The sequence below is a fragment of the Aquarana catesbeiana genome, linkage group LG12, assembly GCF_042186555.1.
Source record: "Aquarana catesbeiana isolate 2022-GZ linkage group LG12, ASM4218655v1, whole genome shotgun sequence".
In the NCBI taxonomy this organism is placed as follows: Eukaryota; Metazoa; Chordata; class Amphibia; order Anura; family Ranidae; genus Aquarana; species Aquarana catesbeiana.
The window spans coordinates 2,537,985-2,609,898 of NC_133335.1; the positions used below are offsets into that span (position 1 = coordinate 2,537,985).

Here is a 71,914-nt window from a genome sequence, read left to right on the forward strand (position 1 = left end):
GGGGGATATCTGGGGTGTAGAGGGGTCAGAGTGCTGGAGGGATATCTGGGGTGTAGAGAGGTCAGAGTGCTGGGGGGGTATCTGGGGTGTAGAGGGGTCAGAGTACTGGGGGGGATGTCTGGGGTGTAGAGGGGTCAGAGTGCTGGAGGGATATCTGGGGTGTAGAGGGGTCAGAGTGCTGGGGGGGTATCTGGGGTGTAGAGGGGTCAGAGTACTGGGGGGATGTCTGGGGTGTAGAGGGGTCAGAGTGCTGGGGGGATGTCTGGGGTGTAGAGGGGTCAGAGTGCTGGGGGGATATCTGGGGTGTAGAGGGGTCAGAGTGCTGGGGGGATATCTGGGGTGTAGAGGGGTCAGAGTGCTGGGGGGATATCTGGGGTGTAGATGGGTCAGAGTGCTGGGGGGATATCTGGGGTGTAGAGGGGTCAGAGTGGGGGGATATCTGGGGTGTAGAGGGGTCAGAGTGCTGGGGGGATATCTGGGATGTAGAGGGGTGAGAGTGCTGGGGGGATATCTGGGGTGTAGAGGGGTGAGAGTGCTGGGGGGATATCTGGGGTGTAGATGGGTCAGAGTGCTGGGGGGATATCTGGGGTGTAGAGGGGTCAGAGTGCTGGGGGGATATCTGGGGTGTAGAGGGGTCAGAGTGCTGGGGGGATATCTGGGGTGTAGAGGGGTCAGAGTGCTGGGGGGGATATCCGGGGTGTAGAGGGGTCAGAGTGCTGGGGGGCATCATTATAGCAGATATATCATATGCACAGAACAGTTTTGTTACTTTATGTACTATTTTGTTTCTTTGCTGTACAGAACGATTGTTCACGTAGTTAATGTGGAGCTCCGCTTGTCTGCCTCCTACCTACTTGATGTCTGTTTACCTGTGCTGTCTCCATTGTAGGGGCCCCAGAGCATTACTTTGCCCAGGGGCCAATGATGCTATTAAGACGGCCCTGCTGATCATTGTCATTGCCGCCCTTTCCTACGTTCTAGTCATCGGTGTCATGGCTGCACTCTCCTATGTCGAGTATGTTGCTCCCCCTCCCTCTATTGATTTTCTGGGCGGCTCCACCTCCGACAAGGAAACGAAACTGTTCAGCAGTATATACGCAGAGCATACTCTCGTAGAGTGCAGAGCGTACTCTCGTAGAGTGCAGAGCGTACTCTCGTAGAGTGCAGAGCGTACTCTCGTAGAGTGCAGAGCGTATTCTCGTAGAGTGCAGAGCGTATTCTCGTAGAGTGCAGAGCGTACTCTCGTAGAGTGCAGAGCGTACTCTCGTAGAGTGCAGAGCGTACTCTCGTAGAGTGCAGAGCGTACTCTCGTAGAGTGCAGAGCGTACTCTCGTAGAGTGCAGAGTGACATAAAGCACTACAGAAGAACACCATCTTCTCTCCGACGTCCACATTTGCCCTCACCATGGCTCAGTCTCTGGATGAGATGGTAGAAGAGCTGACCTGCTCCATCTGTCTGAGTCTCTTCTCCACCCCGGTCACCATACCCTGTGGCCACAACTTCTGCTCCCAGTGCCTGGAGCTCTGCTGGAAGGAATCTTCTTATACCTGTCCCCAGTGCAGGTACCCCTTCCCCAGCAAGCCTGAGTTGAAGAAGAACACTCTGCTAAGTAACCTGGTGAGCATGGCACAGGCTGCCCAGGGGGAAGTGGACACCATTGACCAGGAACTGCAGGAGATGAAAATGGATGAAGAGCCTGAAGAAGAAGAGGAGGAGGAGAGGGTCAGGGAGGAAGGTGTGCTATGTGACAGCTGTATGAAGAACCCCGCTGCTAAAACCTGCCTCACCTGCATGGCTTCCTTCTGCCAGAACCATCTCCTGCCCCACCTGGAGAGCCCAGCCTTCAGTGACCACCAGCTCAGCCAGCCCCTTGGGGACCTGCAGCAGAGGAAATGTCCAGAGCACAATAAGCTCATGGACCACTACTGCTGGGATCACAGCAAGTGCATCTGCTGCTTTTGTGCCCTAAACCACAAAAAGTGCCAGATCTACACCCTGGAGGAGGGCAAGAAGAAGAAGGAGGTGAGACTATCTCTGTATGTCATGTTGTGTATGTCATGTACGGTGCCAGGTGTACACCCTGGAGGAGGGCAAGTAGAGGGTAGATATGACCCTATCCCTGTAGGTCATGTTGTGCATGTCTTGTACGGTGCCAGGTGTACACCCTGGAGCAGGCCCGGACTGGGACAAATAATAGGCCCGGCCATTTTAGACTGAGCAGCCCATGGCATATTTACTGGGCGGCACGGAGAGCATGGGGGGTGGAAAACACGGGGGGAGTGTGGAGAGCACTAGGAGGGCCGGAGAGCACTAGAGGGGCCAGAGAGCACAGGGGGTGAAGAGCACTAGGGGGGCCAGAGAGCACAGGGGGGCTCGGAGAGCACTGAGGGGGATGGGGACCATGGGGGGCTGGAGAGCACAAGCAGGGGCAAAGAGCACAGGGGGCGGAGAGCACAGAGGGGCTGGAGAGCACTGGGTGGGTCGGAGAGCATTGGGGGGGCAGGGACCACAGGGGGCTGGAGAGCACAGGGGGGCAGAGAGCACAGAGAGGCTGGAATGCATAGGGGGCTGAAGAGTACTGGGGGGGCCTGAAACCACTGGGAGGGGCTGAAGAGCACTGGGGTGGCTGGAGAGTACTGGGGGGGGGGGGGCTGGAGAGCACTGGGGGGGGGCCTGAAGAGCACTGGGGTGGCTGAAGAGCACTGGGGGGGGCGGAGAGCACAGGGGGTCCTGACAGCACTGGGAGGGGCTGGAGAACATGGGGGGGACAATGAGCTCTGGGGGGACTGGTAAGCACGGAGGGCTAGAGAGAACTGGGGGGGGGCGATGAGCACTTGGGAGGGCTGGAGAGCACTGGGGGGCTGGGGATCATGGGGGGCAATGAGCACGGAGGGCTGGACAGCACTGGGGGGGCTGGAGAGCATGGGGGTGATGAGCACTGGGGGGCTGGAGAGCATGGGGGGTGAGCACTGGGGGGGCTAGAGAGCACCAGATTCTGAGTGCTCCAGTTTTAGTAAGTCACCGCCCATTATGTCAGATACAGTGCCCTGAAAAAGTATTCACACCCCTTGAAATTTCCCACATGTTGTCATGTTACAATCAAAAACGTAAATGTATTATATTGGGATTTTATGTGATAGACCAACACAAAGTGTCACATAATTGTGAAGTGGAAGGAAAATGATACAAATAAATATGTGAAAAGTGTGGGGGGGGCATTTGTATTCACCCCCCTTTACTCTGATATCCCTAACTAAAGTCTAGTTGAACCAATTGCCTTCAGAAGTCACCTAATTAGTAAATAGAGTCCACCTGTGTGTCATTTAATCTCAGTATAAATACAGCTGTTCTGTGAAGCCCTCAGAGGTTTACTAGGGAAACTTTGTGAACAAACAGCATCATGAAGGCCAAGGAACACACCAGACAGGTCAGGGATAAAGTTGTGGAGAAGTATAAAGCAGGGTTAGGTTATAAAAAAAACATCCCAAGCTTTGAACATCTCACGGAACTCTGTTCAATCCATCATCGGAAAATGGAAAGAGTATGGCACAACTGCAAACCTACCAAGACATGGCCGTCCACCTAAACTGACCGGCCGGGCAAGGAGAACATTCATCAGAGAAGAGCCAAGAGGTCCATGGTAACTCTGGAGGAGCTGCAGAGATCCACAGCTCAGGTGGGAGAATCTGTCCACAGGACAACTATTAGTCGTGTTCTCCACAAATCTGACCTTTATGGAAGAGTGACAAGAAGAAAGACATTGGTGAAAGAAAGCCATAAGAAGTCCTGTTTGTAGTTTGTGAGAAGCCATGTGGAGGACACAGCAAACATGTGGAAGAAGGTGATCTGGTCAGATGAGACAAAAATGTACCTTTTTGGCCTAAAAGCAAAACGCTATGTGTGAGGGAAAACTAACACTGCACATCACCCTGAACACACCATCCCCACCGTGAAACATGGTGGTGGCAGCATCATGTGGTGGGGATGGTTTTCTTCAGCAGGGACAGGGAAGCTGGTCAGAGTTGATGGGAAGTTGGATGGGGACAAATACAGGACAATCTTGGAAGAAAACCTGTAATGCCGCGTACACACGGTCGGACTTTCCGGCATACTTGGTCCGGCGGACCAGAGTCCACTGAACAATCCGACTGTGTGTAGGCTCCGGCGGACTTTTCCGGTGGACTTTTTCCCAAAAGCCCGCCGGACCTAGATTTGAAACATGTGTTAAATCTTTCCGTCGGACTCAGTTTCTAGCGGAAAGCTCGCTCGTCTGTATGCTGGTCCAACGGACCAGATACGACGCAAGGGCAGGGTATTGCATTTCTCGCTCGCTGCAATAGGAAAAACTAATTTTCCTATTGCGGCGAGCGCGGGGCATACCAGGCCCTTAGATCTGGTATGGATTATAAAGACCCCGATCCGAGCACGCAACCCGGCCGGTCAGGAAAAGGGGTGGGGACGAGCGAGCGCCCCCCCACCTCCTGAACCGTACCAGGCCGCATGCCATCAACATGGGGGGGTGGGTGCTTTGGGGGGGCGCCCTGCGGGCCCCCCCACCCCAAAATACCTTGTCCCCATGTTGATGAGGACAAGGGCCTCTTCCCGACAACCCTGGCCGTTGGTTGTCGGGGTCTGCGGGCGGGGGGCTTATCGGAATCCGGGAGCCCCCTATAATAAGAGGGCCCCCAGATCCCGGCCCCCCACCTTATGTGAATGAGTATGGGGTACATGGTACCCCTACCCATTCACCTAGGGAAAAAGTGTCAATAATAATAAAACACACTACACAGGTTTTAAAAATAATTTATAAAAACAGCTCTGGGGGGGGTCTTCCTCCGACTTCGGGGGTCTTCTTCCGGCTTCGGGGGTCCCTCCGGTTCCTCTTCTCCCGGCGTCCGGTTGGTTCTTCTCCGCTCTCTCCGGCCTCTTCTCCCGGTGTTCCAGTTCTTCGGCCGGCTCCTCCACTGTCTTCAGGCCGCTCTCTTGCCAGCGGAGGTCCGGACTTCTGGGCTTCTTGTCTTCTTCCCTCTTCTCTTCTCCAGATGTTGACACGACGGTCTCTCCGGCTGGACTGCTCTCTGAGGGCTCCGTTGTGTCACAGTCCCTGGGCATGCTGGGACTGTGACGTTTTAGGGGGCGTGGTCAACATCACCTGGTGCCCAGGGACTGTGACATCATAAGGGGGCGGGGTCTCCGCCTATATAAGTCACAACGGAGCCCTCAGAGAGCAGTCCAGCCGGAGAGACCGTCGTGTCAACATCTGGAGAAGAGAAGAGGGAAGAAGACAAGAAGTCCAGAAGCCCAGAAGTCCGGACCTCCCCAAAAGGACCCACCCCCCATGTTGAGGGCATGCGGCCTGGTACGGTTCAGGGGGGGGGGGGGCGCTCGCTCGTCCCCACCCCCATTCCTGACCGGCCGGGCTGCGTGCTCGGATCGGGTTCTGGTATGGATTTTAGGGGGGACCCCAGGCCGTTTTTTCGGCGTAGGGGCTTCCCTTTATAATCCATACTAGACCTAAGGGCCTGGTATGACCCGCGACGGGGCTCGCAAGGTGTCCATCTCGCCGATAAAAGCGGCAAGATTGACTTCCTTTTCTAGCCCCGTCCCACCTGAGTCACGTTCAAAATGAACGGACTTGTCCATGTGTGGGCAAGTCCATTCATTCCGAAAGACCGCCGTAACCCCGGCGAAAGTCCGTCGGAAAGACGGGCGGACTTAGCCCGCCGGAAAGTCCGGTCGTGTGTGGGCAAGTCCGTCCGTTTTAAAGTCCGGCGCACCTGGCGGACAAAAACAGCTCCGGGGGGGTCTTCCTCCGACTTCGGGGGTCTTCTTCCGGCTTCGGGGGTCCCTCCGGTTCCTCTTCTCCCGGCGTCCGGTTGGTTCTTCTCCGCTCTCTCCGGCCTCTTCTCCCGGTGTTCCAGTTCTTCGGCCGGCTCCTCCACTGTCTTCAGGCCGCTCTCTTGCCAGCGGAGGTCCGGACTTCTGGGCTTCTTGTCTTCTTTCCTCTTCTCTTCTCCAGATGTTGACACGACGGTCTCTCCGGCTGGACTGCTCTCTGAGGGCTCCGTTGTGTCACAGTCCCTGGGCATGCTGGGACTGTGACGTTTTAGGGGGCGTGGTCAACATCACCTGGTGCCCAGGGACTGTGACATCATAAGGGGGCGGGGTCTCCGCCTATATAAGTCACAACGGAGCCCTCAGAGAGCAGTCCAGCCGGAGAGACCGTCGTGTCAACATCTGGAGAAGAGAAGAGGGAAGAAGACAAGAAGTCCAGAAGCCCAGAAGTCCGGACCTCCGCTGGCAAGAGAGCGGCCTGAAGACAGCGGAGGAGCCAGCCGAAGAACTGGAACACCGGGAGAAGAGGCCGGAGAGAGCGGAGAAGAACCAACCGGACGCTGGGAGAAGAGGAACCGGAAGAAGACCCCCGAAGCCGGAGGAAGACCCCCCCCCGGAGCTGTTTAATAAATTATTTTTAAAACCTGTGTAGTGTTTTATTATTGACACTTTTTCCCTAGGTGAATGGGTAGGGGTACCATGTACCCCATACTCATTCACATAGGGTGGGGGGCCGGGATCTGGGGGCCCTCTTATTATAGGGGGCTCCCGGATTCCGATAAGCCCCCCCGCCCGCAGACCCCGACAACCAACGGCCAGGGTTGTCGGGAAGAGGCCCTTGTCCTCATCAACATGGGGACAAGGTGCTTTGGGGTGGGGGGGCCCCGCAGGGCGCCCCCTCCCCAAAAGGACCCACCCCCCATGTTGAGGGCATGCGGCCTGGTACGGTTCGGGGGGGGGGGGGGCGCTCGCTCGTCCCCACCCCCATTCCTGACCGGCCGGGCTGCGTGCTCGGATCGGGTTCTGGTATGGATTTTAGGGGGGACCCCAGGCCGTTTTTTCGGCGTAGGGGCTTCCCTTTATAATCCATACTAGACCTAAGGGCCTGGTATGACCCGCGACGGGGCTCGCAAGGTGTCAATCTCGCCGATAAAAGCGGCAAGATTGACTTCCTTTTCTAGCCCCGTCCCACCTGAGTCACGTTCAAAATGAACGGACTTGTTCATGTGTGGGCAAGTCCATTCATTCCGAAAGACCGCCGTAACCCCGGCGAAAGTCCGTCGGAAAGACGGGCGGACTTAGCCCGCCGGAAAGTCCGGTCGTGTGTGGGCAAGTCCGTCCGTTTTAAAGTCCGGCGCACCTGGCGGACAAAGTCCGTCGGAAAGTGTGCCGGACCAAGTATGCCAGAAAGTCAGATCGTGTGTACGCGGCATTAGTGTCAGCAAAAGACTTGAGACTGGGGGGGAGGTTCACCTTCCAACAGGACAACGACCCGAAACATCCAGCCAGAGCTACAATGGAATGGTTTAGATCAAAGCATATTCATGTGTTAGAATGGCCCAGTCACAGTCCAGACCTAAATCACATTGAGAATCTGTGGCAAGACTTGAAAATTGCTGTTCACAGACGCTCTCCATCCAATCTGACAGAGCTTGAGATATTTTACAAAGAAGAATGGGCAGAAATGTCCTCTCTAGATGTGCAAAGCTGGTAGAGACATCCCAAAAAGACTTGTAGAGAAAGGGGGTTCTACAAAGTATTGACTCCGGGGGGCGCCATACAAATGTACCCCCCACACTTTTCATATATTTATTTGTATCATTTTCCTTCCACTTCACAATTACCGGTATGTGACACTTTGTGTTGGTCTATCACATAAAATCCCAAAAAAATACATTTATGTTTTTGGTTGTAACATGAGAAAATGTGGAAAATTTCAAGGGATATGAATACTTTTTCAAAGCACTGTAATGTCTGTCACACATGGTACCAGGCCCACGCGCTGGAGGAGGAAGGAGGTGAGACCAACCCCGTGTATGTAACATTGTATATGTTATGTATTGGGTCAGGCCTACACCCCGGAGGGGAAAAGAAGTGAGACTATCTCTTTTCTATCATATACTGTATGTCACACGTGGTACCAGGCCCACACCCTAAAGGAGGACAGTAGGCATAGAAGCTGAGACTATCCCTGTATATCATATAGTGTGTGTCACATATGGTGCCAGGCAGGCCCACACGCTGGAGGAGGGCAGTATGCGGAGAGGTAGGGATATTGCTGTATGTCACTTATGGTGTCAGGCCAACAAGGAAATGTCCATTTTGTAGGATATTTGCTGCCACTGAATAATGTTCTTTTTCAGCTTTTTTACACAGAGCTGCTGCGATCTTTGAACCAGAAGATGGAAAAAGCCAACAACACTTCCGAAGATGTCAATTATGAGCAACGCAAAGAAATGGTGAGTTGACTTTTGGAAGATGCGTGGAGCACTTAGAACCTTCTTTGTGTTGAGCCATCAGATGGATAACAATATTTCACCCCATAACCCCGGTCCTCAGGTCAGTGTTCCCACTGGACATGCCTCTAGGGTCGTAGCACTGGTCTCTCCTCTAAGGTTACAGCTGCCCCAACCATGAGGCCACAGAACCCTGGGCCTTGGACCGCATATATGTTTTATCCCTGTACCTTCCTGTCAGAGTGACAGGTGCACTTAAGGAAGCAAAATACTCCAAATGAACCCGGTGTTTGTGCAGGTGGCCACCCATCATTGAGCTTGCTCATTCTTTGCTACCATTTTGCAAAACAACAAAAACTTCAGGGTCAGTTCCCTAGGGGCAACACCATAAGGGCCTGTGTTGATAGGCAGCTGTATATTTCTTGCCTTCGAAATGCATCTCTGCTCACTCATAGCTCAGTGACCAGGGCATTTGACCTCCTTTTGATGGAGAAGGGGGAGTACCAACAACGAATAAGTGATGAGAGTTGGCGGGTGATGTCACGACTCCGGGAGTTCAGAGCTGTTGTTGCACACTCCCTGACACGGGGAGCTGGAACTTCTCAATCACGTGACCACAACTGGGGATCCTGACACAGGGAAGCCAGAGCGTCTCAATCACGTGACCAGAATGAAGAGGATCCTGACACAGGGAAGCCGGAGTTTCTCCATCACGTGACCAGAATGAAGAGGATCCTGACACAGGGAAGCCGGAGCTTCTCCATCACGTGACCAGAATGAAGAGGATCCTGACACAGGGAAGCCGGAGCTTCTCCATCACGTGACCAGAATGAAGAGGATCCTGACACAGGGAAGCCGGAGCTTCTCCATCACGTGACCAGAATGAAGAGGATCCTGACACAGGGAAGCCAGGGCTTCTCCATCACGTGACCAGAATGAAGAGGATCCTGACACAGGGAAGCCGGAGTTTCTCCATCATGTGACCACAATTGAGGATCCTGACACAGGGAAGCCGGAGTTTCTCCATCACGTGACCAGAATGAAGAGGATCCTGACACAGGCAAGCCGGAGCTTCTTCATCACGTGACCAGAATGAAGAGGATCCTGACACAGGCAAGCCGGAGCTTCTCCACCACGTGACCAGAATGAAGAGGATCCTGACACAGGGAAGCCAGGGCTTCTCCATCACGTGACCAGAATGAAGAGGATCCTGACACAGGGAAGCCAGGGCTTCTCCATCACGTGACCAGAATGAAGAGGATCCTGACACAGGGAAGCCAGGGCTTCTCCATCACGTGACCAGAATGAAGAGGATCCTGACACAGGGAAGCCAGGGCTTCTCCATCACGTGACCAGAATGAAGAGGATCCTGACACAGGGAAGCCGGAGTTTCTCCATCATGTGACCACAATTGAGGATCCTGACACAGGGAAGCCGGAGTTTCTCCATCACGTGACCAGAATGAAGAGGATCCTGACACAGGCAAGCCGGAGCTTCTTCATCACGTGACCAGAATGAAGAGGATCCTGACACAGGCAAGCCGGAGCTTCTCCATCACGTGACCAGAATGAAGAGGATCCTGACACAGGGAAGCCAGGGCTTCTCCATCACGTGACCAGAATGAAGAGGATTCTGACACAGGGAAGCCAGGGCTTCTCCATCACGTGACCAGAATGAAGAGGATCCTGACACAGGGAAGCCAGGGCTTCTCCATCACGTGACCAGAATGAAGAGGATCCTGACACAGGGAAGCCAGGGCTTCTCCATCACGTGACCAGAATGAAGAGGATCCTGACACAGGGAAGCCGGAGTTTCTCCATCATGTGACCACAATTGAGGATCCTGACACAGGGAAGCCGGAGTTTCTCCATCACATGACCAGAATGAAGAGGATCCTGACACAGGCAAGCCGGAGCTTCTTCATCACGTGACCAGAATGAAGAGGATCCTGACACAGGCAAGCTGGAGCTTCTCCATCATGTGACCAGAATGAAGAGGATCCTGACACAGGGAAGCCAGGGCTTCTCCATCACGTGACCAGAATGAAGAGGATCCTGACACAGGGAAGCCGGAGTTTCTCCATCATGTGACCACAATTGAGGATCCTGACACAGGGAAGCCGGAGTTTCTCCATCACGTGACCAGAATGAAGAGGATCCTGACACAGGGAAGCCAGGGCTTCTCCATCACGTGACCAGAATGAAGAGGATCCTGACACAGGGAAGCCGGAGCTTCTCCATCACGTGACCAGAATGAAGAGGATCCTGACACAGGGAAGCCGGAGTTTCTCCATCACGTGACCAGAATGAAGAGGATCCTGACACAGGGAAGCCAGAGCTTCTTCATCACGTGACCAGAATGAAGAGGATCCTGACACAGGGAAGCCAGGGCTTCTCCATCACGTGACCAGAATGAAGAGGATCCTGACACAGGGAAGCCGGAGTTTCTCCATCACGTGACCAGAATGAAGAGGATCCTGACACAGGGAAGCCAGGGCTTCTCCATCACGTGACCAGAATGAAGAGGATCCTGACACAGGGAAGCCGGAGCTTCTCCATCACGTGACCAGAATGAAGAGGATCCTGACACAGGGAAGCCGGAGCTTCTCCATCACGTGACCACAATTGAGGATCCTGACACAGGGAAGCCTGAGCTTCTCCATCACGTGACCAGAATGAAGAGGATCCTGACACAGGGAAGCGGGAGCTTCTCAATTTACCTGACCATAACGGGGCAGAGCCTGACATACGGGAGCCAGAGGTTCTCAATCACATGGCCACAACGGAACTGATTAAAAAATTCACAGAGATGTTTAATGCAGCATAGGTGGGAGGAGAGGGGAGGTCGCATTTTTAGAACCCTTGCAGTTAGCTTATACTTCTACCTTTTCACATGCAGGAAAATGCCAAGAAGAAGAAGGAGTTGTTGGAAGCTGAGTTTGAGGAGATAAAGGCGCTGATTGAAGCTGAGCGGGTGAAGGCCATGGCAAAGGTTGAAGAGGAGGAGAAGAAACTTCAAAACAAGTTTAACTTCACCAAGAACGTCCTGAGCAAGAAGAAAAAGGAGTTTGAGTCTATGAGTAGCAAAGTCAATAGTCTTCTGCAGGAGCAAGACGACCTTCAGTTCCTGAAGGTAAGAATCTGTTCCCTTAACATATGCGTGAATCCTGAAATTGTAAAACAAGCCATTCAGTGTGTGTGTATATATATATATATATATATATATATATATATATATATATATATATATATATATATTTATATATATATATAATATTATAGCAAAGTCCAGGACCTCTAGAGGCCTAATGGTGACCTCCAGGTTTAGGGACAGCTGACATCCTTCTATGTAGAGTGGGTTACAAGGCATGATGGGTGCAATGCAAAGTAAATTAATGGGCACCAGACACTTCTTGAATGCAAATAGATTTATTCTCTCTTAACAGAACTGTGGGAGAGAGGTTTAGGGCCAGGACACCCTTAAGTAGTTGCAATGTCAATTTAGCAGACTCTGAGACTTCTATAGGCAGACAGCCCTGCAGGGAAAGGCATCCAGCTAGATACCACATCTGCATGTGTAGGACCACTGTCTCCTATTGCAACAATCTTGGAACCGTTTCTAACAAAGGTTGTATTGAACATGTTCACTTCTTCTACAATCTACTTTTGTAGATCTTCACTCAACTGAGCTCCCAGTCTTTCACTAGACTTGCTGATCCACTGTCACTGGATCCCCTGAGCTCTACCAATCTTCTCACTCAGTATCTTCCTCAAGTGTCACCCCCACTTCCCTGCTGGGTCCCTATCTTGGCACTCACAGATACTCCTCAAGCGTCACCCCCACTGGCCTGCTCAATCCCTGGCTTGGCACACAATGTTGCTCTGCAAGCGTCACCTCCGCTGGTTGGGTCCCTGGCTTAACATCTGCTGAAGTTTCCAGATTCTTCACCGGTCCGGTTGGTGAGAATACTGCTCTGGTACTTGCTTCAGCTACTCACAGTGGCCCCCGGTAATAAGGTGGATGGTCTATCCATCTATGTACTTTATTAAAAATATATATTTATAGGTGATCACATGACCTCTGTTCTTAGCTGTATACGGGGCTTAGAAAGCTGGGGGTGGAGACTGTGGGGAGTACACTGATCTTCCAAGTGAAGAGTTGTGAAGAAGGCGTGTCAGCACAAGTCTGACCATTAGAGGACATGCAGGCTTTGCTCCCAAGTAAAATGCAATGAAGAAAACTAACCACACTGGGGTGGATGTGCTTCAATGCCTAGTGTGGTCAGTTTGTAATAGGAATGCAGAGAGACTGGCAGTTATTTCACACAAAGGAAGCAATAAAAAGAGAACATACACTTTAATGCGCCCCCCCCCCCCCCCCCATAAATACTGACCTTTGCATGTCTGTTCTCCTTTGAGTCCCATTTTTTATATGCCAGTCCACTGGTGAGTCCCATTGTTTGTACATCTGTCCCCTATGAGCACTGCCAACTGTATGTCTGTCCCTCTATTGGCACTGCCAACTGTATGTCTGTCTGTCTATGAGCACTGCCAACTGTATGTCTGTCCCTTTATGAGCACTGCTAACTGTATGTCTGTCCCTCTATGAGCACTGCCATCTGTATGTCTGTCCCCCTATGAGCACTGCCAACTGTATGTCTGTCCCCCTATGAGCACTGCCAACTGTATGTCTGTCCCCCTATGAGCACTGCCAACTGTATGTCTGTCCCCCTATGAGCACTGCCAACTGTATGTCTGTCCCCCTATGAGCACTGCCATCTGTATGTCTGTCCCCTATGAGCACTGCCAACTGTATGTCTGTCCCCTATGAGCACTGCCAACTGTATGTCTGTCCCTCTATGAGCACTGCCAACTGTATGTCTGTCCTCCTATGAGCACTGCCAACTGTATGTCTGTCCCCCTATGAGCACTGCCAACTGTATGTCTGTCCCTCTATGAGCACTGCCAACTGTATGTGTGTCCCTCTATGAGCACTGCCAACTGTATGTCTGTCCCTCTATGAGCACTGCCAACTGTATGTCTGTCCCTCTATGAGCACTGCCAACTGTATGTCTGTCCCTCTATGAGCACTGCCATCTGTATGTCTGTCCGTCTATGAGCACTGCCAACTGTATGTCTGTCCGTCTATGAGCACTGCCAACTGTATGTCTGTCCCTCTATGAGCACTGCCAACTGTATGTCTGTCCCTCTATGAGCACTGCCAACTGTATGTCTGTCCCCTATGAGCACTGCCAACTGTATGTCTGTCCCCTATGAGCACTGCCAACTGTATGTCTGTCCCTCTATGAGCACTGCCAACTGTATGTCTGTCCCTCTATGAGCACTGCCAACTGTATGTCTGTCCCTCTATGAGCACTGCCAACTGTATGTCTGTCCCTCTATGAGCACTGCCAACTGTATGTCTGTCCCTCTATGAGCACTGCCAACTGTATGTCTGTCCCTCTATGAGCACTGCCAACTGTATGTCTGTCCCCCTATGAGCACTGCCAACTGTATGTCTGTCCCTCTATGAGCACTGCCAACTGTATGTCTGTCCCCTATGAGCACTGCCAACTGTATGTCTGTCCCTCTATGAGCACTGCCAACTGTATGTCTGTCCCTCTATGAGCACTGCCAACTGTATGTCTGTCCCTCTATGAGCACTGCCAACTGTATGTCTGTCCCCCCAGGAGTCTTCTTCTCTGTATGTCTTACCCCCACAAACCTTGTTCCCACTTAATTGGTCTCCCCTTAAGCACCTTCGAGGTTGTAAAGGAAAAGTCCAGCGGTGAAAGTTGCCCCGCGTGGGTGGGTACTTGGCTGCAGAGATCTGACTACTTGAGGCCATGGGCGATATAAGAAGCCAGCGAGTGATTTAACAGCCCCACCCCCAAACTCTTATAAATGATCGCTTTGGGTGGGGTGAACCCCCATAAACCATTAGTAAACCAAACTGGATTATGTGTTTTTTTTTGTTTTTGCTTTATGGCAGAGAGCCACCAAAATGACAGATACCGCATCCAAGGAGCCATACAAGCCAAAGATCGTCTTCGATGAGAAGCTGCTGCAACAATTATATAACAACGCCAAATCCCTCAAGAAGGCCGTCAAATCTAAGATCGCCAACCCAGGTAAGGGCTCTGCTCATTGGCACCTTTCTGTGAGACCTCCAGGGGGCAATACTGGGACGACACGACCTTGGGTACCAGTGGACTTGATTTTGGCATGCAGCACCACATGGCTCAGATGAAAACATGGCTGTTGTTTTAGGAAAGGGGTTAAATAGCGACTCCTAATCTGTATCCTCTGCACCAATCACAGCACCACTGCAGGTGTCCACAGTTCTCTAAAACGTTGAGCTCCACGTAAAGAGAATGTTTTCATCTTTATGTTTTATAAATCTCTCATCTTTGTGTAGTGTGTAAAATATATCTTTACATGGGGTGACCATACAGTGGGGGGGGGAAATAATGATTGTCTCCCCGGCAGATTGTGTAAGTTTTGCCCCCTTACATAGAAATGAAGGGTCTATCATTTTTATCATAGGTGTATTTTATATGATAGAGACAGAATATCAACCAAAAATCCAGAAAAACACACAATACAAATGTTATAAATGGAGTTGCAGTTCAGTGAGTAAAATAAGTATTTGATCCCCAAGCAGAACATGACTTAGTAGTTGGTGGAGAAACCCTTGTTGGTGATCACAGAGGTCAGACGTTTCTTGTAGGTGGTGATCAGGTTTGCACACATCTCAGGAGGGATTTTGGTCCACTCTTCTTTACAGATCTTCTCTAAATCCTTCAGGTTTCTTGGTTGTTGCTTGGCAAATCAAAGTTTCAGCTCCACTCTATGGCCTTATCTGCTTCTTCTTGAGCCTCTCCTTTGTTGCCTTGGCGGTATGTTTTGGGTCATTGTCATGCTGGAAGACCCATCCATGACCCATCTTCAGTGTTCTGGCTGAGGGAAGAAGGTTCTCCTCCAAGATCTTACAATACATGGCCCCGTCCATTGGTCCCTCAATCCGGCAAAGTCGGCCTGAACCTTTATCAGAGAAACAACCCCAAATCATCATGTTTCCACCTCCGTGTGTGACTGTAGGGATGATGTTCTTAGGGTCATGGTCAGCATTTTTCTTCCTCCAAGTCGAATCGAGTTAATGCCAAAGAGCTCAATTTTGGTCTCCTCTGACCACAGAACTTTCTCCCAATCCTTCTCTGAATCATATAGATGTTCATTGGTAGACTTCAGACGTTCCTCTACATGTGACTTCCTGAGGGGGGGACCTTACGGGCGCTGCAGGATTTCAATCCATGGTGGTGTATTGTGTTACCAATGGTTTGTTTGGTGACTGTGGCCCCAATTGCCTTGAGATCCTTCACAAGCTCCTCCCGTGTAGTTCTGGGCTGATCCCTCACTTTTCTCATGACCATCCTCACCCCATGAGGAGAAACCTTCCATGGAGCTCCAGACCGAGGACAATTGATGGTTATTTTGTATTTCTTCCATTTGTGAATAATCGCTCCAACAGTTGTCTCCTTCTCACCAAGCTTCTTGCTGATGGTCTTGTAGCCCATTCCAGCCTTGTGCAGGTCAACAATCTTCTCCCTGACGTCCTCTGACAGATCTTTGGTCTTCCCCATGATGATGAGGATTGAATGGAAGAGATTCTGTGGACAGGTGTCTTTTATACACATAACGAGTTGTCGTTAGGAGAACCTTCTTACATTGACAGGACTAATCTGTGTACCACATGAGCACCTACTGTAGCCAGTCTGTGGGGGGCAGAATTATTGTTGGTTGGTAGGGGATCAAATACTTATTTTACTCACTGAACTGCAACTCCATTTATAACATTTGTATTGTGTGTTTTTTCTGGATTTTTGGTTGATATTCAGTCTCTATCATATAAAATACACCTATGATAAAAATTATAGACCCTTCATTTCGTTGTAAGTGGGCAAAACTTACACAAACTGCAGGGGAGCCAATCAGTACCCCCCCCCCCCCCCACATACACACACACACACACACACACACACTGTATACGACTGTTCCTGAAGGCTCTACTTTTTACTTGGTAGTGACTGTCCTTTACTCTTCCTCTATCTCAGGCCAAATTTATCAGGTTCAACATTTTTAAAAGTAACAGACTGTCTCTGTGGCTTATGGGTCTTGTACCCAACTAACTGTAGCATTCTCTACCTTTCTCCCATTCTCCCTTCTGATTGGCTGGGACTTGTAGTTCTGCCATCTTTGATTGGGAGTTGTATAATCACACTATTCAAGGGATGTCAGGCTATAACTGTGGTACGGAGTAAATGGACACCAAAGGGCATTTCTAAGTGTAGCAAGTTAGTGTTTATTATTAAGAACAGTAAAAAGCACATTGTCATGAATCTGCAGTAATGTTTCATGCCCTGTCTGTCTGTTTACCTCTCTGGTCTGTGTATCAGCTTAAAGTGATTGTAAAGGAACGTTTTTTTTTTTTTTTTTTTTTAAATAACAAACATGTCATACTTACCTCCACTGTGCAGCTCATTTTGCACAGAGTGGCCCGATCCTCGTCTTCTGGGGTCCCCCGACGGCTCCTTCCTGCATCAGATAACCCCCTAGGAGAAGCGCTCTCACAGGGGGGTTGCCTTGCGGGCGCGCTCCCAAGTCCAGCATTTGCGTCCATAGACACGAATGCCGGACTCGGAACCGCCCCCCGGTGCCCGCGTCATTGGATTTGATTGACAGCAGCGGGAGCCAATGGCTGTGCTGCTATCAATCTATCCAATCAAGAGACGGGACCCTGTGGAGAGAGGGTGCTAGTACCCCGACCTTGGCGTGCCCCTCTGACCATCCCTGTCTGCTAGTAATTCCGACCTTGGCTTGTTCTCCTGACTATTCCTGTCTGCTAGTAACCCCGACCTTAGCGTGCCTTCCTGACCATTTCTGTCTGCTAGTAACCCCAACCTTGACGTGTCCCTCTGACCATTCCTGTCTGCTAGTACCCCAACCTTGGCGTGTCCCTCTGATCATTCCTGTCTGCTAGTACCCCGACCTTGGCGTGTCCCTCTGATCATTCCTGTCTGCTAGTAACCCCGACCTTGGCGTGTCCCTCTGACCATCCCTGTCTACTAGTACCCCGACCTTGGCGTGTCCCTCTGACCATCCCTGTCTACTAGTACCCCGACCTTGGCGTGCCCCTCTGATCATCCCTGTCTGCTAGTAACCCTGACCTTGGCGTGTCCCTCTGACCATCCCTGTCTACTAGTACCCCGACCTTGGCGTGCCCCTCTGATCATCCCTGTCTACTAGTACCCCGACCTTGACGTGTCCCTCTGATCATTCCTGTCTGCTAGTAACCCTGACCTTGGCGTGTCCCTCTGACCATCCCTGTCTACTAGTACCCCGACCTTGGCGTGTCCCTCTGATCATTCCTGTCTGCTAGTAACCCTGACCTTGGCGTGTCCCTCTGATCATCCCTGTCTGCTAGTAACCCTGACCTTGGCGTGTCCCTCTGACCATCCCTGTGTACTAGTACCCCGACCTTGGCGTGTCCCTCTGATCATTCCTGTCTGCTAGTACCCCGACCTTGGCTTGCCCCTCTGATCATTCCTGTCTGCCAGTAATCCCGATCTTGGCTTGTTCTCCTGACCATCCCTGCCTGCTAGTAGCCCAACCTTGGTGTGACTTCCTGACCATCCCTGTTTACTAGTAACCATGACCTTGGCGTGTCCCTCTGACCATTCCTGTCTGCTAGTAATCCCGACCTTGGCATGCCTTCCTGACCATTTCTGTCTGCTAGTAACCCCAACCTTGGCGTGTCCCTCTGATCATCCCTGTCTGCTAGTAACCCCAACCTTGGCGTGTCCCTCTGACCATCCCTGTCTGCTAGTACCCCGACCTTGGCGTGCCCCTCTGATCATTCCTGCCTGCTAGTACCCCGACCTTGACGTGCCCCTCTGATCATTCCCGTCTGCTAGTAACCCTGACCTTGGCGTGTCCCTCTGACCATCCCTGTCTGCTAGTAACCCCGACCTTGGCGTGTCCCTCTGACCATCCCTGTCTGCTAGTACCCCAACTTTGGCATGTCCCTCTGATCATTCCTATCTGCTAGTACTCCGAACTTGGCGTGTCCCTCTGACCATTCCTGTCTGCCAGTAATCCTGACCTTGGCGTGTCCCTCTGATCATCCCTGTCTGCCAGTAACCCCGACCTTGGCGTGTCCCTCTGATCATCCCTGTCTGCCAGTAACCCCGACCTTGGCGTGTCCCTCTGATCATTCCTGTCTGCTAGTAACCCCGACCTTGACGTGCCCCTCTGATCATTCCCGTCTGCTAGTAACCCTGACCTTGGCGTGTCCCTCTGACCATTCCTGTCTGCTAGTAACCCCGACCTTGGCGTGTCCCTCTGATCATCCCTGTCTGCTAGTTGCCCCAACCTTGGCTTGTTTTCCTGACTATTCTGTGTTTAACTCTGAACTGCTGCTTCCACTCTGTCCAGCAGAGCCAGTCGGTGAGCATGAGCTGAGAGACCCCGGGGGCCATGACCTGGAGTCAGCCGCAGCCAAATCCTCACCACTAGAGGCTCTGGTGAATACCTGCTTGCTCTTAGACTCTGCACCCTGGGGAATCTTACGCTCTAGCTTCCTGCTTGGTCCTTTTCAATGTTCAGGTGGATATTCTTTCCTGAACCACCCAGAGCTCCATCCGCAGCAATCAGCTGTAGGGTCCACAACCTTAGCGGTGTGCTCCTAACCCCAGCGGTGTGTATCTGTCACCTATGTCAGGCGACCCGACACACATTCACATTTAGTAAGATAAAAGAAGGCACATCCTAAAACCAAGGGAAGTCATCTTGGGGACCCAGGCCAAACTACAGCAGTCCAGGAGGTGTAGGGTGAAGCTGCCTGCACCATATAGGGCTACATCATCATCAGAGCCAGTTGGACAGCGTGGTAATATTCCAGGATGACGTCAGATGCTGGGGGGCGTGGAGGGGGCGTGGCTATACATTTCAAGGCGGTAACGCCTCTTTCTCAAGCCTGCCACAAGCTTGAGAAAAAGTTGTTCCAGCCTTGAAGCGCGTAGCCACGTCCCCGTCATCTGCCATCAGTCTGGTAAGGAGCTGCTCTGGGGCCAAGCAAGCGGTCATTATATGGACTTATGAACTGTGTTTTCATTTTTGCGGCTGCTGGCGGTGTTTGCTCCATAAACTTATCTTATTTTACTAAATATGGTACAGACCATCCTCTAATACTGGTCACTGACCTCACTCTCTCTCCGAGAACCCAGAAACCACCTAACCTCCTCCTCTTCCGTCCATACAGAGGAAGCACCAGAGCAGAGACCACCCAGGACGCCGGAGCCGGGGCCCTGGCCAGAGCCAGGTAAGGACACTGTGATATGATGGAATGATACGGGGGGGGGGGGTCACAGAATACTCTGCCCTATCCTAGGAGGGGATTCTCTATGTAGTTATCACTACAAATCCTAAATCTTTAAACCAACATTTCATCCACGATGATTCCACCTCCTGTGATGAGATATCTGTCACCCCTTTATAGGATGTCTTCTTTGTTCTCCATCCATACACATCGGAGCTTCTCAGAAGACGATGTAATACCGGTCACCAGCCTACAGGGGGCGATGTGGTGCCTTTACATGGCTGCCACCTAATAGGGGAATATGTCAGGACTCTCATCTGCCTTTCTCTCCATACAGCGGAGTTCACTAAATGGAAACCTTCCCCCCAGAAGTCCGAGGATAGCTTTGAGAAGCCGTACCAGAAGAGTAAGTGTCTCTAGTAAATCTGCTGGGAACTCGAACAGTGAGATCTCCCTTCCCAGGGGGGCTGCTTTCAATGGTTAAGGGGTATTTAACATTACTCCTTGAGGCCCCTCATAAACATATAAAAAGGGTGTGTGGAGGGTCGGGGGACTTAAAGCAGCATGGTTAAATAAATCTTGAGCCAAGTGCAGGGGTCAGGAGTATATAACTCACAGAGCACAGGAGTCAGGAGTATGTAACTCACAGAGCACAGGAGTCAGGAGTATGTAACGCACAGAGCGCAGGGGTCAGGAGTATGTAACGCACAGAGCGCAGGGGTCAGGAGTATGTAACGCACAGAGTGCAGGGGTCAGGAGTATGTAACGCACAGAGCGCAGGGGTCAGGAGTATGTAACGCACAGAGCACAGGGGTCAGGAGTATGTAACACACAGAGCACAGGAGTCAGGAGTATGTAACGCACAGAGCACAGGGGTCAGGAGTATGTAACACACAGAGCACAGGAGTCAGGAGTATGTAACGCACAGAGCGCAGGGGTCAGGAGTATGTAACACACAGAGCACAGGAGTCAGGAGTATGTAACGCACAGAGCACAGGAGTCAGGAGTATGTAACACACAGAGCGCAGGGGTCAGGAGTATGTAACGCACAGAGCGCAGGGGTCAGGAGTATGTAACGCACAGAGCGCAGGGGTCAGGAGTATGTAACGCACAGAGCGCAGGGGTCAGGAGTATGTAACACACAGAGCGCAGGGGTCAGGAGTATGTAACGCACAGAGCGCAGGGGTCAGGAGTATGTAACACACAGAGCACAGGAGTCAGGAGTATGTAACGCACAGAGCACAGGAGTCAGGAGTATGTAACACACAGAGCGCAGGGGTCAGGAGTATGTAACGCACAGAGCGCAGGGGTCAGGAGTATGTAACGCACAGAGCGCAGGGGTCAGGAGTATGTAACGCACAGAGCGCAGGGGTCAGGAGTATGTAACGCACAGAGCGCAGGGGTCAGGAGTATGTAACGCACAGAGTGCAGGGGTCAGGAGTATGTAACGCACAGAGCGCAGGGGTCAGGAGTATGTAACGCACAGAGCACAGGGGTCAGGAGTATGTAACACACAGAGCACAGGAGTCAGGAGTATGTAACGCACAGAGCACAGGGGTCAGGAGTATATAACTCACAGAGCACAGGAGTCAGGAGTATGTAACACACAGAGCGCAGGGGTCAGGAGTATGTAACGCACAGAGTGCAGGGGTCAGGAGTATGTAACACACAGAGCACAGGAGTCAGGAGTATGTAACGCACAGAGCACAGGGGTCAGGAGTATATAACTCACAGAGCACAGGAGTCAGGAGTATGTAACACACAGAGCGCAGGGGTCAGGAGTATGTAATGCACAGAGCGTAGGGGTCAGGAGTATGTAACGCACAGGGGTCAGGAGTATGTAACGCACAGGGGTCAGGAGTATATAACTCACAGAGCACAGGAGTCAGGAGTATGTAACGCACAGAGTGCAGGGGTCAGGAGTATGTAACGCACAGAGCTTAGGGGTCAGGAGTATATAACTCACAGAGCACAGGAGTCAGGAGTATGTAACACACAGAGCACAGGGGTCAGGAGTATGTAACGCACAGAGCGTAGGGGTCAGGAGTATGTAACGCACAGGGGTCAGGAGTATGTAACACACAGAGCACAGGGGTCAGGAGTATGTAACGCACAGAGTGCAGGGGTCAGGAGTATGTAACACACAGAGCACAGGGTTCAGGAGTATGTAACGCACAGAGCGCAGGGGTCAGGTGTATGTAACACACACAGCGCATGGGTCAGGAGTATGTAACACACAGAGTGCATGGGTCAGGAGTATGTAACGCACAGAGCGCAGGGGTCAGGAGTATATAACTCACAGAGCACAGGAGTCAGGTGTATGTAACGCACACAGAGCGCAGGGGTCAGGAGTATGTAACACACAGAGCGCAGGGGTCAGGAGTATGTAACGCACAGGGGTCAGGATTATGTAACGCACAGAGCGTATGGGTCAGGAGTATGTAACACACAGAAGCGCATGGGTCAGGAGTATGTAACACACAGAGCGCAGGGGTCAGGAGTATGTAACGCACAGAGCGCAGGGGTCAGGATTATGTAATGCACAGAGTGCAGGGGTCAGGAGTATGTAACGCACAGAGCACAAGAGTCAGGTGTATGTAACGCACACAGAGCGCAGGGGTCAGGAGTATGTAACACACAGAGCGAATGGGTCAGGAGTATGTAACGCACAGAGCGCAGGGGTCAGGAGTATGTAACGCACAGAGCGCAGGGGTCAGGAGTATGTAACGCACAGAGCGCAGGGGTCAGGAGTATGTAACGCACAGAGCACAGGGGTCAGGATTATGTAACGCACAGAGCGTATGGGTCAGGAGTATGTAACACACAGAAGCACATGGATCAGGAGTATGTAACACACAGAAGCACATGGGTCAGGAGTATGTAACACACAGCGCAGGGGTCAGAAATATGTACGCACAGAGCGCAGGGGTCAGAAATATGTACGCACAGAGCGCAGGGGTCAGAAATATGTACGCACAGAGCGCAGGGGTCAGGAGTATGTAACGCACAGAGCACAGGGGTCAGGATTTTATAACGCACAGAGTGCAGGGGTCAGGAGTATGTAACACGCAGGGGTCAGGAGTATGTAACGCACAGAGCACAGGGGTAAGAAGTATGTAATGCACAGAGCGCAGGGGTCAGGAGTATGTAACGTGCAGGGGTCAGGAGTATATAACTCACAGAGCACAGGGGTCAGGTGTATGTAACGCACAGGGGTCAGGAGTATGTAACGCACAGAGCGCAGGGGTAAGAAGTATGTAATGCACACAGAGCGCATGGGTCAGGAGTATGTAACGCACAGAGCGCAGGGGTAAGAAGTATGTAATGCACAGAGCGCAGGGGTCAGGAGTATGTAACGTGCTGGGGTCAGGAGTATATAACTCACAGAGCACAGGGGTCAGGTGTATGTAACGCACACAGAGCGCAGGGGTCAGGAGTATGTAACACACAGAGCGAATGGGTCAGGAGTATGTAACGCACAGAGCGCAGGGGTCAGGAGTATGTAACGCACAGAGCACAGGGGTCAGGATTATGTAATGTACAGAGCGTATGGGTCAGGAGTATGTAACACACAGAAGCACATGGGTCAGGAGTATGTAACACACAGCGCAGGGGTCAGAAATATGTACGCACAGAGCGCAGGGGTCAGAAATATGTACGCACAGAGCGCAAGGGTCAGGAGTATGTAACGCACAGAGCACAGGGGTCAGGATTATATAACGCACAGAGCGCAGGGGTCAGGAGTATGTAACACGCAGGGGTCAGGAGTATGTAACGCACAGAGCACAGGGGTAAGAAGTATGTAATGCACAGAGCGCAGGGGTCAGGAGTATGTAACGTGCAGGGGTCAGGAGTATATAACTCACAGAGCACAGGGGTCAGGTGTATGTAACGCACAGGGGTCAGGTGTATGTAACGCACACAGAGCGCATGGGTCAGGAGTATGTAACGCACAGAGCGCAGGGGTAAGAAGTATGTAATGCACAGAGCGCAGGGGTCAGGAGTATGTAACGTGCTGGGGTCAGGAGTATATAACTCACAGAGCACAGGGGTCAGGTGTATGTAACGCACACAGAGCGCAGGGGTCAGGAGTATGTAACACACAGAGCGAATGGGTCAGGAGTATGTAACGCACAGAGCACAGGGGTCGGGATTATGTAACGCACAGAGCGTATGGGTCAGGAGTATGTAACACACAGAAGCACATGGGTCAGGAGTATGTAACACACAGCGCAGGGGTCAGAAATATGTACGCACAGAGCGCAGGGGTCAGAAATATGTACGCACAGAGCGCAGGGGTCAGGAGTATGTAACGCACAGAGCACAGGGGTCAGGATTATATAACGCACAGAGCGCAGGGGTCAGGTGTATGTAACGCACAGGGGTCAGGTGTATGTAATGCACACAGAGCGCATGGGTCAGGAGTATGTAACGCACAGAGCGCAGGGGTCAGGAGTATGTAACGCACAGAGTGCAGGGGTCAGGAGTATGTAACACACAGAGCACAGGGGTCAGGAGTATGTAACGCACAGAGCGCAGGGGTCAGGTGTATGTAACACACACAGCGCATGGGTCAGGAGTATGTAACACACAGAGTGCATGGGTCAGGAGTATGTAACGCACAGAGCGCAGGGGTCAGGAGTATATAACTCACAGAGCACAGGAGTCAGGTGTATGTAACGCACACAGAGCGCAGGGGTCAGGAGTATGTAACACACAGAGCGCAGGGGTCAGGAGTATGTAACACACAGAGCGCAGGGGTCAGGAGTATGTAACGCACAGGGGTCAGGATTATGTAACGCACAGAGCGTATGGGTCAGGAGTATGTAACACACAGAAGCGCATGGGTCAGGAGTATGTAACACACAGAGCGCAGGGGTCAGGAGTATGTAACGCACAGAGCGCAGGGGTCAGGATTATGTAATGCACAGAGTGCAGGGGTCAGGAGTATGTAACGCACAGAGCACAAGAGTCAGGTGTATGTAACGCACACAGAGCGCAGGGGTCAGGAGTATGTAACACACAGAGCGAATGGGTCAGGAGTATGTAACGCACAGAGCGCAGGGGTCAGGAGTATGTAACGCACAGAGCGCAGGGGTCAGGAGTATGTAACGCACAGAGCGCAGGGGTCAGGAGTATGTAACGCACAGAGCACAGGGGTCAGGATTATGTAACGCACAGAGCGTATGGGTCAGGAGTATGTAACACACAGAAGCACATGGATCAGGAGTATGTAACACACAGAAGCACATGGGTCAGGAGTATGTAACACACAGCGCAGGGGTCAGAAATATGTACGCACAGAGCGCAGGGGTCAGAAATATGTACGCACAGAGCGCAGGGGTCAGAAATATGTACGCACAGAGCGCAGGGGTCAGGAGTATGTAACGCACAGAGCACAGGGGTCAGGATTTTATAACGCACAGAGTGCAGGGGTCAGGAGTATGTAACACGCAGGGGTCAGGAGTATGTAACGCACAGAGCACAGGGGTAAGAAGTATGTAATGCACAGAGCGCAGGGGTCAGGAGTATGTAACGTGCAGGGGTCAGGAGTATATAACTCACAGAGCACAGGGGTCAGGTGTATGTAACGCACAGGGGTCAGGAGTATGTAACGCACAGAGCGCAGGGGTAAGAAGTATGTAATGCACACAGAGCGCATGGGTCAGGAGTATGTAACGCACAGAGCGCAGGGGTAAGAAGTATGTAATGCACAGAGCGCAGGGGTCAGGAGTATGTAACGTGCTGGGGTCAGGAGTATATAACTCACAGAGCACAGGGGTCAGGTGTATGTAACGCACACAGAGCGCAGGGGTCAGGAGTATGTAACACACAGAGCGAATGGGTCAGGAGTATGTAACGCACAGAGCGCAGGGGTCAGGAGTATGTAACGCACAGAGCACAGGGGTCAGGATTATGTAATGTACAGAGCGTATGGGTCAGGAGTATGTAACACACAGAAGCACATGGGTCAGGAGTATGTAACACACAGCGCAGGGGTCAGAAATATGTACGCACAGAGCGCAGGGGTCAGAAATATGTACGCACAGAGCGCAAGGGTCAGGAGTATGTAACGCACAGAGCACAGGGGTCAGGATTATATAACGCACAGAGCGCAGGGGTCAGGAGTATGTAACACGCAGGGGTCAGGAGTATGTAACGCACAGAGCACAGGGGTAAGAAGTATGTAATGCACAGAGCGCAGGGGTCAGGAGTATGTAACGTGCAGGGGTCAGGAGTATATAACTCACAGAGCACAGGGGTCAGGTGTATGTAACGCACAGGGGTCAGGAGTATGTAACGCACAGAGCGCAGGGGTAAGAAGTATGTAATGCACACAGAGCGCATGGGTCAGGAGTATGTAACGCACAGAGCGCAGGGGTAAGAAGTATGTAATGCACAGAGCGCAGGGGTCAGGAGTATGTAACGTGCTGGGGTCAGGAGTATATAACTCACAGAGCACAGGGGTCAGGTGTATGTAACGCACACAGAGCGCAGGGGTCAGGAGTATGTAACACACAGAGCGAATGGGTCAGGAGTATGTAACGCACAGAGCGCAGGGGTCAGGAGTATGTAACGCACAGAGCACAGGGGTCAGGATTATGTAATGTACAGAGCATATGGGTCAGGAGTATGTAACACACAGAAGCACATGGGTCAGGAGTATGTAACACACAGCGCAGGGGTCAGAAATATGTACGCACAGAGCGCAGGGGTCAGAAATATGTACGCACAGAGCGCAAGGGTCAGGAGTATGTAACGCACAGAGCACAGGGGTCAGGATTATATAACGCACAGAGCGCAGGGGTCAGGAGTATGTAACACGCAGGGGTCAGGAGTATGTAACGCACAGAGCACAGGGGTAAGAAGTATGTAATGCACAGAGCGCAGGGGTCAGGAGTATGTAACGTGCAGGGGTCAGGAGTATATAACTCACAGAGCACAGGGGTCAGGTGTATGTAACGCACAGGGGTCAGGTGTATGTAACGCACACAGAGCGCATGGGTCAGGAGTATGTAACGCGCAGGGGTAAGAAGTATGTAATGCACAGAGCGCAGGGGTCAGGAGTATGTAACGTGCTGGGGTCAGGAGTATATAACTCACAGAGCACAGGGGTCAGGTGTATGTAACGCACACAGAGCGCAGGGGTCAGGAGTATGTAACACACAGAGCGAATGGGTCAGGAGTATGTAACGCACAGAGCACAGGGGTCGGGATTATGTAACGCACAGAGCGTATGGGTCAGGAGTATGTAACACACAGAAGCACATGGGTCAGGAGTATGTAACACACAGCGCAGGGGTCAGAAATATGTACGCACAGAGCGCAGGGGTCAGAAATATGTACGCACAGAGCGCAGGGGTCAGGAGTATGTAACGCACAGAGCACAGGGGTCAGGATTATATAACGCACAGAGCGCAGGGGTCAGGTGTATGTAACGCACAGGGGTCAGGTGTATGTAATGCACACAGAGCGCATGGGTCAGGAGTATGTAACGCACAGAGCGCAGGGGTAAGAAGTATGTAATGCACAGAGCGCAGGGGTCAGGAGTATGTAACGTGCTGGGGTCAGGAGTATATAACTCACAGAGCACAGGGGTCAGGTGTATGTAACGCACAGGGGTCAGGTGTATGTAACGCACACAGAGCGCATGGGTCAGGAGTATGTAACGCACAGAGCGCAGGGGTAAGAAGTATGTAATGCACAGAGCGCAGGGGTCAGGACTATGTAACGTGCTGGGGTCAGGAGTATATAACTCACAGAGCACAGGGGTCAGGTGTATGTAATGCACAGGGGTCAGGTGTATGTAACGCACAGGGGTCAGGTGTATGTAACGCACACAGAGCGCAGGGGTAAGAAGTATGTAACGCACAAAATACAGGCCTTGAGAGTCCCAATGCTGCGACCATCTGCATTTTGTTTCTTCTATATGACACTTATAGAGCGGCTGGCTTCTGTCCCCGCAGCCTGACACCCCTTCATCACAGAGAAGAGGGGCTCACGTCTTACAAGTGGTGGGGGAGGCAATGAGTGGGGGCAGAAGACAGAAGTTTTATAAGTGTCATATTGAAGGGAAAAAAGGAAACGGTCATCCTGACCCGAGGAGCTTCCCCCTGAAGACTGACAGTTGTCCTAACACGAGTACACCCTCCAATCTGCTGGGAGGTGACCCGTCAATGCTGGGACTCCAGAGGGAAATAATGCCGGAGCTCCTATTCCCGGGTGTGATGGAGAGCAAGTCTTACACATGAGTCAAAAAATGTCTTCGTTTTCATTTTCGTTTCATTTGTTTTTTTGTTTTGTTTTTTCGTTTTTCGGGTCATTCGTTATATATCAAAATGAGTTATTTTAAATAAATTAGAAAATTCAGAAATCTGAAATAGGAAAGAAAATCCGAAAATTCGAAAGAATGAAAATTCGGAAATCCGAAAATCCAAAAATAAGAAAGAGAATCCGAAAATTAGAAAGAACGAAAATCCCAAAATAATCGAAAATCCGAAAAGATAACTAATAATAACTAACTAATAAATGATAGGTATTGGAATTTCCTTTCAAATTTGGCTGTTAGTGATCGTAATGAAAACGAATTTATCCGAAGTTACGAATTATCCGAAATAATGAATGCCGCATCTAAATGAATGGAATGTAACGAATTATTATTAATAATAATAATAAAACATTTTTATTATTATTATTATTAATTTGTTACGTTCCATTCGTTTAGATGCGGCATTCATTATTTCGGATAATTCGTAACTTCGGATACATTCGTTTTCATTACGATCACTAACAGCCAAATTTGAAAGGAAATTCCAATACCTAGAATTTAATAGTTATTGTTAGTTTGTTATCTTTTCAGATTTTCGAGTTTTCTTATTTTCGGATTCTCGAATTAACGAATTTGTCGAATTTCTTTTGAAAAAACGAATTCGGAACGAAGCGAGTTGCGCATGTCTAGCAAATCTGCCAGGTTGAAGATTTTTGGAGGTAATAGATGGTCTCTGCAGATAATGGATCTCATCCTAAGCTAGTTGTAGTCGTCCTCTACCTTTCTCCCATCCTCCCTTCTGATTGGCTGGGACTTGTAGTCCCGCCTTCTCTGATTGTGGGTTGTACAATCGCACTTTCCAAGGGGCGTGGGGCTGACTGTGGTACAGTCCATCCTATAATACCGGTCACTGAATGTCCACCTAACCTCTTCCTCTCCCGTCCATACAGAGGAACCACTAGAATGGAGACCACCCAGGATGCCGGAGTTGGGGCTGTTACCGGAGCCAGGTAGGGACCCTGTGATATGATGGAATAATACGGGGGGAGGGGGAGGGGATTCTCTATGTAGTTATCACTACAAATCCTAAATCTTTGATTTTTTTTCTTATAATCATCATTTCATCCACGATGATTCCACCTCCTGTAATGAGATATCTGTCACCCCTTTATAGGATGTCTTCTCTGTTCTCCATCCATACACATCGGAGCTTCTCAGAAGACTGATGATGTAATACCGGTCACCTGCCTACAGGGGGCGATGTGGTGCCTTTACACGGCTGGCACCTAATATGGGAATATGTCAGGACTGGTATCACTTTATAACCTCTCATTTTCCTTTCTCTCCATACAGTGCAATTCAATAATTGGAAGCCTCCTTTCACCCCAAAACCCTTTGAGGAAAAGATTAAGAAGCGGCCCAAGAAGAGTAAGTGTCAATGTTAGGGTGCATGGGTAAGGGGGCAAAACTCAGAGTGCAGGGGTCAGGAGTGTGTAACATACAGCGTGCAGGGGTCAGGTGTGTGTAACGTACAGCGTACAGGGGTCAGGATTGTGTAATGTACAGGGGTCAGGAGTGTGTAATGTACAGATTTCAGGGGTCAGGAGTGTGTAATGTACAGAGTTCAGGGGTCAGGAGTGTGTAATTTACAGAGTACAGGGGTCAGGCGTGTGTAATGTACAGAGTACAGGGGTCAGGAGTGTGTAACCTACAGAGTACAGGGGTCAGGAGTGTGTAACGTACAGAGTGCAGGTGTCAGGAGTGTGTAACGTACAGAGTGCCGGGTCAGGAGTGTGTAACGTACAGGGGACAGGAGTGTGTAATGTACAGAGTACAGGGGTCAGGAGTGTGTAACGTACAGAGTGCAGGGGTCAGGAGTGTGTGATGTACAGAGTACAGGGGTCAGGAATGTGTAATGTACAGAGTACAGGGGACAGGAGTGTGTAATGTACAGAGTACAGGGGTCAGGAGTGTGTAATGTACAGAGTACAGGGGTCAGGAGTGTGTAATGTACAGCATGCAGGGGTCAGGAGTGTGTAACGTACAGCGTGCGGGGTCAGGAGTGTGTAATGTACAGAGTACGGGGACAGGAGTGTGTAATGTACAGAGTACGGGGACAGGAGTGTGTAATGTACAGAGTACAGGGGTCAGGAGTGTGTAATGTACAGAATGCAGGGGTCAGGAGTGTGTAATGTACAGAGTTCAGGGGTCAGGAGTGTGTAATGTACAGAGTGCAGGGGTCAGGAGTGTGTAATGTACAGAGTGCAGGGGTCAGGAGTGTGTAATGTACAGAGTGCAGGGGTCAGGAGTGTGTAATGTACAGAGTGCAGGGGTCAGGAGTGTGTAATGTACAGAGTGCAGGGGTCAGGAGTGTGTAATGTACAGCGTGCAGGAGTCAGGAGTGTGTAATGTACAGAGTACAGGGGTCAGGAGTGTGTAACGTACAGAGTGCAGGGGTCAGGAGTGTGTAACATACAGAGTGCCGGGTCAGGAGTGTGTAACGTACAGGGGACAGGAGTGTGTAATGTACAGAGTGCAGGGGTCAGGAGTGTGTAACATACAGAGTGCCGGGTCAGGAGTGTGTAACGTACAGGGGCCAGGAGTGTGTAATGTACAGAGTGCAGGGGCCAGGAGTGTGTAATGTACAGAGTGCAGGGGCCAGGAGTGTGTAATGTACAGAGTGCAGGGGCCAGGAGTGTGTGATGTACAGAGTACAGGGGACAGGAGTGTGTAATGTACAGAGTACAGGAGTCAGGAGTGTGTAATGTACAGAGTACAGGGGTCAGGAGTGTGTAATGTACAGAGTGCAGGAGTCAGGAGTGTGTAATGTACAGAGTACAGGGGTCAGGAGTGTGTAATGTACAGAGTACAGGGGTCAGGAGTGTGTAATGTACAGAGTACAGGGGTCAGGAGTGTGTAACACACCTATTGGGGATTCCAGCAGTAATTTCTTTCTGCCATAGTTCCCAGTCCTGTCCTTCTCCCATTTTAATCCCATCAGGGATGGTGGGACCCCTTGTACTGGTGGCAGACCCAGAAAATCAAATACCGAGATCCATGTAAACCCGATTATAAATTAAACTCTCGGTAATTAACCCTCTACAGCGTCTAACAAAATACAATGAGATATTAGTCCTGGGTGGAGTGACCCTTCAATAGGGATGTGTGCTGTTCACTTTCCAGTTCCCGGAGATTCCACCCTTGTGGCCCCTACATGAGGGCATAAGATGGCAGAGAGACATATGAAAGATCTTCCTGCTGGGTTAGAGATAGAGTTAGGACTAGAATATAGATAAGAAGGTCCCCCCCATGTCTGGACCCCTCACAGACCCCAGTGTCAGCCTTTTCCAAGCCATGAGAGGATGGCTTGCCCCCGAGGAAGGATAGCTCAGGGGGGGCACATTAGAGTGAGGATGACCTCCAATGTAAAACGATTGATTTATTAATCAGAAATCAGACACAGGGAGGGCACCACCCAAACCTGTGTAGGCACCTAGAGGAGACCCCTTATCTGATCCTCAATCAATTGTGTCCATCCTTGTTTTCCAGATAAACCAACGCCTCTTGGAAACAACCCACCGAACGCTGCGGAGTCCCATCTACCTGACGGTACGTACAATGGAGGTCCGATGAAAGGTCATCCGCCATTTCCTGGGAGGGGGGCGGAGTGTGGTGCTGGCGTTCCATCTAACAGGGAGGAGCAATAATTATCTGGTCTCCACCCCCCCCCCCCCCCCCCCAAGAGTCTGTTGTGTGTGGAACCCAAGGACAAAAGACGTTTGGCAATAATCATCTGCCACTACCAAATCATTTGACCACTTGACTTTAAGTGGTCATACCTAGGGGGTTGCCATCTTTTCTTCAAGCCAAACCCGGACATTTTAGCACCGCACACAAATTTATGTTAAGGGGGAACGCCCTGGTGTAAAGAAGGTCTCTGTAAGGGGGGGGGGGTTCTGCTCACCAAAAGTTCCCACTTTAGAGTTCTCAGTATTTCCCCTTAAATCAGGGTCCCAAAAGCCCTCCTTACATCAGAGTCCACAGGGCACCCCTTATATCTGAGTCCCTTTTATCTTGGTGTACAAAGGAAAGGAAAGGAGTGGAAACTAACCAGGAATTTTGGAGAACCCAACACTCTGTGTCACGTCCCAATGAAAAATATATGGAGAAAGAGTTTGCCCCAGGGATATTGCGGACAAAGAGGAAATTAAGAATAGGGTGCACCAAATAAGAGTATAAAGTAGGTAAAAAGTCTATAAACTTTATTAGTACAAAAATGAGCGACAATATGTGTATGTACAAAAATCACCTAAAAACAATGGGTAGAACACATAGCAAAGAATAAAACAGCTGCTGTACTCGGGACACACCGCAGGTCAAGACTGGGCGTCAAGATAATGTGGTGTGTGAGCCGAGATTCCCGACATGTTTGGGAAAGTGAGAGGGGGATTTGTGGAGGTAAATATTTCCTTCTTCAGGGGTTACATGAAAGCATGCTGTTCTATTTCTACTCAAGGAAAAAGGGAGGAGGTGTATCAATACTGAAGTAACATTTGTTATCATTTACAATTAGCTGGTTTGGCAACAATATGGCACATGTAGTAGATGGAATGAATATATCTTGTATTCACAACTCTGTGTTTTCTTTTCGACAATACAAGTCAGTAGGGAAGGCGGAAGGTCAGGTCTTAGATTCTGCTGAGCTGCACCTTCATAGTGTATTAATATGGCTTGAAGTGTTTGAGGATTCAATCCCATAAAGATGGGATGAAAAGCTGAAATAGTTGCAGCTAATTGAGTGGAAGCAGATCAGATATCCGCCTCGGAGCGATCCATCGAAGCTCACAAGGATAGCCCCTTACTGGTGGGAACAGATATCTGGTAGGAAAATAGAAAAGATGGATGTATATATGTATCAACAAGTCCTCTATAAAGCCAAACAAAGATACAGAAACTAACAGACGTGATCTACTGACCCCCAGAACTAAACCCTCGGAAACTTGCATCATTACCACTTATTCCAGTGACCATGCTCAAATTACACAAATCTGTAAAAAATATTGGCATCGTTCGACCTCAGATCCTGTAGTAGGACCTTTTGTACCTCCTGTTCCCACCATGACATATAGACGTGCTACCTCCTTGGGTGATCTCTTAGTGAAGAGTGAGTTTCGGGGATCCAAGAGAGGAGACCCATGCAGAACACTAAGAACTTTTCCTTATGGTTGATGCACATACTGCAAATATATGGACTCTAGAAAAGATATATACTTACCCAATGGAACGCGATTCATACCAAAACACTTTTCAAATCGCCAAACCAATGCAGTTGTCTATCTTCTACTATGTAGTTGCAATTGCTTCTATGTGGGCAAGACCACACAGAAGCTTTGGCAAAAGATTATACCGGGGATCCTCAAACTATGGCCCTCCAGCTGTTGGGGAACTACACATCCCATGAGGCATTGTGAAACTCTGACATTCACAGACATGACTAGGCATGATGGGAATTGTAGTTCCTGAACAACTGGAGGGCCATAGTTTGAAGACCCCTGTATTAGACCCATGCAGACAAGCAACCCTGATGTGCCCCTTGGCAGACAGATGTTTCACTTTTGGACTTTCTTCTGTGAATATGAGTTGCCTTGCCTGTGTTTTGCCACTAGAGGGTGTAAAAGCAACATACCTGGCTTCCAACATTCCAGGCTTCAGTATCAGCAAAGGCTTCTGTGGACAGCAATGCTCCCTCTCCGCTCTGTCAGCCATCAGTGGGGGTTTTGGGGCCCCTCCCCTCGATCTGTCCCCGCCATGGGACCGGCCTGTCCTCTCACACACGCGTAGGAAAAGTTTTCTTTCTTTTTTTAATAGAAAACAGGGGCGGAGCCTAAGAACACGGGGGCGTGGCTTAGACGCTACCAGTGTGCACGTGGAAACGGCATGCATGTGATACATGGCGCAGGAGCAAGGATTACTGGCTTTAAAAGCATTTCGCTCTGGAAGTGTCTGGTTGGCTGACGGAGGAACACAGAGCATACAAGGGCATGTAAGCTGTATGGGTGTTTGGATACAGGCATTTTCAAGAGGGCACGTTTTACTCAGCATTTATAGCGGCATTATTCATTTGCTGGACTAAAGCTCGGCAGTAGATGCACTGTGTTAGTACCTCTGCTTTTTGTGCTTAGGACTATGTCTTCCCGTAAAAAGGGGAATACAACACGGGGGAGCGCAAGGTCGCTGCGGTCAAAGTCTGAGTCTCCTAGTCACATGTCCGCAGTTCAATCCTCCCCTGAAAGACCTGGTGTATCTGGCCAGTCTGAGCCACCTAGACTCTCGGGCATTGTAGTGAGCTCCAAACATTTCGGCCTCTGCATACGTCACTGAGGACGATTTGGCTTTAGCTCTGGCTGGTTTGGAAGGGAAAATAGCTGATATGCTCACATCTTCCTCCCAGGAGGGGAGAAAACGCAGCAGATCCCCCTCTCCTGCCCTTGACCTTCCAGTATTGGAACCAGAAGGGGCAGGAGATATTGGGGTACCTTTGGGGGATCAGGCAGAAAGACGTTCGGATGACTCCTCTTGTGAGGGTTCAGCATCTGAAGAACTTTTCTCAACTTCGAAATCTCAGAAATTGCTAATCCAATCCCTTACGGAGTTGGTCCGTTCTGGATATAAGTTGCCCCCTGCAGTGGTGGATGAGGGTTTCTTCTCCTCCTTGGGTTCGCTAAGACCCCCACAGGGTTTTCATGCTTTCCCTATGCACCTGTTACTGGAGCAACTGATTTATGCTGATTGGGATCACCCAGATGAGCGGTTTTCTCCTCCTAAGAAGTTCTCTCTTCTGTATCCTATGGAGGAAAAGTTTACAAAGAGATGGGATTTGCCAGCGGTAGATGCTGCTATCTCCTCTGTGCTGTGGCTAAAGAACTGGTCAGCCGAGTTACCATGCAAGAAGCTCTTGGCTGGGTTTCCCTTTCATGGAGAAAGGTTGTTTGGGGAAGTTTTGGATAAATATATCCAAAAGATTTCTGGGGGTAAGAGTACCCTTCTGCCGGCTATGAAAAAGAATAAACATCCTTCTTTCAAACATGCTCCCCCCCATGCCTGGGGCAACAGCCTTCCAGGCAGTCTTGACGGCCTCCACCATCAGGGGCAAAAGAGTAAGCCTCATAACCAAACAGAGTCCCAAGGCTTCCTTGTGAAGGGGCACCCCCGCTCGATCGAGTGGGGGGGGAGACTTTGGTGGGTTCAGAAACTTGGCAAAAGGAAATCCAAGACAAATGGGTTCTCTCTGTGGTAGCCCTGGGCTACAGAAAAAATAATAAAATAGTGCAGCACAATAAAATTAAACGAATAGTCCATAGTAAAAATATTGGTACTGATATTAATAAACAATCAGCCAAAGATAGCAATACAGGCACTGGAATAAGTTAAAAAACAGCTTCCCCAAGTGAATCAGGCAGAGAGAACAATGTAGAAGTGATTGAGGTCCCTCCACCACAGGTAGTCCGAAGATTCGAAGTAGTTCCCTGTGCCCAGTTTCATTCAAGACTGTTGCCACACAGTATTCTGTCTGCTTGGAACAAACAGATCCAAGCCTTGGATTGTCCAATGAATCTGGCTCCAAAAGTACGCCAGAGTCTCAATTGGTGGTTGATAACCAGGAATTTATAGAAAGGAAAATCCTTCATTCCAGTTTCCTGGAGAGTAGTAACAACGGATGCCAGCCTATGGGGCTGGGGAGCAGTCCTAGAAGAGATCACGGTTCAAGGAAAGTGGTCAGAGTCCGAGAAGACCTTGCCCATCAATATCCTAGAGATTCGGGCAGTACGTCTGACTCTGATAGCCTGGACATTCAGGTAGCGGAATTCTCTTGTCAGGATATGATCCGACAATGCCACAGCAGTGGCCTATATCAATCACCAAGGGGGCACCAGAAGCCACGCAGCCCAAAGGGAGGTGGACCATTCTGTCTTGGGCAGAGAAACATGTTCCTTGCCTATCTGCAGTCTACATTCCAGCAGTGGAAAAATGGCAGGCAGATTTTTTAAGCCTTCAACAGTTGTTGCCGGGAGAGTGGTCTCTACATTCCTATGTCTGTTTAGGCCATATGCCAAAGATGGAGTACGCCAGACGTAGATCTGTTGGCGTCCACTTTGAGGCAAGAACAAGGGATCCACTTGCATTCGGAATAGATGTGTTAGTGACCCCATGGGATCCGTCTTCTCTGATTTATGCATTCCCTCCAGTTCAGCTATTACCATGGCTGCTCCACAGGATCAGGGAAGAAGGGAAGCTGGTAATCTTAGTAGCCCCGGCATGGCCCAGAAGACCCTGGTATGCAGGGATCGTGAGAATGGCAGTAGGGGAGTCATGGACTCTTTTATCTTGTCCGGACCTTCTGTCACAGAGACCGGTGTTCCATCCTGCCTTACTGACGCTAAATTTAACGGTGTGGCTATTGAAGCCCACATTCTAAAAAATCGGGGGCTTTCAGGTTCAGTAGTAACCACCCTGATTAATGCCAGAAAGCCGGCATCCAGGACCATTTATTACAAGGTTTGGAAGGCCTATGTCGCCTGGTGTGAAACCAAGAGTTGGCATCCTCGAAAGTATGTCATAGGAAGAATTCTGGCCTTTCTACAGTTAGGAGTAGAAATTAAGCTGGCCTTGAGTACAATCAAGGGTCAGATTTCGGCCTTGACAGTGTTTTTTCCAAAGGCCGCTTGCTTCACATTCTTTAGTCCGTTCATTCATACAAGGGGTAACTCGGATAACTCCGCCACTTAGAGCACCCTTGTGCCCATGGGATTTGAATCTGGTTTTATCAGTGTTACAAAGACAACCTTTTGAACCTATACGTAATATTCCTTTGCTCCTTTTGACAAGGAAACTGGTATTCCTAGTTGCGGTAACCTCCACAAGAAGAGTTTCAGAGTTGGCTGTTTTCTCCTGTTAAGAGCCATACTTCATCATTCATAAGGATAAGGTGGTGCTTCACCCTCACCCAACCTTTTTACCAAAGGTAGTGTCTGGTTTTCATCTGAATCAAGATGTTTCCCTACCTTCCTTTTTTCCAGAACCTTGTTCTGCAGAAGAAAAATTCTTGCATTCTCTCGATGTAGTGAGAGCAGTTAAGGCTTATCTGAAAGCGACAGCTCAGATGCGGAAAACTGATGTTTTGTTGTTTTGCCAGAAGGCCCTAGAAAGGGTCAGGGAGCATCGAAATCTACTATTGCTAATTGGATTCGTCAGGTGATTAATCAGGCCTATGGCCTGAAAAGAAAGGTTCCTCCCTTTCAGATTAAAGCGCACTCTACCTGGGCAGTCAGTGCTTCATGGGCAGTGCATCACCAAGCCTCTGTGGCTCAGATTTGTAAGGCCGCTACTTGGTGGTCAGTAAGATGGTAGGAGGACATCGCCTTCAGTACTGCGGGGAGCAGTATAGGGTCCTCACACCTGGCTTTGTGTCTCCCTCCTCTCAGGTGGCATTGCTTTGGGACATCCCATATAGTCATTACTATGGTGCTCTGTGTCCCGTGATGTTCGATAAAGAAAATAGGATTTTTATAACGGCTTACCTGTAAAATCCTTTTCTTGGAGTACATCACGGGACACAGAGCTCCCTCCCCTCTTATTGGGATATGTGTATATATTGCTTTGCTACAAAAACGGAGGTACTCCCGTTATGGGAGGGGTTATATAGGGAGGGGCACTTCCTGTTTTTTGGGTGTACCAGTGTCCATTCACCTATAGGTGGCGTATAACCCACATAGATATTACTATGGTGCTCTGTGTCCCATGATGTACTCCATGAAAAGGATTTTACAGGTAAGCTGTTATAAAAATCCTATTTTTCCAAAAAATTTGCATTTGGAAAACCACTGCGCAAATACCGTGTGACATAAAAAAATTGCAACACCCACCAATTTATTCTCTAAGGCAGGGGTCTCAAACTGGCGGCCCTCCAGGTGTTGCAAAACTACAAGTCCCATAAGGCATTGCAAGGCTGACATTTACAAGCATGACTCCCACAGGCAGAGGCATGATGGGACTTGTAGTTTTGCAACAGCTGGAGGGCCGCCAGTTTGAGACCCAAGCTCTAGGGCCTCCGCTAAAAATATATTAGGTCACCGGCCACTTTATTAGGTCCCCCTTACTAGTAGTGGGTTGGACCCCCTTTGGCCTTCATTCTTGGTGGAATAGATACAACAAGGTGTTGGAAACGTTCCTCAGAGATGTTCCTCCATAGTGACCTGATGACATCACACAGTTGCTGCAGATTTGTCGGCTGCACATCCATGATGCCGATCTCCCATTCCACCACAACCCAAAGGTGCTCTATTGGATGAGATGTGGTGAGTGTGGAGACCATTGGAGTACAGGGACCTCATTGTCCAGTGGTGAGATGATTGGAGCTTTGTGACATGGTGCATTATCCTGCTGGAAGGAGCCATCAGAAGATGGGGACATCCCATCCTCCACACCATTACACCCCACCACCAGCCTGAACCGGTGATACCCCATCCCCCCACACCATTACACCACCAGCCTGAACCGGTGATATCCCATCCCCCACACCATTACACCCCCACCATCAGCATGAACCGGTGATACCCCATCCCCCACACCATTACACCACCAGCCTGAACCGGTGATACCCCATCCCCCACACCATTACACCCCCACCACCAGCCTGAACCGGTGATATCCCATCCCCCACACCATTACACCCCCACCACCAGCCTGAACCGGTGATACCCCATCCCCCCACACCATTACACCACCAGCCTGAACCGGTGATATCCCATCCCCCACACCATTACACCCCCCACCACCAGCCTGAACCAGAGATATCCCATCCCCCCACACCATTACACCCCCACCATCAGCATGAACCGGTGATACCCCATCCCCCACACCATTACACCACCAGCCTGAACCGGTGATACCCCATCCCCCACACCATTACACCCCCACCACCAGCCTGAACCGGTGATACCCCATCCCCCACACCATTACACCCCCACCACCAGCCTGAACCGGTGATATCCCATCCCCCACACCATTACACCCCCACCAGCAGCCTGAACCGGTGATACCCCATCCCCCACACCATTACACCCCCACCACCAGCCTGAACCGGTGATATCCCATCCCCCACACCATTACACCCCCACTACCACCAGCCTGAACCAGTGATACCCCATCCCCCACACCATTACACCTCCACCACCAGCCTGAAAAGGTGATACCCCATCCCCCACACCATTACACCCCCACCACCAGCCTGAACCAGTGATATCCCATCCCCCACACCATTACACCCCCACCACCAGCCTGAACCGGTGATATCCCATCCCCCACACCATTACACCCCCACCACCAGCCTGAACCGGTGATATCCCATCCCCCACACCATTACACCCCCACCACCAGCCTGAACCGGTGATATCCCATCCCCCACACCATTACACCTCCACCACCAGCCTGAACCGGTGATACCCCATCCCCCACACCATTACACCTCCACCACCAGCCTGAACCGGTGATATCCCATCCCCCACACCATTACACCCCCACCACCAGCCTGAACCGGTGATATCCCCTCCCCCACACCATTACACCTCCACCACCAGCCTGAACCGGTGATACCCCATCCCCCACACCATTACACCCCCACCACCAGCCTGAACCGGTGATATCCCATCCCCCCCACCATTACATCCCCACCACCAGTCTGAACCGGTGATATCCCATCCCCCACACCATTACACCCCCACCACCAGCCTGAACCGGTGATATCCCATCGCCCACACCATTACACCCCCACCACCAGCCTGAACCGGTGATATCCCATCCCCCACACCATTACATCCCCACCACCAGTCTGAACCGGTGATATCCCATCCCCCACACCATTACACCCCCACCACCAGCCTGAACCGGTGATATCCCATCGCCCACACCATTACACCCCCACCACCAGCCTGAACCGGTGATATCCCATCCCCCACACCATTACACCTCCACCACCAGCCTGAACCGGTGATATCCCATCCCCCACACCATTACACCCCCACCACCAGCCTGATATCCCATCCCCCACACCATTACACCCCCACCACCAGCCTGAACCAGTGATATCCCATCCCCCACACCATTACACCCCCATTACCAGCCTGAACCGGTGATATCCCATCCCCCACACCATTACACCCCCACCACCAGCCTGAACCGGTAATATCCCCTCCCCCACACCATTACACCCCCACCACCAGCCTGAACCGGTGATATCCCATCCCCCACACCATTACACCCCCACCACCAGCCTGAACCGGTGATATCCCATCCCCCACACCATTACACCCCCACCACCAGCCTGAACCGGTGATATCCCCTCCCCCACACCATTACACCCCCACCACCAGCCTGAACCGGTGATATCCCATCCCCCACACCATTACACCTCCACCACCAGCCTGAACCGGTGATATCCCATCCCCCACACCATTACACCCCCATTACCAGCCTGAACCGGTGATATCCCATCCCCCACACCATTACACCCCCACCACCAGCCTGAACCGGTGATATCCCATCCCCCACACCATTACACCCCCACCACCAGCCTGAACCGGTGACACCCCATCCCCCACACCATTACACCCCCACCAACAGCCTGAACCGGTGATATCCCATCCCCCACACCATTACACCCCCACCACCAGCCTGAACCAGTGATACCCCATCCCCCACACCATTACACCCCCACCACCAGCCTGAACCGGTGATATCCCATCCCCCACACCATTACACCCCCACCACCAGCCTGAACCAGTGATATCCCATCCCCCACACCATTACACCCCCACCACCAGCCTGAACCGGTGATATCCCATCCCCCACACCATTACACCCCCACCACCAGCCTGAACCAGTGATATCCCATCCCCCACACCATTACACCCCCACCACCAGCCTGAACCGGTGATATCCCATCCCCCACACCATTACACCCCCACCACCAGCCTGAACCGGTGATATCCCATCCCCCACACCATTACACCCCCACCACCAGCCTGAACCGGTGATACCCCATCCCCCACACCATTACACCCCCACCACCAGCCTGAACTGGTGACACCCCATCCCCCACACCATTACACCCCCACCACCAGCCTGAACCGGTGATACCCCATCCCCCACACCATTACACCCCCCACCACCAGCCTGAACCGGTGATATCCCATCCCCCACACCATTACACCCCCACCACCAGCCTGAACCGGTGATTTAAGGCAGGATGGGTCAAAGTCTGACCCCACCATTTGAATGTCGGAGCTGAAATCCAGACTCATCAGACCAGGCAACGTTTTTTTCCAATCTTCTATTGTCCAGTTTTGGTGATCCTGTGCCGATTGTAGCCTCAGTTTCCTGTTCTTAGCTGACAGGAGTGGCACCCGGTGTGGTCTTCTGCTGCTGTAGCCTATCTGCTTCAAGGTTGGACGTGTTGTGTGTTCAGAGATGGTATTCTGCATACCTTGGATGTAACAAGGGGTTATTTGAGTCTTTCTATCATCTGGAACCAGTCTGCCCATTCTCCTCTAACCTCTGACATCAACAAGGCGTTTTCCTCCACACAACTGCCGCTCACTGGATATTTTCTCTTTTTCCCACCACTCTCTGTAATCCCGAGAGATGGTTGTGTGTGAAAATCCCAGAAATACTCAGACCGGCCCGTCTGCCACCAACAACCAACCCTGCCACCTTCAAAGTCACCGAGATCCCCTTTCTTCACCATTCTGATGCAGCAAGTCATCTTCATCACGCCTAGATGCCTAAATGCATGGAGTTGCTGCCATGTGATTGGCTGATTAGCAATTTGTGTTACCAAGCGATTGAGCCAGTGTACCTAATAAAGTGTCCGGTGATTGTAATGTTTGGGGGGGTTCTAAGTAATTTTCTAGCAGAAAATACAGATTTTTACTTGTAAACAGGTCAGGTCTTCAGGTGGGTAGAGAGGTTAAAGGAAGCCGGTGATGAAGGACATTCATTGGCAGCCATTGCTGGTCCCTCTTCCTGAATGTGGCATTAGCTTGGCTGTCATATCGATCGAATGACTTCTGTATGCAGGTTAGAAGTTGTGACTTGACACATAATGAAGATCCTAATGAAGACCCCCTTTATGTTTCAGCCAAGCCACAGAGAGCTCCTCGCCCCGCTGCCGCTGCACTGCCGGACTCCAGAGAACAACTCCTGAAATGTAAGTTCCACGCTGACACCCCTTGTGTGGTCAGATCTCCCCTCATCTATGACTTCTATCACTTGGTCTGTTTCCTCCTCAGATGCTGAGATCTTGTTTGTCGACGCTCGCACCGCTCACAAGAAGATCACCATGCAGGACAATTTCACCAAGATGATGGTCAGCGACGTCCCCCTAGGCTACCCGGATGACCCCTTAAGGTTTGTCAGCTGCTCCCAGGTGCTGGGTCGCCAAGGTTTCTCTAGCGGCATTCACTACTGGGAGGTGGAGAAGGAAGAAGGGAACTTCAGCGGCTTCGGCGTGGCCTACCAGAGCATCCCACGCATCGGAACGGAGAGCCGCCTTGGCCGCAACAAAGTGTCCTGGTGCATCGAGTGGTGCAATGGCAAGCTACAGGCATGGCATGATGACAAGCAGACCGACCTCACCACCCCCCACACCAACAAATACGGGGTGCTGCTGAACATTGACAACAGCTATGTGGCCTTCTACTGTATTGGGAAAAAATTTAGTCAGATTTACAAATTTAATGCCCGCTTTACCGAGCAAGTCTACCCCGCCTTCTGGATGTTCTCCAGTAAAACCGTCCTGTCTCTGTGCCAGTCCTACCACCTGTAGCTGTTAGCGGGAGCTTGTAATCATTAGAAGGGTGGTAATATTATGGGATTATGGGATAGTAATCATTGCAGGTGTATGAGTATTGTGATCAGATTGTTAGTCTTTCTCTTACCAGGGATAAAGAAATCCTAAAATGAGGCAGATTTCATGTGTAAAGTAAGCCAAAGCCATTGTTTTGGTGAAAGTACGGAAGGGTTTTTCTTTTTTCATTCTCTGTCTGTGAGAGAGATTTCCATCTACTTCCTGTCCTAGATACAGAGCAGGAAGTAAGGGGAGGGCTCTTTGAAGGTAGAGGATGTCCACCTCATAGACAGTTGTCACTGGAACAGTTGTCTTATTGGAGGATCTTTCCTCTGTTCCTCTTTCCGTGACAACATAAAACAGTTGGATTTCCCATGACTATCTGGGTTAGGACCCCATTCATTTTTTTCTTATTCTCTGTCCTAGGTGGGCGATTTCCATCTACTTCCTGTCCCAGATACACAGCAGGAAGTAAGGGGAGGGCTATTTGGTGTGAGAGGATATATCCTCATAGACAGTTGTCCCATTGGAGGATCTTCCCTCTTTTCCTCTTCTGATGACAACACAAAACAGTTGGATTTCCCATGACCTTCTGTCTCTGTAACAATGGCCACCAGGACAGATAGAGGAGGTGAATCTCACATAGACGGCAATAAATACCTGACAGAGGACCAAACCCTTCCATACTCCATCCAAGGAAGGTCTTATCTTTACATACGATGTAATTATACTTGCATATTTTCATAGATTTTTTTTGTGTTTCGTTCTATAGTTGGTGTCATTCATACAGAGGGCCCCTCATGTCTGCATGTTGCGGTGCCTGGTATGCATGTTGCATGTTTTAGGCGTGTTTTACATGTGTTACCAGTGATCTCTATATAATGAGCATTTTTCTGGAAACCAAATCAAAGAAACGGCAAGAGGACTGTTTCTTTTTTCTTTTTTTTTCCATTCTTTATTTATTTTATAATACAAACACAACATACACCAGAAAATAGTATGAAAAACACCCTAAAACATGCTTTCAATAAATAACCCCAACCAATCCCAAGAAACCCCCCCCCCCCCCATATCTTGCAGTATTTACTAAAGACGGAGGTTAACCTATTATTCTCCCAGACTTGACCCCTTTAAAATTAACGTGTAATCTCCTCAACGTATCTCCATGTTTTTTTAAATGCTTGCCACTTTTCCCATTTGTCTTTTCGCTCTGTCCCTTCATCTACTTCTGCTCCCCTATCATCATAACATTCTAAGTTCTGTATTTCGTTGACACGAAAAATCCAGTCCCGAATTTTTGGGCTCTCTGCTTCCTGACATTTTTTCGGGATCTGACTTTTTGCGGTATTCAACAAGGTAGGGATAATAGAAGCTTTATATTGTCTAACTGAGTCAGCTATCCCATGGAACAAACATGTCCACGGGTCTAACGTACTTCTTCTCCTAGGGTGTGGCTCTAATCGCGGCCTCCCGTGTCCTCCCCCCTCCCCCCAACTCCTCAGGGGGGGAGGAGGGGCGGGAGCGGGCGCAATAGGGTGGCCTATTCCTCCCCCAAACCCTTCAACCTCCCATCAATTCCTTTCCATGTAAGTTAGCCCTCCCTCATCCCCACCCTTTCCAGGTCATTACCCTCTAATCTATAATTCATTAAATTTAAGGTTTGAAAGTAACCATATTGTTAAGAATGACCATCTAGTCCTGTCCGAGTTCCCCTTTTTTTCTTTTTTTTCCTTTCCCCTTTCCTTCCTTTTTTCTCCTTCCCTCTTCCTTTTTCCCTCTATCTAGGGACATTTGGAACTGGAATGTCCAAGTTTTTACAGAAATCTTGAAGGTCTTCCAGGAACTTTAATCTAACAGTTCTTCCTTCTTTCTGCACCAATAAGGATACTGGGAAACCCCAGCTATATTTAATGTTGGCCTTCCTCAATTGCTCTAGAAGTGGTTTTAGTTGACGTCTCCATGCCAGAGTTCCTGCTGATCAGTCAGAGAATATTTGGAGTTCCACACTCTCAAATTTCACTGGGGAAACTCCTCTGAGTTTGCTCCATATTCTGGCTTTGTCTTCATAAAGGTGAAATTTAATAATGACATCCCTGGGAATTTCCTCCCTCAGGCCAGGGGGCTTCCTGACCCTGTGTACACGGTCTATCTTAAGATCCTCGTCTAACCTTCAGTCCAGGATTGGATTAAATATTTTTTTCAGTTTAGTCACTAGGTCGTCCCCTTGCTTTTCTGGTAAAGCTCTGATCCTGAGATTTTGAGGACGGCTCTGATTTTCTTGTTCTTCCAGTTTGCACAATATATCTCGATGGTCAATTTGCATTCTCTTCATTTGCATTTTTAGATCTAATATTTCTTGGGCCTGTTTTCCTGTTATTCCTCCGCTTCTTCAACCCTTCTCAATAAATGGCCCATATCCAACCTTACATTCGAAATCTCTGCTTTAATCAAATTTTCTAATTTTTCGAACATTTCCAGCATTTGCGTTTTTGTTGGAATAAGAGCCATTTTCCTTTGATCTTCTATTATACTGGAATCAGGCTCTCCCTCCAGATCCAATTCTTCCCTGGATTTTTCACTTTGATCCACTTTAAGTTTTCCTAGTTCTTTCTTCTTTTCCTTTGTACTTGTTCGCTTTTTTTCCAGACCTGGGCTTTTTGAACTTGCGTCCTTAAGATATTTCTGGATTGTGCTCGTATTTAAGCTCTCTTTAGGGGTCTTGGGTTCTGTCGCTTTTTGTGACCGACCTCTCATATTCTCTTTTGATGTCTTCCCCCCTTCCCTTAATGATCGATAATTAAAGAGACCAAGAGTTTAGCTCCCTTTAGGAATCAGTCCGTACCCTTGGTCTCTGCCACAGAGGCAAAGGGGAAGATGAAATCGGCTCTAACTCAGACTAAGCAGAGCCAGGATCTGTATTCTCAGTTCATATATGATGAAGAGACCCCCTAGCTGGCTCCGCTGCACAACATGCAATGGTCTTGTCCTTTATAGTGTTCTGTTACACGAAGGCGATGAAGGAAACAAGCTAAAAAGCAAAAAAGGGAAAAAGCAAGTAGTATCTTCCAATTACTCTTCAGTAAAACTTCATGAAGGTCTGCAGGTGTTTAGAGCGATCCCCCTTGGGAACCGTGGGTAATGTCTTGTACACAATAGACCGCTCTTATATTTACAATCCCGCTCCAGATCTTTCATATATGTTGGCAGTGGGTCAAGATATATAAACAAACAGTTCTATAGCTCAGAGTGCTCTGCGGGGAACTACAAACAAAGGATATTGACCACACTGTGTCTCCCGACTTATCTCTGAACCCCTTATCAGCAAGTTCACACTTTATGCTTTAAAATAATTTCCAATGCTAAAGACCTTTATGTAACCTGCACAGGAGAGTTCCAGGAAAAGACGGACCGGTCAAAAGCTTTAAATCCTCTTCTGGGTTCTATATTCGATATCAGCAAGCCTTATGTATCTCACAGCTTAGTTTTCCTCCAGGCCTATTGACTCTAAGATCCCTCTGCTATTTAATATGCACATTGACATGCGGTCCCTTTAAAGAGTTTCTAAGATGGCTTTGTCAGAGAACGCTTTAAATATAGAGGTAAAAGTTCATACCTGAGGAGGGATTCTTCATACAGCTTGTGCAGTTCTTACCCTCCAGAGGGAATCCGGTCCATCTGATACAGTGATGTATAGGGTTGTTACAAAGCTCCAGAGACGTCCTGGTCAGCTTAATGCTCCCTCTTTATGGATAAGAACTGCTTCCTTGTCCCCCCCTATACATAGTCAGTATGAGCAATGACATAGAGGTGCTGAGAGGGAAAGGGAGGTAAAGGGAGATGGTGTTCACATGCAGACAGATACCGGACAGTCCGAGCAGGGACACTGTATGACGCTGTGTTTCTCTGGCCGATCGAGGGTGCCGATTTCAGCCTGCCAGCTCTGCGCTCAAGACCGTCACCTGCAATTGTTGGTGTGGGATTTCCTTCCACCGGGGGATGTGTGGGCACTCACCCCGCTCTGTGCCCACTAGTTCGTCCGAGCCACCTCCGCCTGCTCACAGCGGCGCCACCATCAGGCCCCTCCCCTAGCTCTGACACGTCACGTCAGCATCACGTCCCGACTGCCCAGCCATTTTGTTGACCTACTAGTTGCATTACTTTCTTACATACTCAAGAGGACTTTTTCTAACAGACCTAAAATGTGCAGATGTGATTGGGGCCTTCTACCCCCTATAGAAGGGGCTGTATGGTGTATAGGGTGTAGTTGTAGAATATTAATTGTGATTAATTATCGTTATACATGGAATATCTGCAGACATTCCCACAATGCACTTCTCTGACCTGGGCCTTGGGGTGAATTTTTGGGAAACACTGGAGTGAGTTCAGAAGAGAATTCAGACATGAAAATGTTTGATTACTGTGGAGTTTTCTAGAATCTCCTCTGTAATGCAGTTCTCTATCTCCTCTGTAATGCAGTTCTCTATCTCCTCTGTAATTCAGATCTCTATCTCCTCTGTAATGCAGTTCTCTATCTCTGTAATGCAGATCTCTATCTCTGTAATGCAGATCTCTATATCCTCTGTAATGCAGATCTCTATATCCTCTGTAATGCAGATCTCTATATCCTCTGTAATGCAGATCTCTATATCCTCTGTAATGCAGATCTCTATCTCCTCTGTAATGCAGTTCTCTATCTCCTCTGTAATGCAGTTCTCTATCTCCTCTGTATTGCAGTTCTCTATCCCCTCTGTAATGCAGATCTCTATCTCCTCTGTAATGCAGTTCTCTATCTCCTCTGTAATGCAGTTCTCTATCTCCTCTGTAATGCAGTTCTCTATCTCCTCTGTAATGCAGATCTCTATATCCTCTGTAATGCAGATCTCTATCTCCTCTGTAATGCAGTTCTCTATCTCCTCTGTAATGCAGTTCTCTATCTCCTCTGTAATGCAGTTCTCTATCTCCTCTGTATTGCAGTTCTCTATCCCCTCTGTAATGCAGATCTCTATCTCCTCTGTAATGCAGTTCTCTATCTCCTCTGTAATGCAGTTCTCTATCTCCTCTGTAATGCAGTTCTCTATATCCTCTGTAATGCAGTTCTCTATCTCCTCTGTAATGCAGTTCTCTTTCTCCTCTGTAATGCAGATCCCTATCTCCTCTGTAATGCAGTTCTCTATCTCCACTGTAATGCAGTTCACTATCTCCTCTGTATTGCAGTTCTCTATCCCCTCTGTAATGCAGATCTCTATCTCCTCTGTAATGCAGTTCTCTATCTCCTCTGTAATGCAGTTCTCTATATCCTCTGTAATGCAGTTCTCTATCTCCTCTGTAATGCAGTTCTCTTTCTCCTCTGTAATGCAGATCCCTATCTCCTCTGTAATGCAGTTCTCTATCTCCTCTGTAATGCAGTTCACTATCTCCTCTGTAATGCAGTTCTCTATCTTCCCTGTAATGCAGTTCTCTATCTTCCCTGTAATGCAGTTCTCTATCTTCCCTGTAATGCAGTTCTCTATCTTCCCTGTAATGCAGTTCTCTATCTTCCCTGTAATGCAGTTCTCAATGTCCTCTGTAATGCAGATCTCTATCTCCTCTGGCCGCCCTGTCAGTTGATGACAAGGTTGAACAATACGTTGTGTTAAATATCAGCTAGATGACAGAAAAGCTTTTATTTTTCGGTGTATGGAGCAGTAGGGGTCCAGTGCTCCCTACTACTCATTGGATTCCAGTGAATAGTGTCTGACAGACTATGACTGTATTAGAAGTCATCAGTGCAGAACCACATCCTCTATACCATTGTCATGTGACAGGCAGGGGGATTACCCCAATGTATCATTGTCATGTGACAGGCAGAGGGATTACCCTGTTATGTCATTGTCATGTGACAGGCAGGGGGATTACCCCATTAAGTCATTGTCATGTGACAGGCAGGGGGAAGTTACCCTGTTATGTCATTGTCATGTGACAGGCAGGCTGGGGGAAGTTACCCTGTTATGTCATTGTCATGTGACAGGCAGGGTGGGGGAAGTTACCCTGTTATGTCATTGTCATGTGACAGGCAGGGGAGATCACCCCTATGTATCATTGTCATGTGACAGGCAGGGGGGATCACCCCAATGTATTATTGTCATGTAACAGGCGAGGGGGGATTACCCTGTTATGTCATTGTCATGTGACAGGCAGGGGAGATCACCCCAATGTATCATTGTCATGTGACAGGCGAGGGGGGATTACCCTGTTATGTCATTGTCATGTGACAGGCAGGGTGGGGGGATTACCCTGTTATGTCATTGTCATGTGACAGGCAGGGTGGGGGGATTACCCTGTTATGTCATTGTCATGTGACAGGCAGGGTAGGGGATTACCCTGTTATGTCATTGTCATGTGACAGGCAGGGTGGGGGATTATCCTGTTATGTCATTGTCATGTGACAGGCAGGGTGGGGGATTACCCTGTTATGTCATTGTCATGTGACAGGCAGGGTGGGGGATTACCCTGTTATGTCATTGTCATGTGACAGGCAGGGTGGGGGATTACCCTGTTATGTCATTGTCATGTGACAGGCAGGGTGGGGGATTACCCTGTTATGTCATTGTCATGTGACAGGCAGGGTGGGGGGATTACCCTGTTATGTCATTGTCATGTGACAGGCAGGGGAGATCACCCCAATGTATCATTGTCATGTGACAGGCGAGGGGGATTACCCTGTTATATCATTGTCATGTGACAGGCAGGGGGGATCACCCCAATGTATCATTTTCATGTGACAGGCGTGGGGCGGGATTACCCTGTTATGTCATTGTCATGTGACAGACAGGGGGGAAGTTACCCTTTTATGTAATTGTCATATGATAGGCAGGGGGGTTACCCCAATGTATCATTGTCATGTGACAGGCAGGGGGGTTACCCTGTTATGTCATTGTCATGTGACAGGTGGGGCGATTACCCCTATGTATCATTGTCATGTGACAGGTGGGGGATTTACCCAATTATGTCATTGTCATGTGACAGGCGGGGCGATTACCCCTATGTATCATTGTCATGTGACAGGTGGGGGATTTACCCAATTATGTCATTGTCATGTGACAGGCTAGGGGATTACCCCATTATACCATTGTCATGTGACAGGCTAGGGGATTACCCCATTATACCATTGTCATGTGACAGGCAGGGGGGTTACCTTGTTATGTCCTTGTCATGTGACAGGCTAGGGGATTAACCCAATGTATCATTGTCGTGTGACAGGCAGGTGGGTTACCCCATTATACCATTGTCATGTGACAGGCAGGGGGGTTTACCCAAATGTATCATTGTTATGTGACAGGCAGGGGGGATTCCCTGTTATGTCATTGTCATGTGACAGGCAGGGGGGTTACCCCGTTATACCATTGTCATGTGACAGGCGGGGGGGGTTTCCTGTTATGCCATTGTCATGTGACAGGCAGGGGGATTTACCCCATTATACCATTGTCATGTGACAGGCAGGGGGGTTACCCTGTTATTTTATTGTCATGTGACAGGCAGTGGGGATTCCCTTTAATGTCATTGTCATGTGACAGGCAGGGGGGGTTACCCTGGTATGTCTTTGTCATGTGGCAGGCAGGGGATTACCCTTTTATACCATTGTCATGTGACAGACGGGGGGGGGGGGGGGGGATCACCCGAATTTGTCATTATCCTGTGACAGACGGGGGGATCACCCCAATATATCATTGTCATGTGACAGGCAGGGGGATTACTGTGACTCAGTGGACCCAAGTTTGAAAAGCAGCTGTGAAGATGTAGACTGTTTCCCTTCAGTGCAGAGACATGTTTTTACAAAGAATGATGCCAACCTGATGGTATTTAGAAGGTCCCCAGAATATCCGCTGATTAAAACCATTTGTTATGGTACTCGTAGAACCCCTTCCAGGATGTCCAGACCTCCTTCTTTCAAAGTCTCTACCAAGGCCTCCGGAACACCTTCTGTCAAAGCCTCTACCAAAGCCTCCGGAACACCTTCTGTCAAAGCCTCCGGAACACCTTCTGTCAAAGCCTCTGGCAAGACTTCCAAAACACCTTCTGTCAAAATCCATGCTAAGACTTCCAGTGGTGCTCACAAAACCCCTGCCAGGACCTCCACTGCCACTCGCAGAACCAAGAAGTAAAGAATTTCCTGAAACAACGATGGGCCTGTCCTCCAACCAGAAGGTTATTTAAGCTCCAGCCCTAAAGTGTCTAGTTTTATCGCCAGCTCTCCTTTTGTGAACAAGAGCTAATATACTTACTGATTGTTTTACTTGTTGCTGATCTGGATTGTCCTGACTACTCTCTTGCCTGCCACGTGCCCATGACCTCTGCACGGACCTGACTATGCCTCTTCCTAGAATTTCATGTACACTACAGTCTCCAAACCATAGCCATTCTCTTCCAGCTACCTCCATGGTGGGTCAATCCAGAGGGTTGCAACCTGGTGACAGCTAGCAGAAAAGAAAACTGGGACCACTAGGGTTCCTGGGCCATCTCCACCATCAAGAGCTCTGGTAAAGACCAGCTGTCACTTGGACTCTGCACCTCAGGTCCACACCTCTGGCTAGGGACACTGTAACACCATCTGTACTGTACAACAGTATGAAGGAAAATTGTTATATAACCCTTATCATAATAAAATAATTGTATGGAATTCTGTGCTACCTAATAAAAACGAGACAAAGAAAAAAAAATGTGTGCTTTGTGTGGATTAAAGCAATTTTGGGAGGCGGGTAACTGGAGGAAAACAGGAACAAGGCAATATAAAGTGGGGGAGAATTGGGCAAAAGATATCCACAGACACAGATAAGGAGCCAGCGGGGAAAAGGTCTTCTACGTGTGTGTATATAGAGAAAGAGGTTTGTTAATGGCATTTTTGGCGGTGCCTTAAACAAATAGTATCAGAAAAGATTTTTTTTTTTTTATTTAACACATTTTATTTTAACATCTTAAAAAATTGTGCAATATAAATAATTGGCAGATTGACATTTAATCACATAATAGGTGACATTTTCGAGGTAGAAGATAACATGATGTTTTTATCCTGCCATGTTTCGCCCGTGAGGGCTTCCTCAGGGATTTAATTGAAAAGGTCCCTCCTTTGACACCCTCGCTTAATCTTATATTGGCAGTCCTTTTGTGAGTGTATATATGTGTGTGTGTGTGTATGTATGTATGTATGTATATATATATATATATATATATATATATATATATATATATATATATATATATATATATATATATACCCGTTGATTGGTTTAGGTGTGTCAACATATATAATTTTCTTTGGTGTTCACCACTAGACACTGTTTAATTTTCATATTATTATTTACATATTGTAGCTTGGTCTCTGCATGCCCTCTGTGGCCGCACGGTTTGTCCTGTGTCTTCTGCAGCATTTCGGTGGCCCTGCTTTGGCATGCTTGGGAGACCACACTGGGTAAGCTACTGACTGGCTGTACATGGCAAATGCTGAATATAAGTAATTACTGTTTTCATCAGTGCATAATATCCTTTTTGTATGTTTTAGGCACTATTAAATGTATGTTGTCTGATATTATTATGGCATTTGTTCTCTTCTTGTTCTGAACAGTGACCTTTTCAATATATTCCCTGAGGAAGCCCTCACGGGCGAAACGTGGGGATAAAAACACCATGTTATTTTTTACCTCGAAAATGTCACCTATTATTTTTATATTGCACAATTTTTAATGATAAAATAAAATGTGTTAAGTTTAAAAAAAATAATATATATTTTCTGGTACTATTTGTTTAAGGCACTGACAAAAATCCAGTTAACAAACCTCTTTCTGTATATCTGCCTTACTGAGGGATGTTGGTGCCAGTAGGTTAGTATGTCACTAGCCCGCACTACTACTTTCTCTTCTGTGTGTGGTCTACACCAATATACCCGAATACCCTGCAGGCTGGCTGACCTATACCCAGAATTCATTGCATTTATCATGTATAGCTCTAACATATACCGCATAGCTGTACAGATAACACTGAGCCAGTCACATCAGTCTCTGTACCAGAGGAGCTTACACTCTAATTTCTCCCATAGTCACACACTATTATTATTATACATTTATATAGCTCTGACACATACTGCAGTTCTGTGCAGAGATCACTGAGCCAGTCACATTAATCTCTGTACCAGAGGAGCTTACACTCTAATGTCCCCTCCCCCACAGTCACACACTATTATTATTGATATTATGCCTTGACATGCATAGAGAGAAGACCGCTCTTTTGCTAGCCCTACCCTTCTTTATCATTATTCTGGTGATCCTGGAACACATCTGCTTCTGACACTGGAACACCCTCTGCTTCTTACATATAAACCTAAAGTAAAAAGGAAGAGTAAATTACTAAGAAGGTCCTCTTAAAACTGAGGGATGTTTCTGATAGGTCATTTTGGATGCAGAGAGAGTACACTCCAACTCTCCTCCTCCCACTCCGATTCATTTCACTTGTTGGCTGGCTTTTTTTCCGCACCTCTCATACACAACACAGTGAAATCCAACAAACTTCGATCAAGGTATTCTTCTAAGAAATGTGAGAATTATTCTGACCATTATGCAAATCACCTGCATGTCTCTGAGCCCTCAGAATGCAGACTTGTGGGGTATGTTGATGTTTTCCTTTCTGTTTCAAGAAATGACATCTGCAGACCTGAAAGACTGGCTGAACTGCTCTACCTGAAGAAACTGAGATAGATATGGTGGCCCTGAGCTGCGGGCATGACCTTAATAAAGATTGTATTGTCTACGTGTTGACTCAGATCTACGAGGTTAGAACTTGTCTGGTATGCAGAGAGTGGTCCCAGGAATGGTCAGCACTGCAGACATGCTAAAACACTTTGTTCCAGGTCACATGTAGCATACAAGGGGATTCCCTGTACATACTGCCTCCATACCCTGGAGATGCTGGAGGGGGCCTCTAAAAAGAAGATGGAGCGACTGAGACACATTGACCTGGGAAGAAGGAGAGACTGGAATACATTGACCTGAAAAGGAGAGACTGGAAAACATTGACCTCTGAGAAGGAGAGACTGGAATACAGTGACCTCTGAGAAGTAGGAGAGACTGAGACACATTGACCTTTGAGAAGGAGAGACTGAGACACATTGACCTCTGGGAAGGAGGAGAGGCTGGAAAACATTGACCTGAGAAGGAGAGACTGGGATACTTCGACCTTTGAGAAGGAGGAGGAGAGGCTGGAAAACATTGCCTTAAGAAGAAGAACTAAAGACTAAGACACATTGATCTCTGAGAAGGAGAGACTGTGACACATTGCCTTGGGGAGAAGAAGGAGGCTTTAAGACAAATAGATCTCTGAGAAGAAGAAGGAGAGACTGCGACACATTGACCTCTGAGAAGAAAAAGAGACCGCGACAAGTTGACATTTGAGAAGGAGGTGGATGGACTGGAAAACATTGACTTAAGAGGAAGAAGGATAGACAAAGACACATTGACTTCTGAGAAGAAGAAGTTGAGACTGGGACACATATTGACCTCTGAGAAGGAGAGACTGGGACACATTGACCTCTGAGAAGAAGAAGTTGAGACTGAGACACATTGACCTCTGAGAAGAAGAAGTTGAGACTGGGACACATATTGACCTCTGAGAAGGAGAGACTGGGACACATTGACCTCTGTGAAGAAGGAGGAGAGACTGAGACACAGTGACCTCTGAAAAGGAGGAGGTTGATTCACTAAAACTGGAGAGTGCAGAATTTAGTGCAGCTCTGCATGGGAGCCAATTGGCTTCTAACTTCAGCTTCTTCAATCAAGCTTTGGTAATTAAACCTGGAAGCGGATTGGTTTCTATGCAGAGCTGCACCTGATTTTGCGCTCTCCAATTTTAGTCAATCAACCCCACTGACTGGGTTAAAAGACCAAGGATCAGATAGCCGGGGTCCTTTCAGTCCTCTGGATGGAGATAGAGAAGACAGTTGGAGATATGATGCTGGTGATGTAGATGAGGGTCTAATCTTTGAGACAATTCAGGCAGGTTTATCTAAAATTATAACTACTGAAAATGATTGGTTGCAGGTGCCGGAAGCTTCCTATTTACTACTAGATGTAACCACTGCTGCCAATGACATCCACCTTATAGAATACTTAAAAATGACAACCTGGTTCTGCAAAGATCAGTCCTTCAGTGACGCAGAGAGGTTCCATAATAACGGGGTACTGAACACTGACCCTGGCTGTGTGCCAGATAAAATCTTGTAGAGGGCCGTAGTTTGGAGACCCCTATTTTATTCAGTACCAAACATAGAGCGATAGAATAGTAAGAGGGTTGGGGGGTGTTGAAGGAGCACTGGTTATGATGGTCATACACAAGGACAAAGCGTGCACCTGGTTATGCTTGCTATAAGGTGATAGTAGTTAGCATCTTGCCCCCTCAGGAGACAAAGTAGAGAAACCAGGCGGTAGAGAAGACAGATGGGAGGTAGGTTCCAACAGTTATGAGGGTCCTGAGCACGGGATATTGCTGAGCCAGGGTCTTAAAGATTCAAAATCAGAATGATCAACCAACAGGTCCAAGTAGAGAGGGCCTCCTTTAATCTTGGATAGGGACCCCGGTATCATCACTGTAACAGAAGCCGTGACAATAGAGATGCACATTTTGTTTTAGGCAAAAAAAAATGTTTCCCCAAAATGAGGTGATTTGGTGACCCTCCCCCCACCACTTGTGTATGCCTGATCCTCAGAACATTTCCAACAATGACTGGAGGAGGATGAGACTCTGAGGGAGCGTGGTACCAGAGAGACCACCTTGTCATTGTTATCCTGGAGGTATGAGAAGGGGGATGGTTTGTGGGTGAGTGCATGGCGCTTCTTCCAGTCCTCACCCAGAACATTCCCATTAACATATCACAGGAGGTCTCATCCAGCGGGTCCACTCTCTCATCAGCCTGAACATTTGGGAAATCGCCCAGGAAGGGGTTCAGGGCCAGAAAAAAAATGTTGAAGTGGTGTGAGTGTAAGGCTGGCCATACATTATACAATTCTCTTTTACAATTTTCCTTTAGATTTACCAAAACCATCTAATATGAGGTCACACCTAAACACTTTCCCTTGTATGCAATCAGATGGCCCCTTCTACTACATAGTTGAAGGTAAATCTAAAGGAAATGGAACAAGAAAATTTTATGATGTGTGGCCAGCTCTGGAGACGGAGGTAGCTGCCTCTTTAGTGTATGAATGAATCTAAGCATGGAAGGTGCTGTGCTTGTGTGGAGAGAACCTGGTGGAGATGAGGCCCTGCTTGTATGGGGAGAACCTGGTGGGGATGAGGCCCTGCTTGTGTGGAGAGAACCTGGTGTAGATGAGGCCCTGCTTGTATGGGGAGAATCTGGTGGAGATTAGACCCTGCTTGTATGGGGAGAACCTGGTGGAGATGAGGCCCTGCTTGTGTGGAGAGAACCTGGTGGAGATAAGGCCCTGCTTGTATGGGGAGAACCTGGTGGGGATGAGGCCCTGCTTGTGTGGAGAGAACCTGGTGGAGATGAGGCCCTCCTTGTATGGGGAGAACCTGGTGGAGATGAGGCCCTGCTTGTGTGGAGAGAACCTGGTGAAGATAAGGCCCTGCTTGTATGGGGAGAACCTGGTGGGGATGAGGCCCTGCTTGTGTGGAGAGAACCTGGTGGAGATTAGACCCTGCTTGTAAGGGGAGAACCTGGTGAAGATGAGGCCCTGCTTGTATGGAGAGAACCTAGTAGAGGTGAGGCCCTGCTTGTGTGGAGAGAACCTGGTGGAGATGAGGCTCTGCTTGTGTGGAGAGAACCTGGTGGAGATGAGGCCCTGCTTGTATGGGGAGAACCTGGTGGGGATGAGGCCCTGTTTGTGTGGAGAGAACCTGGTGGAGATTAGACCCTGCTTGTATGGGGAGAACCTGGTGGGGATGATGCCCTGCTTGTATAGGGAGAACCTGGTGGAGATGAGGCCCTGCTTGTATGGGGAGAACCTGGGGGAGATGAGGCCCTGCTTGTATGGGGAGAACCTGGTAGAGGTGAGGCCCTGCTTGTATGGGGAGAACCTGGTAGAGATGAGGCCAGGAGTCCCTGGAAAAGTCAAGGAAGTGAAATAGTTTATTATTTAATTTGAAGGTCATCTTCATATACCCTGACAGTGCGTGTTTTACTAATTTCCTTTCCTTGTAACATTTGTAGATTCAGGTCTATATGGGGCGGTCCTCATTACATATGCAGGATCTGCTTAGTTGTGCTGCACAGTGATTGTGCCTTGCTGCTCCTCTCCTTCAATGTGTACAATTCACATCGGAATGATTAGAAATAGACATTTCCCCTTTAATACCGCTCTGTAAGTCTACATTCCCCGTGTCTGAGGCCGCTCTGATTACTCAGCAATGGCGGCATCAATGTAACAAGTGATAAGTAATTCATGTATTTGTCTGCATTATAGTTCTGTGATTGTATCTCTCATTTGATGATTCCTGGATTTCCATTTACTGATAATAAATTCAATGAATTCAGCTGGAGTGATTTTTTTACGGGGAAGGTGTCAGTGGGATTTCCAAGAGAACCGGTCGCTACAGTGCCTTGAAAAAGTATTCATACCCCTTGAAATTTTCCACATTGTGTCATGTTACAAACAAAATTGTAAATGTATTTTATTGGGATTTTATGTGATAGACCAACACAAAGTGTCTCATAATTGTGAAGTGGAAGGAAAATGATAAATGATACAAATAAATATGTGAAAAGTGTGTGTGTGGGGGGGTATTTGTATTCACCCCCCTGTACAAATACAAATACACAACAATCTTAGAAGAAAGCCTGTTATGCCCTGTACACACGATCGGACATTCCGACAACAAAACCGTGGATTTTTTTTCCAAAGGATGTTGGCTCAAATAGTCGCACAAATGTTGTCAGAAATTCTGAACGTCAAGAGCCGAGAAAAATGTGGTTCTTCTGCTTGATTCCGAGCCTGCGTGGACTTTTGTGCATCGGACTTGTGTACACACGATCGGAATTTCCGACAAGTGTTGTTGTCGGAAAATTTGAGAACCTGCTCTCAAACATTTGTTGGTGTTAATTCCTCCAACAAATGTTCTATGGAGCATACACACGGTTGGACTTTCCGACAACAAGCCCACATCCAACATTTGTTGTCGGAAAATCCTATCATGTGTACAGGGCATTAGAGTCTGCAAAAGAGGAGATGGGGATCTCCATACAAAGAGAATCCATACTTTTTGGCTTTGTCTTCCTGTTTGTTCCCATTCCCTACATCAGGGATTTACAGAGGAGAGGAAGATGTGACCTGTTGATGGGTTCAAATGTCCTGAAATGAAAAGAACAGAAAATAATAATCCTGTACTGAGTCAGCAGTTCACTGCCACGGCGCTCTCCACATGTCCCACCCAACTGGACCAGCCGGTTCTCATACATTTCATACATTCCAATACAACACACCGTCCAACCTTCACAGTTCCCGTGTCCCTTACCGTGTCCCTCTACTGTGTCCCTCTACCCTGGTCTTTACCGTGTGCCTTACTGTGTCCCTCTACTATGTCCCTCTACTATGTCCCTATACTATACCCCTGTATTATGTCCCTGTACCCTGATCTTTACCGTGTCCCTGTACCGTGTGCCTTACTGTGTCCCTCTACTATGTCCCTGTCCCATGTCTCTCCATTGTGTCCCTGTACCCTGCTCTTTACTATGTCCCTGTACCCTGGTCCTTACTATGTCCTTGTACCCTGACCCTCTATGTCCCTGTACAATGACCCTCTACTATGTCCCTATCCAATATCTCTCCATTGTGTCCCTGTACCCGGTCCTTACTATGTCCCTGTAACCTGGTCCTTACTATGTCCCTGTACCCTGGCATTCTACTGTGTCCTTGTACCCTGGTTCTTACGATGTCCCTGTACCCTGACCCTCTACTATGTCCCTGTACCATGTCCCTCTACTATGTCCCTGTACCCTGGTCCTTACTATGTCCCTGTACCCTGGTTCTTACTATGTCCCTGTACCCTGGTTCTTACTATGTCCCTGTACCCTGGTCCTTACTATGTCCCTGTACCCTGGTTCTTACTATGTCCCTGTACCCTGGTTCTTACTATGTCCCTGTACCCTGGTCCTTACTATGTCCCTGTACCCTGGTCCTTACTATGTCCCTGTACCCTGGTTCTTACTATGTCCCTGTACCCTGGTTCTTACTATGTCCCTGTACCCTGGTCCTTACTATGTCCCTGTACCCTGGTCCTTACTATGTCCCTGTACCCTGGTTCTTACTATGTCCCTGTACCCTGGTCCTTACTATGTCCCTGTACCCTGGTCCTTACTATGTCCCTGTACCCTGGTTCTTACTATGTCCCTGTACCCTGGTTCTTACGATGTCCCTGTACCCTGGTCCTTACTATGTCCCTGTACCCTGGTTCTTACTATGTCCCTGTACCCTGGTTCTTACTATGTCCCTGTACCCTGGTCCTTACTATGTCCCTGTACCCTGGTTCTTACGATGTCCCTGTACCCTGGTCCTTACTATGTCCCTGTACCCTGGTTCTTACGATGTCCCTGTACCCTGGTCCTTACTATGTCCCTGTACCCTGGTTCTTACTATGTCCCTGTACCCTGGTTCTTACTATGTCCCTGTACCCTGGTCCTTACTATGTCCCTGTACCTTGGTTCTTACTATGTCCCTGTACCCCGGTCCTTACTATGTCCCTGTACCCCGGTCCTTACGATGTCCCTGTACCCTGGTTCTTACTATGTCCCTGTACCATGGTCCTTACTATGTCCCTGTACCCTGGTCCTTACTATGTCCCTGTACCCTGGCATTCTACTGTGTCCTTGTACCGTGGCCCTATACTGTGTCCTTGTACCATGGCCCTATACTGTGTCCTTGTACTGTGGCCCTATAATGTGGCCCTATACTGTGTCCTTGTGCCGTGGCCCTCTACTGTGGCCCTATAGGGATGTAGGGGTCAGAAGATGGAAGCCCAGCATGCAGTGGGGGGACACAGGAGATGGACACACCCAGAAGTGTTGTCCTCAGTGGAGACGTCATTGGAAGGCAGCAGTAGAGGTAAGTCAAGTGATTGTCTATTCTGTATATCTGATATTTAATGTTTCATTGTAAACATTTTGCCGAATCCAACAATGTAACCTATTGCAGCTTACCAGTCATTAAATGTGGCGGCTGCATTAGTTTTCTTTTTTGGCATTTGCATTCAAGCAGACCTTTACTCGCGTTTTATATTTTGTTAATCGGATTCCTCCCCCTCCCCCTACCCCCCTGAACACAGTTTACCATGCCTCAGTTATGAATGAACAGAATCGGTGATTGGTACGTAACGCTGACTCTATTCAGGGGGGCGGTAAATGTGTCCTTCACCCGCTTCCCATCCTGAAAGCATCCCCTGCATTGCAAGATTCTAAAAGATCAAAAGTTCACGAATTCCCTTCCCATAATTTCTACACCTTGTCCGTGAAATGACGCACACCCCTCCCCCAACACTCTTTTTAAGACTTAACTCTCCAGATCTGAGGCTGCATTTTCATTCCTCTTCCTGGTGCGGCCAAAATGAAAGACAAGGTGAGCTGCTCCCTCTGCCTCGAAATGAAGCCCGAGCTGGCGACACTGAGATGTGGACACAACTTTTGTCAAGAATGTGTCACCAATGTGCTCAGCGCTCCAGAGGAGTTTGGGGTTTCGGACTGCGCAGAATGCCAGGAATGGCTCCAGGAACAGCAGAAAAAAGAAGAGCTTCCGAACCCGGACTCTTTCCAAACAGAACTGAACCCGGACTCTTCCCAATCAGAAGTCGAGGGATCCAAGTCATTATGTACGTTTTGTATAGGTTCCTCCGTCCCGGCTGTGAAATACTGCCTGCGTTGTGAAGCTTTCCTGTGTGGCCCACACCTTCTAGTCCACAAAGTGTCACCAGACCACGTCTTATGTGATGCCTCCACTTCCCCCCATAACTACAGCGCCCTCACCCACAAAGGGTCTGATGAGGTGATGATAGACCTCCTTCTAGAGAAACTGACCACCAAGAAAGAAAAGACGCAGAAACGAGTGCTGAGCTTGCGGGGGCACCAGGAGAAGGTGAGGGAGAAAGCTGCAGGGGTGACGGACGGGGTCAATGTCCTCTTCAAAGGACTCCAGAAACAACTGAAAAAAATCCAGAAGCGAGTCCTACAAGAGACGTCCCGGCAGGAGAATAAGGTTTCACAGTCACTCTCGGATCTGATCCAGAAGCTGGAGATGGAGACGGAAGAGTTGTCCAGGAAAGTCCATCATATTGAGGAGCTCTGGGCCTTGCGTGACCCTTCACATGTCCTACAAGATGAGGGTTTCCGGGACATCAACAAGGCAGCGTATGCAGACGAGGACCTGGAAGATGAGGCTGGAGATGTGAATGAAGAGTCTCTCTCGGAGATGATACATGATGGTTTATTTCAGATGATAAACGCTGTAAGTCCAGAAATCCGCACTCAGTCACTGACGAGGGTTCATCTGGACATGGACACAGCGGCTGATAATGTCTGCATCTCTGAAGATCTGCAAGCTGCATCCTGGTCCGTGTTAAGACAGAAGCGTCCAGCGACTCCTCAGCGCTTTGAGTCCTTCCAGGTTCTAAGCAGCACAGTCTTCCCCTTGGGACGATATTACTGGAGGGTGAAGACCAGCGCGTCGGGAAGCTGGAGAGTCGGGGTGTGTTACCCCAGTATGGACCGCAGAGGAGACACTTCTGTCATTGGGAATAACGACAAATCCTGGTGTGTGTGTCAGATCTGTGACAGCAAAAACCTCTTCTCCCATGCAGCAAAGCATGACAAAGAAAACACTGCTTTACCTTTCAGTCTTTCCTGTAACAGACTTGGGATATATCTGGATTATGAGGCGGGGCGACTCTCCTTTTATGAGCTGAGACTCCCGATTAGACACCTCCATACCTTCACCACCACCTTCACCGAGCCCCTCCATGCCGCCATCTACGTCTGTGGTGAGGAACAGAAATGCCCCACATGGGTGAGATTCATGGACTGATCTTTTCTCTGAATTGACCAATCTACATAGAGGAAGCCTCCACCCCCTCTCCCCTTCCCTGGGGCAAATCTGACGTTACAGGGGGTGATTGATTATGGCAAAATATTCCCCAACCTTCCTGTAGTCATTATGATTGTGGATCCTCCTATGTGTAAGAAAAGTATTTGTCATTATTACATTCTGCTATTGATTATAACATTGGTGCTTCCCGTGTGTTTAATGCTTTTACTGTAGAGAACCAGATTAACTATGTAACTATCGGGTTGATTTACTAAAACTGGAGAGTGCAGAATCTGGTGAAGCTCTGCATGGCAGCCAATCGGGTTCTAACTTCAGCTTCTTCTTCAATGAAGCTTTGACAATAAAACCTGGAAGCTGATTGGTTTCTGTGCAGAGCTGCACCAAATTTTAGGCTCTCCAGTTTTAGTAAATCTCCCCCCAATATGTAACCAATGGGTTTTCTCGAGCTTTGCTGTATGTGCAGAATGCTGGCACTGTGGTTGCTGGTGTCCGGTCACAGTGTATGCCGTGCATTGGCCAAAACAGCAGTCCTGCCGGCCACGAGTGTGAATTCCGCCCAGCAAACCTCAACTGAATAAGTCTTGGTCTGTGGGGAACCATTCACCGATATGTGTAGAGAGGGGCCTGACAATTAAACTGTATGGGGGGGGGGGGGCTGTACACCCTCCAAGGACATCATCCTTCCGTGTTCTCCAGACCTCCAGGTAGGCTCTTAAGTCCCCGGCATTCTGTCTCCTCCAGCCCTGGAAGCTTTCCTATTGGTTGCTGAGGCACCCCTCAAACAGAAAAACCAATAGGGGGATTGGGAGGTTAAAGGGGAGGGGCTTTACCTGAGAAGTTGAGATTTGCATATGACTGAGTTGCCAGGTTCATGAGTGGTTCACCTGAGGAGCGCTGCACTGAGCGCTGCACTGAGCGCTGCACCGAGCCCTGCACCGAGCCCTGCACCGAGCCCTGCACCGAGCCCTGCACCGAGCGCTGCACCGAGCCCTGCACCGAGCCCTGCACCGAGCCCTGCACCGAGCCCTGCACCAAGCGCTGCACCGAGCCCTGCACTGAACGATGCGCTGAGCGCTGCACTGAGCCCTGCGCTGAGCACTGCACTGAACGCTGCACTGAGCCCTGCACTGAGCACTGCACTGAGCCCTGCACTGAGCCCTGACACATTGGGGGGAGATTTAATAAAACCAGAGAGTGCAGAACCTGGAGCAGCTCTGCATAGAAACCAATCAGCTTCCAGGTTTTTTTTTGTCAAAGCTTAAACGAGGAAGCTGATTGGCCACTTTGCACAGCTGCAGCAGATTTTGCACTCTCCAGGTTTAGTAAACCAACCCCACCGACCAACCCTAGGTTCACACCTATGCATTGTAGTGCATTTTGCAGAAACGCACTACAGTCCATCTAACATGGTTTCCCGTGGTACAAGTTCACATAGGGCCCCACAGTACAGAGACACAGTATTGCATCCGGTGGCGTTTTTGGAAAGGGTCGGGGCTTTTTCCCCCTGCGAGTTGCGGCGGGTAACAGGCTTCAATGGAACCATACAAGAAACGCAAGTGTTGTGTTTGTGATGCGATTTTTGATGTGCTTTTGCGTTTTTTTTTCAGGTTTTTATTTTAGCAATGTACATAGCTGGTTGCAAAGCAGGGGGCTGGGAAGCTGGCTGCTGCGTCCTTAACGACTGATCAGTCATCAGCTGTCAGCGGGCTTCCCCACTGAAAGCTGAATGTAAAAAGAAAAAAAAATCGCTGGCAAAGTAATAAATTGCAAAAAAAAACAAAAAAGCGTGGTGCCCCCCCCCCCCCCCCCCCAGGTCTATACCAGGTCCTTCTGCTCTAGTATGGATTCAGAGGGGACCCCACACCTCCCAACTTTTTAAAATGGGAATGAGGGACACCTATCGGCAAAAGTATGCAGGCATAGGACACACCCCTTGCCACGCCCCCTTAAAGGAGAATTGTACAAAAAAACAAGATTGGTTAAACCCACAAGTGCTTTTTTTTTACCACGACTTTTCTTTTATATTGGCTTTTGGAATTCACAAATGTAGCAATTTAGAAATCGGATGAAAGGTTTAGCACCGGGAAACACTTTTTGATAAAAAGTGCATTTTATATACAACTCTATAGATCAGACCAACATGAGGGACAAATGAGGAGGAATGAGAGACAGAGGGACATTGCCCAAATCAGGGACAGTTCCTCGAAATCAGGGACAGTTCCTCGAAATCAGGGACAGTTTGGATCTATGGGACCCCCCCCCCATTCCAACATTTTAAAAAATGGTGTGGGATACCCCAAAAAAATCTATACCAGACCCTTATCCAAGCATGCCACCCGACAGGTCAGGAAAGGGAGGGGACAAGCGTGCGCCCCCCCCCTTTCTCCTGAACTATACCAGGCCACATGCCCTCAACATGGGGGTGGGTGCATACTTGATTGGGTGTCTCGTCACAAGTCTGACGTCGTCCAGGGGCACGACGAAACACGTCCGGGGAGCGACGTGCTGACGTCACCGGAGGGAGAGGCCGTTTGTATGGTAGCCGGCCAGCTATTAAATACTAGTCTGGTTTACAATATGGCAAGCCTTTCCTTTGTTTTGGGTTGCTATGAATACAGGAATTGATCGAGGACTCTGCATCCTTGGACCCCCCCGGAAAGGATAAGACTACCTGCTTGATAGGGGTGTTTGGAGGCTGTTTCTGGTTAGATCCGCCATCCCTGGAGATAAAGGTCCTGGCTGGGTATTCGTCACAAGCGAGTCAGGTTGTGTACGCTGCTATATACATCTTGTGTGTGTGTGTATATATATATATACTTTATATGGTGGATTTACACTTTGCATGTCGGTGTGAATATCTTATCTACACCGGGAGGACATCAAACATCTATTTGTTTTCTTGTGTGACGCACATCAGTCTCATCTGTGAAAGATCCGTCTGTACAAGATTCTCGCTAGTTTCCTGGGACTGATTACCCGACATCGGTGATCCACATCCAAGTCGCACCCATCCAAAGTCTCCATTCACACTTGTGCAACTTGTCATGTGACTTTGCACATCAGAGTTGTATGACAAGTTGCACCCCATGTTTTCCAAAGAAAACTATTCGTATGGCTCGGTTTTCACCAGTGCAACTTGGGACTAAAAAGTCGCATGACCAGTTGTACTCCATGATTTCCAACGATTACCGTTCATATCTGTGCAACTTCAAAGTAGTCCCTGCACTACTTTGGGTCCCACTTTGATGCGAATTGAGGTCCATAGACCTCAAGAATACACAGGCATGGTTTCAAGTTGCATCAGAATTTGGGGCACAATCGCGCGACTTTCAGGTCGCAGTAGTGGAAACCTAGCCTATATGTGCGACCTAAAGTCGCAGCGACTTTAAAGTAGTTCATGTGATACTTTGGTCCGACTTTGATGCTACTTGAGTACCGTAGACGGCAATTTAAACCCTCAAAAAGTTGCTTGAAAGTCGCACCTGAATTTTACACATGTGAGAGTTGTGCAACATATGTCCGTTATCACGGGGCCAAGCCAAAGTCGCATCCAAGTCGCACCTATCCAAAGTTGCGTTAGGCTCCATTCACACTTGTGCGACTTGTCATGCAACTTTGGCCATTAAATTTGCAGGACAATGATAACCTTTCGTATATGGGCGACTTAAAGTTGCAGCGACTTCAAAGTAGTTCATGCATTACTTTGGTCCGACTTCCATGTAACTTGAGGGCCATAGACTTCAATGTTAACCCTCAGAATTTGCAGGAAAGTCGTACCTGAATGCTCTACAATGCAACTTGTGTGCAACAGATGTCCATTATCACCGGTCAAAGCCAAAAGTCGCATTCAAGTCGCACCCATCCAAATTTGGGTCAGAGTTGTATCAAAGTTGCATTCCAAAAACGGTGTAAGTTTGGAGTTGTACAAGTCTGAATGGAGCCTTAGAGATTCATCAAATTTGTGCGACTTTAGAGTAGTAGAAGTGTGAATGGAGTGTAATGGTTGAAGGAATGACTTGGGCTACGTTTTCTACTATTGCGACCACAAAGTCGTGTGATTTAGGGTGCGGCTTTGAGTGCAGCTTTGATCCAACTTTACAGCCTCTGGATCCAAAGTTGCATCAAAAGTCGCATCAAAGTAGCGCAGGAACCTTTTCAAAGTCGCAGCAACTTTAAGTCGCATATCTGTAAACGGGTGCCATTGAAATCTATGGGATGTGACTTGTCATGCGACTTTATGTGTCCAAAGTTGCATGGCAAGTCGCAGAAGTGGAAATGGAGCCTTATTGATGCGATCGGATCTGCTGAGGATTGTATTGTGTATACGGAAACTTCCCAGAAAGATGATTGATCATTTGGGGAGGGGAGACATTTCTCTTGTACCAGGTGATGGACGCTCGGCCTTTCCTTTTTTTTTTTTCAATTCCCGTTTTTTGCAGAATATATTTATACTTTTATGGTGAAGAAAAAGGATTTGGACTTTTGTATGCGATTTATTTTGTTTATGACAATATTGATGCGATTTATTTATTTATTTATTTCTGTTGCTCAGCCCCTTTGGTGGTTGATGATTGGAATAAACTTCCAGCAGAGGTAGTCAGACAGTCAGCAGTAAATGGCTTCAGACATGCTTGGGATACACATAGATCTATAATCAGACAATAAAGTAAACAAATAACAAAAAAAGAAAAAAAAATGGGCAGACTGCACTTTTCTATGTTCGGTAGCGCGGTCACAATTTAATATTGGATTCTCACACCCCTTTGGTGACCGCCGGTGACGTTGTTGTCATGTGACATTTTTTTTTTAGAAGGTTTCAGAATATTAGCCGGTTATCCCGCTCTTCCCCTGAAGAAGCCCTAATTGGGCGAAACATGTCAGGAATCCACATCTTTACACTGCTCTGATAGAACGAACACGTGTGATCATGTTACCAGTTGATATAATTTAAAAATGTTTCATGTTAAAAACATAACTAAATAAATGAATCATTTTATATTCTTCATCCTTCAAGTCTCCAATTATTTATCTCTAGAGCAACAAATTGTTCTGAAGCTCAGAATGACGTTACACATCTGTGGCACCGACTCATTTTATTCATTTTGCTACAATTTGTGGTAGAGTAGGGGAAGACTACAACCCCCATCAGCTTCTTATCGCTGTGTCCCTGTTGGGGTTTATATATCACTTCCTCTGTGGGTGACAACATTTCCACTGGGACAGGAAGTGAGGGAAAATCTCCCAGAGGAGGCCCCAGACAGTGATAATAACCTGACCGCAGTGCTGACCCCTCCCAGCTCCATGTCCTGGGCGGAGTCAGACGTTGTAAAGGAAGAGCTTGGTGGTGTCCAAGGCTGACCACTCCCAGGTCCGTGTCCTGGGCGGAGTCAGACATTGTGACCCGGAGGTTGGTGTCCCAAGGGTGACCACTCCCAGTTTCATGTCCCTGGGCGGAGTCAGACATTGTGACCCGGAGGTTGGTGTCCCAAGGCTGACCACTCCCAGTTTCATGTCCTGGGTGGAGTCAGACTTTGTGCCTTATTATTAAATTTTATTAATTTTCAACATATCCATTAAAACAAACTTCATATCACAAATCTTCATATTTATGTATTTATCAAAATAGATACATCCTTATCCATATCAGCTAACTCCTCCCCCTCGAAAAGAAAAAAGAGGAAAAAAGAAAAACAAATTCTACTTACACCCCCCCCCTCCCCCAATGAACCCAATTTGTTCAATTCATACTCTCCTTCAAACATTCCAGCAAAAAAAAATTCGGAGGCTTCTCTGCGCATCTCAATCCCACCAAACCAAAACAAAACAGAAAAAAAAGACAAAAATAATTTCTTTTACTTTTTTTTAAAAATAATGTACGAGGATTCTGTGAGCCAAACTTCCCTCTTATTACCCTGAAGTGACGATTTCTTCCCTTAACCAGATCTACCCCCCCCAGACATTGTGACCGGGAGGTTGGTGGTGTCCATGGCTGACCACTCCCACCTCCATGTCCTGGGCGGAGTCAGACATTGTGACCGGGAGGTTGGTGGTGTCCATGGCTGACCACTCCCACCTCCATGTCCTGGGCGGAGTCAGACATTGTGAGACGAAGGTTGGTGGTGTCCATGGCTGACCACTCCCAGTTTCATGTCCTGGGCGGAGTCAGACATTGTGAGACGAAGGTTGGTGGTGTCCATGGCTGACCACTCCCACCTCCATGTCCTGGGCGGAGTCAGACTTTGTGAGCCGGAAGTTGGTGGTGTCCATGGCTGACCACTCCCACCTCCATGTCCTGGGCGGAGTCAGACATTGTGACCCGGAGGTTGGTGGTGTCCATGGCTGACCACTCCCACCTCCATGTCCTGGGCGGAGTCAGACATTGTGAGACGAAGGTTGGTGGTGTCCATGGCTGACCGCTCCCACCTCCATGTCCTGGGCGGAGTCAGACATTGTGAGTCGGAGGTTGGTGATGTCCATGGCTGACCACTCCCAGTTTCATGTCCTGGGCGGAGTCAGACATTGTGAGACGAAGGTTGGTGGTGTCCATGGCTGACCACTCCCACCTCCATGTCCTGGGCGGAGTCAGACTTTGTGAGCCGGAAGTTGGTGGTGTCCATGGCTGACCACTCCCACCTCCATGTCCTGGGCGGAGTCAGACATTGTGACCCGGAGGTTGGTGGTGTCCATGGCTGACCACTCCCACCTCCATGTCCTGGGCGGAGTCAGACTTTGTGAGCCGGAGGTTGGTGGTGTCCATGGCTGACCACTCCCACCTCCATGTCCTGGGCGGAGTCAGACTTTGTGAGCCGGAGGTTGGTGGTGTCCATGGCTGACCACTCCAGGCTTTATAATAAGATGTCCAGACACGTTCTGATCCACTCTCTGTGCTCCTGGAAACTCTCCAACGGCTTTAAGATTTCCTTTTTCCTGGAAGCTTCCGAATCCGATTCCCTTCCATCGTCTTCCATCCAGCGGAGCAGAGCCTAGACACACACATTACAGGGGGTTAGATGACGGGGGAGGGGCATTCAGCGGATTGTCAGAGAAGCATGCGGGGAATGAACTGTATTATTCTAACATTGACATCTTTGCTGTCCCATATTTCCATATTCTGCTTCACATACAAATGTGCAGAGCTTATTCTTAGTCATTTGTATACAATATTAGAATTAGGAATTATTGTATAAATTTATACTAGTTCATTTATTATTAACCACTTCAATACCAGCACTTCCCCCCTTCCTGCCCCCCCCCAATACTGGCACTTCCCCCTCTTCCTGCCCCCCCAATACCGGGCACTTCCCCCCCTTCCTGCCCCCCCAATACTGGGCACTTCCCCACCTTCCTGCCCCCCCAATACCGGCATTTCCCCCCTTCCTGCCCGCCCCCAATACTGGCACTTCCCCCTCTTCCTGCCCCCCCCCAATACCGGGCACTTCCCCCCTTCCTGCCCCCCCAATACCGGGCACTTCCCCCCCATCCTGCCCCCCCCAATACCGGGCACTTCCCCCCCCTCCTGCCCCCCCCAATACCGGGCACTTCCCCCCTTCCTGCCCCCCAATACCGGGCACTTCCCCCCCTTCCTGCCCCCCCAATACCGGGCACTTCCCCCCCTTCCTGCCCCCCCAATACCGGGCACTTCCCCCCCTTCCTGCCCCCCCAATACCGAGCACTTCCCCCCTTCCTGCCCCCCCCAATACTGGCACTTCCCCCCTTCCTGCCCCCCCAATACTGGCACTTCCCTCCCTTCCTGCCCCCCCAATACCGGGCACTTCCCCACCTTCCTGCCCCCCCAATACCGGGCACTTCCCCACCCTTCCTGCCCCCCCAATACCAGGCACTTCCCCCCCCTTCCTACCCCTCCCCAATACCGGCACTCTCCCCCTTCCTGCCCCTCCCCAATACCGGCACTCTCCCCCTTCCTGCCCCCCCAATACCGGCACTTCCCCCCCTTCCTGCCCCCCTAATATCGGAGAAGCATGCGAGGTATGAACTGTATTATTCTAACATTGACATCTTTGCTGTCCCATATTTCCATATTCTGCTTCACATACAAATGTGCAGAGCTTATTCTTAGTCATTTGTATACAATATTAGAATTAAGAATTATTGTATAAATTTATACTAGTTCATTTATTATTAACCACTTCAATACCAGCACTTCCCCCCTTCCTGCCCCCCCCCAATACTGGCACTTCCCCCTCTTCCTGCCCCCCCAATACCGGGCACTTCCCCCCCTTCCTGCCCCCCCAATACTGGGCACTTCCCCACCTTCCTGCCCCCCCAATACCGGCATTTCCCCCCTTCCTGCCCGCCCCCAATACTGGCACTTCCCCCTCTTCCTGCCCCCCCCCAATACCGGGCACTTCCCCCCTTCCTGCCCCCCCAATACCGGGCACTTCCCCCCCATCCTGCCCCCCCCAATACCGGGCACTTCCCCCCCCTCCTGCCCCCCCCAATACCGGGCACTTCCCCCCTTCCTGCCCCCCAATACCGGGCACTTCCCCCCCTTCCTGCCCCCCCAATACCGGGCACTTCCCCCCCTTCCTGCCCCCCCAATACCGGGCACTTCCCCCCCTTCCTGCCCCCCCAATACCGAGCACTTCCCCCCTTCCTGCCCCCCCCAATACTGGCACTTCCCCCCTTCCTGCCCCCCCAATACTGGCACTTCCCTCCCTTCCTGCCCCCCCAATACCGGGCACTTCCCCACCTTCCTGCCCCCCCAATACCGGGCACTTCCCCACCCTTCCTGCCCCCCCAATACCAGGCACTTCCCCCCCCTTCCTACCCCTCCCCAATACCGGCACTCTCCCCCTTCCTGCCCCTCCCCAATACCGGCACTCTCCCCCTTCCTGCCCCCCCAATACCGGCACTTCCCCCCCTTCCTGCCCCCCTAATATCGGAGAAGCATGCGAGGTATGAACTGTATTATTCTAACATTGACATCTTTGCTGTCCCATATTTCCATATTCTGCTTCACATACAAATGTGCAGAGCTTATTCTTAGTCATTTGTATACAATATTAGAATTAAGAATTATTGTATAAATTTATACTAGTTCATTTATTATTAACCACTTCAATACCAGCACTTCCCCCCTTCCTGCCCCCCCCCCAATACTGGCACTTCCCCCTCTTCCTGCCCCCCCAATACCGGGCATTTCCCCCCCTTCCTGCCCCCCAATACTGGGCACTTCCCCCCTTCCTGCCCCCCCAATACTGGCACTTCCCTCCCTTCCTGCCCCCCCAATACCAAGCACTTCCCCCCTTCCTGCCCCCCCAATACTGGCACTTCCCTCCCTTCCTGCCCCCCCCAATACCGGGCACTTCCCCACCTTCCTGCCCCCCCAATACCGGGCACTTCCCCCCTTCCTTCCCCCCCAATACCGGCACTTCCCCACCTTCCTGCCCCCCCAATACCGGCACTTCCCCCCTTCCTGCCCCCCCAATACCGGGCACTTCCCCCCCCTTCCTGCCCCCCAATACCGGGCATTTCCCCCCCTTCCTGCCCCCCCAATACCGGGCACTTCTCCCCCTTCCTGCCCCCCCCAATACCGGGCATTTCCCCCCCTTCCTGCCTCCCCAATACCGAGCACTTCCCTCCCTTCCTGCCCCCCCAATACTGGCACTTCCCTCCCTTCCTGCCCCCCCAATACCGAGCACTTCCCTCCCTTCCTGCCCCCCCAATACTGGCACTTCCCTCCCTTCCTGCCCCCCCAATACCAAGCACTTCCCCCCTTCCTGCCCCCCCAATACTGGCACTTCCCTCCCTTCCTGCCCCCCCCAATACCGGGCACTTCCCCACCTTCCTGCCCCCCCAATACCGGGCACTTCCCCCTTCCTTCCCCCCCAATACCGGCACTTCCCCACCTTCCTGCCCCCCCAATACCGGCACTTCCCCCCCCTTCCTGCCCCCCCAATACCGGGCATTTCCCCCCCTTCCTGCCCCCCCAATACCGGGCACTTCTCCCCCTTCCTGCCCCCCCCAATACCGGGCATTTCCCCCCCTTCC

General features: G+C 49.4%; 3 protein-coding genes across 10 annotated transcripts in view; 2 read left to right on the forward strand and 1 right to left on the reverse strand.

Annotated features, from left to right (window-relative positions):
- The first annotated feature begins 1,095 nt into the window (after nucleotides 1–1,095).
- On the forward strand, nucleotides 1,096–51,635 carry TRIM25 (tripartite motif containing 25). Of its 3 annotated transcripts, XM_073607116.1 has the most exons (13): nucleotides 1,097–2,023; nucleotides 8,200–8,295; nucleotides 11,191–11,424; nucleotides 14,284–14,422; nucleotides 19,612–19,671; nucleotides 20,006–20,074; nucleotides 28,888–28,947; nucleotides 29,291–29,365; nucleotides 31,487–31,546; nucleotides 42,132–42,200; nucleotides 42,283–42,400; nucleotides 50,734–50,795; nucleotides 50,832–51,635. In XM_073607116.1, the coding sequence occupies exons 1-13, from the start codon at nucleotides 1,406–1,408 to the stop codon at nucleotides 50,978–50,980; spliced, it is 1,809 nt and encodes a 602-aa protein (XP_073463217.1). In that variant the 5' UTR covers nucleotides 1,097–1,405; the 3' UTR covers nucleotides 50,981–51,635. The 3 variants fall into 3 exon arrangements, with proteins under 3 accessions (XP_073463215.1, XP_073463217.1, XP_073463216.1); XM_073607115.1 differs by having other exon boundaries at nucleotides 1,098–2,023; nucleotides 50,734–51,635; XM_073607114.1 differs by lacking the exons at nucleotides 50,734–50,795; nucleotides 50,832–51,635 and having other exon boundaries at nucleotides 1,096–2,023; nucleotides 42,283–43,826.
- An 8,813-nt stretch (nucleotides 51,636–60,448) lies between these two features.
- On the forward strand, nucleotides 60,449–61,882 carry LOC141114261 (E3 ubiquitin-protein ligase TRIM21-like). The gene has a single exon (XM_073607844.1). The coding sequence runs from the start codon at nucleotides 60,449–60,451 to the stop codon at nucleotides 61,880–61,882; it is 1,434 nt and encodes a 477-aa protein (XP_073463945.1).
- A 5,620-nt stretch (nucleotides 61,883–67,502) lies between these two features.
- LOC141113811 (archaemetzincin-2-like) overlaps nucleotides 67,503–71,914 on the reverse strand; it is a 16,241-nt gene continuing 11,829 nt past the window's right edge. For all 6 annotated transcript variants that reach the window (XM_073607118.1, XM_073607119.1, XM_073607122.1 and 3 more), the window contains one exon: nucleotides 67,503–68,886. In XM_073607118.1, coding sequence (XP_073463219.1) covers nucleotides 68,749–68,886 — 138 coding nt within the window. In that variant the 3' untranslated portion in view covers nucleotides 67,503–68,748. The remainder of the gene's footprint in view (nucleotides 68,887–71,914) is intronic.

Bases quoted from the DNA above. Each gene is read 5' to 3' on its own strand.
- TRIM25 (XM_073607114.1), top strand. From the start codon at position 1,406: ATGGCTCAGTCTCTGGATGAGATGGTAGAAGAGCTGACCTGCTCCATC. The intron at 14,423-19,611 runs GTAAGGGCTCTG...CCGTCCATACAG, and splicing joins ATCTAAGATCGCCAACCCAG to AGGAAGCACCAGAGCAGAGA. The intron at 20,075-28,887 runs GTAAGTGTCTCT...CCGTCCATACAG, and splicing joins TGAGAAGCCGTACCAGAAGA to AGGAACCACTAGAATGGAGA.
- LOC141114261 (XM_073607844.1), top strand. From the start codon at position 60,449: ATGAAGCCCGAGCTGGCGACACTGAGATGTGGACACAACTTTTGTCAA.